Below are 71,580 nucleotides of genomic sequence, written 5' to 3'. Positions count from 1 at the left end.
AAAAGATAGAAATAATAGAAAAATAATAAATACACAATAAGTGAGGATAACTTGACTATATACACGGGGTACTGTTTTGAAAGGCTTTCCATTACACTACAAATAGAGTGCACTGCCAGAGCACTTTTACTTCAATGTATCTCCTTGTTCTTCTTCTCTCTCAATTTATTGTTTATTTTACCCAGTAAGTTGACAGAGAGCACATTCTCATTTACAGCAATGACCTGGGGAATAGTTGCAGGGGAGAGGAAGGGATGAATGAGCCAATTGTAAGCTGGGGATGATTAGGTGACCATGATGGCAAGTTTGGGAATTTAGCCAGGACACCAGGGTTAACACCCCTACTCTTACAATTTATGCCATGGGATCTTTAGTGACCACAGAGAGTCAGGACACCCATTTAACATCCCATCCGAAAGACAGCACCCTGGGATATTTTTTTTAGACCAGAGGAAAGGTGCCTCCTACTGGCTCTCCAACACCACCTGGTCTCCCATCCAGGACCAACCCTGCTTAGCTTCAAAAGCAAGCCAGTAGTGGGATGCAGGGTGGTATATGCTTCTGGCCAATATAAGCAGGGGTCAAGGTTTTATTAACTGAACTCAGAACTGTGGCAAACCTGAGATTATGAGAATTCCTTTATGTGTAGAATTGAAGCTAGACACACACTTAAATCACCTCACTCAGTCACACACGGTTCAAAGAACTCACTCCAACTCTTTCTCTCTATATAACGTCTTTTCTCTCTCTCTTTCTTTCCAATTTCATCCCCTTTAAATGTAACACCTTGATACTGAACATCCCATTTCCTGAATTCTGATTGGTCGACTTTACATGCTGATCAGTTTGTGATTTTTCATAGACTCAAAGGTCTCGCTCCTCTCTTTCTCTTTCTCTTTCTCTTTCTCTTTCTCTTTCTCTTTCTCTTTCTCTTTCTCTTTCTCTTTCTCTTTCTCTTTCTCTTTCTCTCTCTCTCTCTCTCTCTCTCTCTCTCTCTCTCACTCCTCTCCAGATGATTTCTCACAACTGAGAATCCATTCATCCTAAGTGTTCAGCATCCCTCTCAGGACAAGGAGCTGAATCGCTGTCTCATGCTGCCTCGTCTCCTCTTACAACTGAGAGAGCATGCAATTGGATTAGAGACCTTCCTCTATAGAACACAAACACTATCTGAAGAACGCTTACATCTGGGGATGTTAAGGCAATAGCTCTCTACCAGATCAAAGTCTGTCAGACGTTTTCACACCTTTTTCACATCAACAGTGATCTAAAGTCAAGCTGTGTCTGTATTCCATGGCATCTGTTGTGTAAATAAATTCTGCAATATGCATTATGGGAAATCTGCAGACCTCCAACCCAGACAAATGGGAAAGATTGGCACCATCTAGCTCCTGTTTATTAGATGGTGAAACTTTGATGGAGAAAGTTGGACATGAAAACTAGAGGGAGTGAGGATGAATGGAGCAAAGGGAGGATGTGGAAGAGAGAGGACAGAGGTATTGAAGGAGAAAATACATAGAATGATGGATTACGGTGGAGGATGGGGGAAGAGAAAGGGTGGGATGGGGTAGATACTGGATTTGGGAAAAGGGGAAAAGTGAGTGAGGGATAAAAGAAGGGCAGAGGGAGAAAGGTTGGCAAAGAATGGAAAATTGGGGTGAGGGGGAGAGATTGGGGAGAGTGAGATGAGGAGGGTGGGATCAGGAAGATTGGGTGCCTTCGTAGTTAATAGTAGAGCTGAGTCTGCTTCAGGTAAACAATCTGACCCTGATTACTGAACAAACAAGACATCTGCTCCAAACACACACACACACACACACACATTGCATTTGTAATTGACAACACACTCACAGTCTCTCTCTTTATTTCTCTTTCTCTCTTTTTAAATAAAATAAGGCTGATCTTAAAAAAACACAGGAACAATGAAAGTTTACCAAACTTTATTAAAAAAGTTCACCACTGACGACATTGCCTAGACCAGTACATGCTACATGAATTGAACCCTGGGAATGATGAACTGGAATGTTGTGACTGTTCTGCTACGCCCTCTACTGGGATCATACTGGTTAGACTGGTCCAACTGGACTGTAACACCTGGCACTCTGGGATTGGAGAATAGACCATACTACTCTGTGGGAGTAATCTGACTATATCTGGGAATATCTGGAACTGTGACTGGTGGTTTGCTTCTCAGATTGGGATTGAGTTGGGAGGGATGTGAGGGAGGGAGGTTTCTATCCACCGTTCCTATATTGATTTGGCATGGGGACTCTCACCCCACCCCTTCTCTCACCCCACCCCACCCCTTCCTCCCTTCTTCAGTCTTAAAAGGCAATCAAAAGGATTCTTGGGACCCATTGGCTGATTGCCGGATGCTCCTGACCAACCAGGTGTTGAGTTATTTAGACTGTCTGCTGAGTACTTAACCAGGTGAGGCCCTCCACCAATGAGGAGAGGCTTAAGGCTGGTGTTAATTTGAATAGATGTTTTTGTTTTAGTGCAGTAAAGACAGTTAAATATTTACGTCTGGTAGAGGTCCAGACATACAGTACAAGTCAAAAGTTTGGACACACCCACTCATTCAAGGGTTTTTCTTTTAACTATTTTTTACATTGTATAATAATAGTAAAGACATCAAAACTATGAAATAACACATATGGAATCATGTAGTAACCAAAAAAGTGTTAAACAAATAAAAAAATATTTCAGATTTTACATTCTTCAAAGTAGCCTCCCTTAGCCTTGATGACAGCTTTGGACACTCTTGGCATTCTCTCAACCAGCTTCACCTGGAATGCTTTTCCAACAGTCTTGAAGGAGTTCCCACATATGCTGAGCACTTGTTGGCTGCTTTTCCTTCACTCTGCAGTCCAACTCATCCCAAACGGGTTGAGGTTCGGTGATTGTGGAGGCCAGGTTATCTGATGCAGCACTCCATCACTATCCTTCTTGGTCAAATAGCCCTTACACAGCCTGGAGGGTCATTATCCTGTTGAAAATCAAATTATAGTCCCACTAAGCGCAAACTAGATGGGAAGGCATATCGCTGCAGAATGCTGTGGTAGCCATGCTGGTTATGTGTGCCTTAAACTCTAAATAAATCACAGACAGTGTCACCAGCAAAGCACCCCCACTCCATCACACCTCCTCCTCCATGCTTCACGGTGGGAAATACACATGCAGAGATCATTGGTTCATCTACTCTGCGTCTCACAAAGACACTTCGGTTGTAACCAAAAATCTCACATTTGGACTCATCAGACCAAAGGACACATTTCCAACGGTTGAATGTCCATTGTTCGTGTTTCTTGGCCCATGCAAGTCTCTTCTTCATATTGGTGTCCTTTTGTAGTGGTTTCTTTGCAGCAATTCAACCATGAAGACCTGATTCACACAGTCTCCTCTAAACAGTTGATGTTGAGATGTGTCTGTTACTTGACCTCTGAAGCATTTATTTGCAATTTCTGAGGCTGTTAACTTTAATGAACTTATGCATTGCAGCATAGGTAACTCTGGGTCTTCCATTCCTGTTGTGGTCCTCATGAGAGCTTGTTTCATCATAGCGTGTCACGTCCTGACCATAGAGAGTCCTTATTTTCTATGGTGGAGTAGGTCAGGGCGTGACTGGGGGGTTAGTCTAGTTTATATTTTCTATGTGGGGTTCTAGTTTATTATTTCTATGTTGGTGATTTGTATGATTCCCAATTAGAGGCAGCTGGGAATCGTTGTCTCTAATTGGGGATCATATTTAAGTAGTTATTTTTCCCACCTGTGTTTATGGGATCTTGTTTTTGTGTAGGTGCCTATTTGCACTTCACTGTCTTCACGTTTCAGTTGTTCATTTATTGTTTTTGTATTTTGCTAAGTTTCACATTATAATAAAGATGTGGAACACTACTCACACTGCGCCTTGGTCCAATTATTACGACGAACGTGACATAGTGCTTGATAGTTTTTGCAACTGCACTTGAAGAAACTTTCAAAGTTCTTGAAATTTTCCATACTCAAGTAATATTTTACTGGGTAATTTTCAGTTTTACTTGAGTCATTTTCTCTTCAAGGTATCTTTACTAAAAAATCTATAAATATATATATATAAAGTAACGATGGACTGTCGTTCCTCTTTGCTTATTTGAGCTTTTCTTGCCATAATATGGACTTGGTCTTTTACCAAATAGGGCTATATTCTGTATACCCGCCCACCTTATCACAACACAACTGATTGGCTGAATCGCATTAAGAAGGAAATAAATTAATTGAAAAGCATTCTAGGTGACTACCTCATGAAGCTGGTTGAGAGAATGCCAAGAGTGTGCAATGCTGTCAAGGCAAAGGGTGGCTATCTGAAGTATCTGAAATATTAAATATATACTTATTATTATTATTATTATTATTACTTATATATACACTTATTTGGTTACTACATGATTCCATATGTGTTATTTCATAGTTTTGATGTCTTTACTATTATTCTATAATGTAGAAAATAGTAAAAATAAAGAAAAACCCTTGAATGACTAGGTGCTCAAACTTTTGACTGGTAGTGTATATGTCTATGGTTCTAATCATATAGAAGAAATGCACTCAGGATAATTGAATACATATTTCCTATGCAGTTCTCTTTCCAGTCTGTAAAATGTGTGCTTTAACATATTCAAAATAAGTTTTGTCCTTAAATAAGTCAACACAGTAAAATCACAGTAATTTCAGATCATCTTAATTCTGCCATTCTTCTTTCATTTCAATCCCAGACTCCTCTCTGATGTGGGAGAGGTGGTCCTGCACAGACTTTACTACCAGAGTGTCTATGTAGATCTTAAGACTCCTTCTTTGGTAGCTGAGGCTAGTGGTGACATTGGGGATGACTCTGGAAATCTCATCCTCCATGTATTTGAGACTCAGGCTGAGTAGGGCTGGGGTGAGGGGACAGTCATGATGTAGATGTTTCTTATGAACGCGGGAATGTTCAACCCTAAAAAGCAACTTTCCCAAGATATCCAAGTCCTGGGATAGCACCTTCTTCAAAATGATGTCCTCTTTCGGATTTTTTTGGAATGTGATTGCCTTCATTGATTTAATTGCAATGCTTAAGAACTTCCAATTGATCTGTGTTTTGTCATTGATGACCAAAGTAACAGTGCAATGAGGACGTAGGGGTGTCTTGGTCCTTTCTTTTAATAAGGGTTCCAAGTACTTCTGCAGACGGTTGGCAAGTACTGTTGCAAATATTTTGTGCTCTCTGTTGAATCCTTTAGGGATTTTTTTATTTTCTCTAAGTACTTCATTATAATAGTGTTTTAATCTTTCTATTTCCATAAAATTATCTAACGTTGATTTATATAGTGTTGAATGTGTGGAATCATCTAATCTTGAATCATGTGGTTCACATGGTGGTGATTGTCTGGAATCATCTAATGTTGAATCGTATAGTGTTGATTGTCTGGAGTCATCTAATGTTGAATCGTATAGTGTTGATTGTCTGGAGTCGTATAATGTTGAATCGTATAGTGTTGATTGTCTGGAGTCGTCTAATGTTGAATCGTATAGTGTTGATTGTCTGGAGTCATCTAATGTTGAATCGTATAGTGTTGATTTTCTGGAGTCATCTAATGTTGAATCGTATAGTGTTGATTTTCTGGAGTCATCTGACCACATTGATGGTGATCTTTTGGAATCATCTAATCTTGAAACATATAGTGTTGATTGTCTGGAGTCATCTGACCTTGAAACATATAGTGTTGATTTTCTGGAGTCGTCTGACCTTGAAACATATAGTATTGATTTTCTGGAGTCGTCTGACCACATTGATGGTGATTTTCTGGAGTCATCTAATGCTGAATCGTATAGTGTTGATTGTCTGGAGTCGTCTGACCACATTGATGGTGATCTTCTGGAATCATCTGACCTTGAAAGAGATCGCCTAGAATCATCTGACCTTGATGGTGATCGTCTGGAATCATCTGATCTTGACCGTGTTCGTCTGGAATCAGCTGATCTTGACCGTGATAGTCTGGAATCATCTGACCGTGATCGTCTGGAATCATCTGACCGCATGGATGGTGATTGTCTGGAATGATCTGACTCCATCTGGCATTGTGTATCATGTGGAGACGGTGTTAGACATCTATCATGTTTTGCTGATTGTCTATAGTCATCTGACCACATTGATGGTGATTGTCTATAGTCATCTGACCACATTGATGGTGATTGTCTGTAGTCATTTGAACTTGAATCATATAGTGTTGCTTGTCTGGAGTCATCTGACCACCTTGATGGTGATATTCTGGAATCATCTGACCTTGAGGGTGATCGCCTGGAATCATCTGACCTTGATGGTGATTGTCTGCATTCATATGATCTTGACCGTGATCGTCTGGAATCATCTGATCTTGACTGTGATCGTCTGGAATCATCTGATCTTGACCGTGATCGTCTGGAATCATCTGATCTTGACCGTGATCGTCTGGAATCATCTGATCTTGACCGTGATCGTCTGGAATCATCTGACCGTGATCGTATGGAACCATCTGACCGCCAGTATGGGGATTGTCTGGAGTGATCTGACTCCATTTGGAGTCTTACATTGTATGGAGATGGTGTTAGACATCTATCATATGGTTCATGTTTTGTTGATTGTCTATAGTAATTTGACCTCAATGGTGATTGTCTGACATCATCTGACCTCGATGGGGATCGTGTATAGTCATCTGACCCTGAAGTTACCACCTGATATGGTGGTGATTGTGTTGAGTCAGTCAGTGATTTTATCGCCACTAGGACTTCAGCTCCACTGATTTTTCCTGCTCTTCTATCTAATTTGTTCTTGACTTTTTGTCCACCATCGCCCAACTTCCTCAGCTTTTGATGAACATCTGTTAACGTACTTCCTATTTTAGGAACATGGATCTTCAGAGACACAGGGTTGTGATCTGAAATCCCTGAATCAGTGTGAATCTCACAGCTCTGAGCAAATGGGGCTTTGTCCTGTTGCATGAAGAACATATCTAACCGGGAGTGGCTGGTGCTCTGAGAACGAGTGAAGGCTTCTTCTGTTGGGTGTAGTCTTGCCCATGTGTCTTGGAGGTTTAGTGAGGAAATGAAACTCTGCAGGAGAGGTCGTAGGGATGTGTGCCGTCTATGTTCAGATGCTGTACGCTTGTCAAAGTCAAGGTCCAAAACTGTGTTGAAATCCCCCCCAATCACTAAAGTTCCAATCTTCATCTCCTGAAGATACTGAGACAGCCTCCCCAGTACTTGCTTGTCTTCTTTATGATTGTACACGTTCACAAGAGTGAAGAGTTGACCATGCATCTGACAGAACAGCACAATGTAGCCACCAGCGTAATCTTCATCATGGCAGATGTACTCATAGTGTGGTTTTAGTTTTTTATTCACCAGTATGGCCACTCCTTTGCTATTCGGAGAGTAAACGGTAAAGTAAGAGGTCCAACCTCTCACTTCATTTATGTAATTGTAACCTTTAGGTCCAACGTGAGTTTCTTGAAGGAAGATTATGTCAGCTTTCTGTTTCTTGCCAAAGTTCATTATATCAATCAACTTATTTGGGCTGTGTTTTGTTGGTTTAACACCACAAGTGTTCCAGGTGATGATAGAGAGACTATTTCCTGTAGATTTTGCCATAGTTCTTGGTGTTTCTAGGTTGGATTCTAAACATAAAGATATCAGTTTGAGTTCATAATAAGCTGCTTTAAATCAGACTTTCCTCTTTCTAACCAAAAGATTCAGCCAGATTCAGCAAGTATTTGAACAAGCACACAATTCACACATCTTTTCTTTTCAGAGGATAATTAAAAAACAAAGCTTAAAGATTTAAAGATGAATCTCTGCTTATCTACCAATAACCATCTTAATGTAATAATGGTGAAGTTCTACAGTCACCAACACATCAAAAAAGTATAATAACCTCACCTCTGTCGTGCTAATTCAGGTGTGTCTTCTCTGTCGTGCTGTATGACTTCTGATACTCAGGTGTCTTCTCTGTCGTGCTGTATGACTTCTGATACTCAGGTGTCTTCTCTGTCGTGCTGTATGACTTCTGATACTCAGGTGTCTTCTCTGTCATGCTGTATGACCTCTGATACTCAGGTGTCTTCTCTGTCATGCTGTATGACCTCTGATACTCAGGTGTGTCTTCTCTGTCATGCTGTATGACCTCTGATACTCAGGTGTGTCTTCTCTGTCGTGCTGTATGACCTCTGATACTCAGGTGTGTCTTCTCTGTCGTGCTGTATGACCTCTGATACTCAGGTGTCTTCTCTGTTGCGCTGTATGACCTCTGATACTCAGCTGTGTCTTCTCTGTCGTGCTGTATGACCTCTGATACTCAGGTGTGTCTTCTCTGCTGTGCTGTATGACCTCTGATACTCAGGTGTGTCTTCTCTGCTGTGCTGTATGACCTCTGATACTCAGGTGTGTCTTCTCTGCTGTGCTGTATGACCTCTGATACTCAGGTGTCTTCTCTGCCGTGCTGTATGACCTCTGATGCTCAGGTGTCTTCTCTGTCGTGCTGTATGACCTCTGATACTCAGGTGTCTTCTCTGCCGTGCTGTATGACCTCTGATACTCAGGTGTGTCTTCTCTGCTGTGCTGTATGACCTCTGATGCTCTGGTGTGTCTTCTCTGTCGTGCTGTATGACTTCTGATACTCAGGTGTGTCTTCTCTGCTGTGCTGTATGACCTCTGATACTCAGGTGAGTCTATGTAAATAGTTATGTAAAGGTTGTGTGCAGCCATACAAATATCCACATCCAGCTATGCGTCATCAGCAGCTATCATTGTATGCCACCCGTAAAACAGAGCTACCAAGTTCATTTGAGTTTCCATTTCCAATCCAGGTTTTACATCACTACCTTTAGCAAATGATATCAAGCAAATTATATGTTATTGTTGAAGTAGGAATTACTGTCAATGTCATCAAACAATTATTATTTATTAAAATCCCATTATTGTTTTTTATACAACATGTCACGTGTATGTTTCTTAAACCTTTAAAGGAAATGCAATCTGGAGGGTTATATTTGTCTCTATGTGACTTTCCATTGTAAGGTGTAATGTGGGGGGGCGTGTGAATTCTCCTATATTTAGTTGTATTTTTGTCTTGTTTTCAGAGGTAAGGAAAGTCTTCTGAGAATTGCGTGTGAACATTCAGAGACAAATTACATTATTTTCATACAAGTTCAGTGACTAGATAACAGGATTATGATCTTCATTATGATTCATTGAACTGTCTTGAGGTCATTTCTATATCTTCACAAAGTTCTGGTGTGTTTGTTCAGTCTTTACAGAGACAATGGAGGACTACTGTGTGTTAAGTGGTTGTAGTGGAATTATTGTAATCAAAAGAAGAGACTTTTAGATATCTTCAAAACAATCAAACTTTATTATTTTATTACTGCAGTAATGGAGCTGGTCGGTAATCACTGAGAAATCAACAAGCTGGTTTCATCCACAGCATTTTATAGCAAAGTCCATCCTACTTCAAATCAAATCAAATCAAATGTATTTATATAGCCCTTCGTACATCAGCTGAAATCTCAAAGTGCTGTACAGAAACCCAGCCTAAAACCCCAAACAGCAAGCAATGCATGTGAAAGAAGCACGGTGGCTGGGAAAAACTCCCTAGGAAAAACTCCTGAGAAAGGCCAAAAACCTAGGAAGAAACCTAGAGAGGAACCAGGCTATGAGGGGTGGCCAGTCCTCTTCTGGCTGTGCCGGGTGGATATTATAACAGAACATGGTCAAGATGTTAAAATGTTCGTAAATGACCAGCATGGTCAAATAATAATAATCATAGTAATTGTCGAGGGTGCAACAAGCACGTCCGGTGAACAGGTCAGGGTTCCGTAGCCGCAGGCAGAACAGTTGAAACTGGAGCAGCAGCATGGCCAGGTGGACTGGGGACAGCAAGGAGTCATCATGCCAGGTAGTCCTGAGGCATGGTCCTAGGGCTCAGGTCCTCCGAGAGAAAGAAAGAAAGAGAGAAAGAGAGAATTAGAGAGAGCATATTTACATTCACACAGGACACCGGATAAGACAAGAGAATACTCCAGATGTAACAGACTGACCCTAGCCCCCCGACACATAAACTACTGCAGCATAAATACTGGAGGCTGAGACAGGAGGGATCAGAAGACACTGTGGCCCCATCCGATGATACCCCCGGACAGGGCCAAACAGGCAGGATATAACCCCACCCACTTTGCCAAAGCACAGCCCCCACACCACTAGATGGATATCTACAACCCCCAACTTACCGTCCGAAGACAAGGCCAAGTATAGCCCACAAAGATCTCCGCCACGGCACATCCCAAGGGGGGGGCGCCAACCCAGACAGGAAGACCACGTCAGTGGCTCAACCTACTCAAGTGACGCACCCCTCCCATGGACGGCATGGAAGAACACCAGTAAGTCAGTGACTCAGCCCCTGTAAAAGGGTTAGAGGCAGAGAATCCCAGTGGGAAGAGGGGAACCGACAAGGCAGAGACAGCAAGGGCGGTTCGTTGCTCCAGCCTTTCCGTTCACCTTCACACTCCTGGGCCAGACTATACTTAATCATAGGACCTACTGAAGAGATAAGTCTTCAGTAAAGACTTAAAGGTTGAGACTGAGTCTGCGTCTCTCACATGGGTAGGCAGACCATTCCATAAAAATGGAGCTCTATAGGAGAAAGCCCTACCTCCAGCCGTTTGCTTAGAAATTCTAGGGACAATTAGGAGGCCTGCGTCTTGTGACCGTAGCGTACGTGTAGGTATGTACGGCAGGACCAAATCGGAAAGATAGGTAGGAGCAAGCCCATGTAATGCTTTGTAGGTTAGCAGTAAAACCTTGAAATCAGCCCTTCAGTCTACTTCAGTCTACATGACACACAACAGATGTATGGAATGTGTCACAAGGTTAAGATTTGTAAGAAAGATACTTATAATTCACAGCAGACAGTAAAAACAGTTCTCATTGAGTAGAGACCAGTGTCTGGCTCCCCAACTCCATACTGGAGCCATCTCCCCCTGGTACCCCAGTACAAAAACATTAACTCATGCTCTGGAATGGAGTATCACCCAAAGACATGGTAAATCTTCCAGAGGCCCATCCTCAGTAGAACACACACAGATGAGCGTTCTAACAACCCCCTTATTCTGTTCCATAAAACAACCATTTGATGTAATAACAGCATTTTAACATAATCTTGTCATTTCCACCATCGTGGTAAATGTCCTTTTGTGATTCCCTTCACGAATGACAGGGGAAATGTTGATGTGTCATCCCTGTCGTGCTGCATGACCGGTGATATTCAGGTGAGTCTCTTTAAATATTAAAGGTTGTATGCATCTATAAAAACAGCCACACCCACTTCTGCATCATCAGATCTTTTTTTACTGTGTACTGTTAAAGCCACATTACAGTCATTTATATGTTTCTGAAACCTATTAGGAGCATTTATACACATTTTCTCTTTACTTGACATTCCAGTGGGTTTTTGAATAGCTTGACTTTATTTAGAGCAGACATACCGTATACTATTAATCAAGCTTAATTCATTAACAGACTGTGGTTTTGTGATATTTTCAATTACATTTTTGGTTACTGAGAAATGGCAAGACATTCTTTGAGCACAAGTTCAGTGACATTTGTATTCAATGAGTTGTATAGATCAGTGTCTAATGCTGCGTTCATAACCAAGTGGGAAGGTGGTTTTTACCATGACGTAATTTTTATAACTTCACAAAGCTCTCGTGTTTGTTCAGTCTTTACAGGGACAATGGAGGACCGTTACACACAAACTGACCAATCAGTCAAGACGTTCTTGCCCAATCAAATACTTCTCAGCCTTATCTAGGCCTACCGTTCACTGAGCCGCAACGTCCTTACTTCAATAGCGACAATCTGAAGGATATTGCAATTCACTTCTGGATATCTTTTGCTATGTTAATGTTCTCATTACAAAACATGAACCCCACAAATCCAATCTCTGGGAATTTTCTCATCAGTTTCAGAAAACTGGTATAGAATCTGTAAGCCATGCTGCATTTACTTTGAGTGAACCCTGTGATGTCTGGTTTGAAAGGCTTTTCAGAAACTCCTTCATGTACCTCAATACAAGCAGGGGTCTAGGTTTTATTAAGTGAACTCAGAACTGTGGCAAACCTGCGAGTATGAGAATACCATTATGTGTAGAAACCAAAGCTAGACACAAACTTAAATCACCTCACTCAGTCACACCTCACATGAGACGATTCAAAGAGCTCTCTCTTCCTCTTTCTCCCTCCCTCGCTCCCTCTTTCATCCCCTTTAAATGTGACACTTTGATACTGAACATCACATTTCCTGCGTTCATGTTGGTCGACTTTACATGCCGATCAGTGTGATTTGCATAGACTCAAAGCTCTCGCTCCTCTCTTTCTACCTCTCTCTCGTTCCTCTCCAGATTATTATTTTTTTTTTCAATTTAAAGGTTTATTAAGTTCTTGTTTTTCAATCAACCAACAAAACACATTCCACACTCACAGATGTGACAGACTTAAAAAAAAAAAAAATATATATATATATATATATATATATATATAAATAAAAAAAAATAAGAATTTAAAAAAAATAAGAATGAAAAATATTTAACAAAATATATATAAAAAAGAAAATAATTATTAAAAAAGAAAAATATTAAAAGAAATATATATATATATAAAAAAATAAAATACTAAAAAAAATACAAAAAAAAAAATATATATATATATATATATATATATATATATATATATATATATATTTATATATATATATTAAAAACTTGCAGCAGCACTATCAAGGTTCTTATTAGCCATTTCCAGCCTTAGCTGAGATGACGAGCAAATAATTTGTTTTTTCAGCACCTTACACAACATGTATCTGCTCATTTCCCTAATCACCCCATTCACTCTGTCCAATTTGAAATATAGTTGAGTAGTGGAGACCAGAGTCTATCAAACTTGGGCTGCCTCTTGTGGAGGTCATAAGTGAGCTTTTCAAGAGGGAGAAAGTCAACAATCTGGTCATATCAAACTGTACATGTAATATTTTCTGTGCAGCAGTATGTATAGATTGCCAGATTTTGGCAAATCTCTCTACAGCTCCAAAATACATGCATATAGGTTCCACTTTCAGAGGTACATCTTTTACAGTTAGGAGAAATGTCTGTTTTCATTCTGTGGAGTCTGATTGGAGTGTAATAAAATTTGTAAAAAAATGTGTAAATAGATTCTTTCATTTTTACATTAGTAGAGGAGCAGTATACCCTGTCGCAAACCTCCGCCCATAACTCATCACTGATAGTCAGACCAAGGTCCTTTTCCCAGATTATTTTCAAAGGAGTAAAGGAGGAGCCTCCTTTCTCAGAAAGGAGTCTATAGATATAAGATATTTTGCCTTTAATGGATTGTGCTGTGACAAGAAGGGTTTCAACATCATTCAACTGAGTTCTAAACCTCCTCTTGGAAGTAAATGAGTGTATGACATGTCTAATTTGAAGATATTTAAAAAAATAAATGGGATCTTGGCACATTGAATTCACTGCAGAGCTCTTGAAAGGATTTCAGTGTAGTGGTTTCCTGATGAAATAGGTCTGAAAAGGTCCTGATTCCTAGAATATGCCAAAGATTAAAGTTGGCATCACTCAGGGCTTTTGGCAAGTCTGGGTTGCCTACTATAGGCGAGTGAAAACATATTTGGGAGGAAATGCCCAGGTATTTCTTACAGTCCCTCCACGCTAGTAGGGTGCTGTAAATCACAAAGGTTTTGGCTGTGTTGCCCTCTTCACTAAAGTTATTAATGAATATAATTGAGCTTAGGGGCAATGAACCACAGGATTGGGCTTCTATCTGAATCCACGTTGACTCTTGTTTGTTTGTGATCCATGTTAGCATGTTACGGATTTGGGAAGACCAGTAGTACAATTGAAGGCATGGAAGGGCAAGACCACCTTTAGATTCAGGTTTCGATAGAGTGGAGAACTTGATCCTAGGTTTTTTATTGCCCCATATACATTTGGTGAAGCTTTGGTTTGTTGTTTTGAAAAAGGAAACTGGAAGATTGCATTGGAACATCTGAAATAAATAGTTCAGTCTAGGGAGGATGTTCATACGGATGACATTAATTATTCCGACTAGGCTAATTGGGAGGGAGATCCAGGTTTGGAGATCGTTCTTGATTCGATCCAGGAGTGGCAGATCATTTTCCTTGAAAAGGCTATTCAGATCTGGTGTTATGAAGATCCCAAGGTATTGAAACCCCTGTGTCTTCCATTGAAATGGATGTAGTGTCTTCATAGAGCTGGTGAGTGTAAGATTGAGAGAGCAGACAGTGGATTTGTTAAAATTGATCTTATATCCTGAAAACTTGCCATACTGAGCAATTGTGTCTAAAATGGGAGGGAGGGATTTCTCAGGGTTGGATATGTAGAGCAAGACATCATCCGCGTAAAGCGAAATCTTGTGCTGCAGGCCACCTGCAGAGACACCCATAATACTTGGATTGCTCCTAATCAACTCTGCCAGAGGCTCCGCCCCCAACAAGTAAAGCAGGGGGGGACAGCGAGCACCCTTGTCTTGTGCCCCGTCCCAAAGGGAATCTGTCAGAGTTCAGTCCGTTAGTAGTCACCATGGCATTTGGATGAGAGTATAGGGACTTAATCCATTTAATAAAGTTTAGGCCCATATTGAACTTTTCTAAGACTGCGAACAGAAAGCTCCACTCCATCCTGTCGAACGCCTTCTCAGCATCCAGTGAAGCCAGCAGGACAGTGGTGTGGAACGCCTTCTCAGCATCCAGTGAAGCCAGCAGGACAGGGGTCTTCTGTGCATTTACTTGATCAATAATATCAAAAAGATGGCAAATGTTGTCAGAAGAGTATCTGTCTCTAATAAATCCAGTTTGGTCTGCTTTTATTATTTTGGGAAGAAGAGTGTTTAGTCTTTTGGCGAGCAATTTGGTGATTATTTTGTAGTCGAAATCCAACAAGCTTATGGGCCGGAAGGACGAGCAGGGTAGAGGGTCCTTGTCTTTTTTGAGCCACATTGTAATGCGAGCTGTGTGCATTGAGTCTGGGAGAACCCCGTTTTTGCATCATCCAGCATTGGCATGAAAATAGGGCTAAGCTGGGGCCAAAAAGCTTTGTAGAACTCTGGGGAATCCATCTGGGCCTGGGGACTTATTAGGTGGCATGGAGGTAATTGCCTCCAGGATCTCCTCAGGAGTGAAGGGGGAGTTGAGATCTTCTCGGACATTCTCTGATAGTTTAGGTAGCAAGAATCCCTCTAGGAAGGAGTGGAGTTCTGCCTCCGTGTGTTCTCTCTCAGAGGTATATAGTTTGCAGTAAAAATCATGAAAAGTTAAATGTAGCCATGATTGTACGCTCTGACTGCTCTTTTTTTAAATTGGTAAGCAAGCAATCTACTCGGCCTATTGCTATACTCATGGTTTCAGTTTAGTAAAGAAGAAAAAAATAAAAATAAAAGTTAACTCCCGAGTATAGTCCAAATTCAGTTTGGCTTTGGCTGCTTTAACCTCTCTTGGGAAGGTGGGACGCTAACGGTTCACACTCACGGTTCACACTATTCAACAGCCAGTGAAAAATCAGAGCGCCAAATTCTAAACCACAAAATGTTATAATTCAAAGTTCTCAAACATACGACTATTTTACACCATTTTAAAGATACACATCTCCTTAATGTAACCACATTGTTCGATTTCAAAAAGGCTTTACGGCGAAAGCAAAAAGTTAGATTATGTTAGGACAGTTCCAACACAAGAAAAACCCCACAGCCATTTTCCTAGCAAGGACAGGTATCACAAAAACCAGAAACCAGCTAAAATTATGCACTAACCTTAGACGATCTTCATCAGATGACACACCTAGGACATCACGTTACACAATACATGCATTTTTTGTTCGATCAAGTTGATATTTATATCCAAAAACAGCATTTTACATTGGCGCGTGATGTTCAGAAAATACACTGCTCAAAAAAATAAAGGGAACACTAAAATAACACATCCTAGATCTGAATGAATGAAATAATCTTATTAAATACTTTTTTCTTTATATAGTTGAATGTGCTGACAACAAAATCACACAAAAATAATCAATGGAAATCCAATTTATCAACCCATGGAGGTCTGGATTTGGAGTCACACTCAAAATTAAAGTGGAAAACCACACTACAGGCTGATCCAACTTTGATGTAATTTCCTTCAAACAAGTCAAAATGAGGCTCAGTAGTGTGTGTGGCCTCCACGTGCCTGTATGACCTCCCTACAACGCCTGGGCATGCTCCAACTCCTGGACAGTCTGTGGTGCAACATGGCGTTGGTAGATGGAGCGAGACATGGATGTCCCAGATGTGCTCAATTGGATTCAGGTCTGGGGAACGGGCGGGCCAGTCCATAGCATCAATGCCTTCCTCTTGCAGGAACTGCTGACACATTCCAGCCACATGAGGTCTAGCATTGTCTTGCATTAGGAGGAACCCAGGGCCAACCGCACCAGCATATGGTCTCACAAGGGGTCTGAGGATCTCATCTCGGTACCTAATGGCAGTCAGGCTACCTCTGGCGAGCACATGGAGGGCTGTGCGGCCCCCCAAAGAAATGCCACCCCACACCATGACTAACCCACCGCCAAACCGGTCATGCTGGAGGATGTTGCAGGCAGCACAACGTTCTCCACGGCGTCTCCAGACTCTGTCACGTCTGTCACATGTGCTCAGTGTGAACCTGCTTTCATCTGTGAAGAGCACAGGGTGCCAGTGGCGAATTTGCCAATCTTGGTGTTCTCTGGCAAATGCCACAAGTCCTGCACGGTGTTGGGCTGTAAGCACAACCCCCACCTGTGGACGTCGGGCCCTCATACCACCCTCATGGAGTCTGTTTCTGACCGTTTGAGCAGACACATGCACATTTGTGGCCTGCTGGAGGTCATTTTGCAGGGCTCTAGCAATGCTCCTCCTGCTCCTCCTTGCACAAAGGCGGAGGTAGCGGTCCTGCAGCTGGGTTGTTGCCCTCCTACGGCCTCCTCCACGTCTCCTGATGTACTGGCCTGTCTCCTGGTAGCGCCTCCATGCTCTGGACACTACGCTGACAGACACAGCAAACCTTCTTGCCACAGCTCGCATTGATGTGCCATCCTGGATGAGCTGCACTACCTGAGCCACTTGTGTGGGTTGTAGACTCCGTCTCATGCTACCACTAGAGTGAAAGCACCGCCAGCATTCAAAAGTGACCAAAACATCAGCCAGGAAGCATAGGAACTGAGAAGTGGTCTGTGGTCACCATCTGCAGAACCACTCCTTTATTGGGGGTGTCTTGCTAATTGCCTATCATTTCCACCTGTTGTCTATTCCATTTGCACAACAGCATGTGAAATTTATTGTCAATCAGTGTTGCTTCCTAAGTGGACAGTTTGATTTCACAGAAGTGTGATTGACTTGGAGTTAGATTGTGTTGTTTAAGTGTTACCTTTATTTTTTTGAGCAGTATATTTTGCCTCCAATACTGCCGGTGAATCAGCACTATAATTTTCAGAAATACTCATCATAAACGTTGATAAAATATTCAACTGTTATTCAAAGAATTATAGATGAACATCTCCTTTATGCAACCGCTGTGACAGATTTCAAAAAAGCTTTGAAAGCACACTTTGCAATAATCTAAGTACTGCGCTCAGAAAAAGACATCAAGCAATACAGATACCCGCCATTTGAGTCATCTAAAATCATAAATAGCATTAGAAATATTCACTTACCTTTGATGATCTTCATCAGAAGGCACTTCCAGGCATCCCAGGTCCACAATAAATGTTGTTTTGTTCGATAAAGTCCATAATTTATGTCCAAATACCTCCTTGTTGTTTGCGCGTTCAGTAAGCTACTCCAAGTGTAGGAAGCACGGCCAAAATGTCACGACGAAAAGTCAAAAAAGTTATATTTACGTTCGTTCAAACATGTCAAACGTTGTATAGCATCAATCTTTAGGGCCTTTTTAACTTAGAACTTCAATAATATTCCAATCGGACGATTCTAATGTCTTGACAAACGTTTTGGAACACAGCTACCCCTCACGGGAATGCGCGCCAATGAACTCATGTGCTTTCCTGAGTGAACAACTTCCAACTTCCTTTGTTCGCTCTCTGTTCACCATAGACGCCTCAAACAACTTTCTAAAGACTGTTGACATCTAGTGAAAGCCTTAGGAAGTGCAAAATGAACCCTAAGTCACTGTGTGTTAGATAGGCAATGACTTGAAAAGACTACAAGAACCAGATTTCCCACTTCCTGGTTGGATTTTCTCAGGTTTTTGCCTGCCATATGAGTTCGGTTATACTCACAGACATCATTCAAACAGTTTTAGAAACTTCAGAGTGTTTTCTATCCAAATCTAACAATATGCATATTCTAGCTCCTGGGCCCGAGTAGTAGGCCATTTAATTTGGGTACGTTTTTCATCCGGCCGTGAAAATACTGCCCCCTACCCAAGAGACGTTAAGTTGACTCCAGGAGGTGCTGTCTGGGGATTGTTTATGTACTTTTTCACAGCGTTCCAGCTCCCTCTCAAGATCTAGCCTGTGTGCTTCCATTGCTTTTTTCTCAGAGGAAGCATATGCAATTAGATGACCTCTTCGTGTGGCTTTGGCAGTGTCCCACATTGTGGCCGGAGAAACAGGAGAATCTTTGTTGTCTTGTGTGTAGTTGTCTATCCATGTAGTTACCAATGTATGGAATGCTTCGTTTGATAACATGGAGGTGTTGAATTTCCAGCTCTTTGACCTTGGAATGTTTTTGCAGAGGTTAAAGCGGAGGTGGACAAAGGCGTGATCTGAAAGTGCTATGGGTCCGATTGTACACGTGGATGAATTTATGAAACTCTTTGGGATAAAAATGTAATCTATACAGGAGTAGGTGTTATGGACATTAGAGTAGTATGTATAGTCCATAGATGAGCTATTAGTCTCTCTCCAGATATCTATCAGTCCCATCTCTTTAGTAAGAGAGTGACATAGGTAATAATAGCACAGGTAATAATAGCACAAAAAAAGAGGGAAATAAAAGTAGGCTGAAACGTTAGTAGGCCTAGGTTAGGCTATAGAGCCTATCCCTCTCAGCTAAAGGAATATAAATATAGATTAGACGGCTATAATGACATTTAGCGGGGCGGGTGGGTCTCTGGATGTCGGCTATATGTTGTCTTACCTCCTTTAGTAATAACATTTAGTCATTGGTCCATTTCTCATTGACCAGGATTGTCTTTCAAAAAACGTTTTGCCTCTTCAAAACTTTCGAAGTGTCGCCGGGCTCCTTGGCGAAGAATCCTGAGTTAGTTTGGGTATTTGAATTCCCTAAAGATGCCTCGGTCAATGGAGTATTTCTTCACCTCGTCAAACTTTCGGCACTTTCCAGCTGACAGATTCTGGGGTAAAGTGAGTTTGGCGTTTCCCACAGTAATGGTGTTGATTTTCACCGCCTGTAGGACTCGTTCCTTGTCGGTGAATCTCAGGAAACGTAAGGTGATTGGGCGCGGTTGTTGTCTGGCTGCTGGTGGGAACATCAGTCTCTCGAGTTCTATGGGCCTGTCGGTGGACAGGTGGAGCCACTCAGGAAGTTTGTCTTGCAGGTAGCAGATCAGTGGCATGTTTCCCTCTTCTTTTTCTCCCAGATTTAATAGAACACAATTATTCCCTCGTCCCCTGTTTTCCATGTCCTCTGTTCTCTTCCAGATGCTCTATTTTAGCATATGCTATTGTTTCCATGGCGTCTGTCAATAAGTTTTCCATGGATAGGATTCACCCCTCTGCCTCGTCCAGGCGCCCCGCGTTGATGGTTATCTTGTTGTTGATGTCAGGCAAAGCATTTTCCAGGATTGTCACCTTGCCCCCTATCGCACTGAGCTGAGAGTTAATGGCATCTAATTTAATGTTGAGTTCTGTACGTCTTCGACAGAGTGTGAGGTTGGCATTTGTTTGGCCTCAGAGGGGGACGGGTCCTCTTGCTCCTGGCGCTAGCTTTTTCTGAAGCTAGCTGCTTCTTGGAGGCTTTTTCCTCCGCTAGTGCTCGAGTCCGGGTAAAAATGTCCCCTGTAATGTCGCCTTTTGTAGCCACCATGACTTTTTGACTAAAGCTAAAGGAGTTTAAACTTGAAGTGGAGGTAAGATTAGGAATTGGAAACTACTTGTGCGGAGCTCTTAGTTCATGCGGCCATCTCGTTCAAGGGTCACGTGATTCCCCCCTCCAGATTATTTCTAACAACTGAGAATCCATTCATCCTGAGTGTTCAGCATCTCTCAGGATGGGGAGCTGAATCGCTGTCTCATGCTGCCGCCATCTCCTCTAACACAGAGAGCCAGCATGCAATTGGATTAGAGACGTTCTTCTATAGAACACTATGTGAAGAACACTTATATCTGGGGACATTAAGGCAATAGCTCTCTACCAAATCAAAGTCTGTGAGATTCTTCACACCTTTTTGACATCAACAGTGGTCTAAAGTCAAGCTGTGTCTGTATTCCATGGCATCTGTTGAGTAAATAAATTCAGCAATATGCATTATGGGAAATCTGCTGGCTCCATCCCAGACAAATGGGAAAGATTGGCACCATCTAGCTCCTGTTTATGAGACGGTAAACTCTGAAAGTTGAACATTAAAGATTAGAGGGAATAACGGTCAGCAGGGGAGAGGGAGTGATGGGAGGGATATGAGGATGGAGGAGTGTGAGAGAGAATGAGGGAGAGAGAGATAGAGAGAGAGGGGGTATGGGGTAGATCTTGGGGAAGAGGGGGAAAGTGAAAGAGGGGGACACCTGCTTCTCTGAAATAATTACATACTGAACACCTGCCACACACACACACACACACACACACACACACACACACACACACACACACACACACACACACACACACACACTACATTTGTAATTGACAAGCATCTTAACCAATATAAAGTAATCACTCCAAACATACCTACATCATATTCCAGACAATCTCCTATCAAGTCCCACAATCTAACACCATTACTTTTATAATTGTAATATCTCATCTTATTGTCTCTCTTATTAATAATGATCTAATCACGCCATAACACCCAGACCGCTGAAGTTGGGGGACACGGGAGTGAGACGGAGCGAAGGCAGAGAAGGTAATTGATGGTGTAACATTGTGTGAGGCCTGGGGAGGCCTCGTAAGCGACCCGCTTGATTAGATCGGCTTGTATCGATCCCTGCTGCCGGAGCATCGACTAATCTCCTGGCGGGGAGAGGGGAATCGATACGCCGGGATTCAGTCACGCTTGAAAACAGAAAGGGTAATTTATTGTAATCAAAGAGCTAAATGAAAAACGTGAGAACAACGCTCCCGTGAGGTTGGACACTGAAACTGCATTTTAGACCTACTGTAAAATGAATGCTGTCCCATCCTGAAGCAACTGTTCGGTGAGAGAGAGACATAGTTAAAACCTTTCTTCTGTATGTTCTGCTTAAATGGCACAGATATTTCCATATAAGTAGGAATTAGAATACCAGAATGGACATAAAAGGTCTTATGACACCATAAAAGGTCAGCCATTTTGGTCAGGGAGTCGGTCAACCATGTCCAGCCAGTGTGATGTGAAGATAGTGTAAAACAATGACTTTGAAGATTATCTGCACGTTATGTTTAGTAGCTAGCTAGCCAGCCATTTTAAGTGGAATGATTTAAATATTTGTTTTAATTAAATGCCAATCATATTCCAAAAAAGTTTAACTTTTCAGCAGCTGTGGCATCACCTAGGTGGGTGCTACATGTTGGGCAGTGGAGGAGCAGTAGCTACGGAGGAGTGGGTCCTATGGAGGACCTGACTGTCGGAGAAGCAGATGTGGCATCACCTAGGTGGGTGCTACATGTTGGGCAGTGGAGGAGCAGTAGCTACGGAGGAGTGGGTCCTATGGAGGAACTGACTGTCGGAGAAGCAGATGTGGTGTACTGATGAAGCACTCTGGGCCTGTTTGTCAGACTGTCTGTTTCTCTCTGGCTCTACCATCGATGCCCCCTCTCTGAAGCTACACTGCCTTTCCAATCCAAACTGCCTCATCTCCCAGCCTTTTACCTGAAGCCAAAGGAATATTCAATCTCCATCTCTACCATCTAAATTTAAATTTGTTGTTTGCTTATTTAGCTTTTTATGCACTTTGACATTTTCTGTAAAAGCGCTATAAAAGTTACATCAATTATTTAATTAACATTCCATACAAACAATGCAATCAATCCACAGCCATACACTGGCTGAAATCCGTTGATGCTAGAACTTAGACAAGTTGTAAATGTAACAAGTATGGATAATGCATCATATTTTCACACACAGCTTTCCAAGAAAACAAACATTGAGACATTTATGGTCTGTTTGCATATATTTTGGAAGATATACAGAAAATGTGTATAAAACCTATATAAACTGTAGGCCTAATTATAATTATGACAATATTCTGGAACTTTGAGGGTTTATGACATAGCCCCTCTTGTAATTTAATAGGATCTCTATGGGTAGGTCTTTGTCGAGGTATCATAGATACATGCCTGTTTAAATTGAATGTAGATTACACTACTTTGCAGTAGCTGTAGGCCTTTTTAATTCTATGCCGTTTTAGATTGCACCATACACTATATATTAAGGCCTATATGGATGAAATCACATCAGATGATAGCAGACACCCACATAGCTGATGTTTTGGCGTGTTGGAGGTGGGTTGGAGCAGTTAAAACAGTGAACAGCTGCTCTTGCGGTCATTGTCACGAAGCCACACCCCCGTCCCGCTCACGTTAGAAGTTCGGGACCAGAAAGTGTAGGCTATATAGAAATAATCATGCTCAAATTGAAAAATCATTACATTAAATAGAGGTTTTGTCATCCTAATCAAGGTGTAGATTAACCTACATCTCACACTCAAGTGTTCCAACAAATCTGCATGGGATTTCTGTTAATGCGGCTCTGTGCAGCCAATGGCAATGTTCACTTTAGGTATAATGCCAGGAGCTGCTTGTGGATTTACATTTTAGTCATTTAGCTGATGCTCTTATCCAGAGCAACTTACAGGAGCAATTAAGGTTAAAGTGCTTTACTCAAGGGCACAGACAGATTTTTCTGTCGGCTCAGGGATTTGAACCTACAACCTTTCAGTGACTGTTCCAATGCTTTAACTGCTAGGCTTCCTGCCACCCTAATGCAGTTCCACCTCCGACACTGCCAAAACAAGCGCTATGCGGATGTCGGCTAAAGAGGATCTGATAAAATAGAGCCCTGTGTTTTTTATTTTACCCCTTTTTCTTGATATCCAATTGATAGTTAGTCTTGACCCATCGCTGCAACTCCACTACGGACATGGGAGTGGCGAAAGTCGAGTTACGTGTCCTCCAAAACACAACCCTGCCAAGCCGCACTGCTTCTTAACACACTGCTCGCTTAACCCGGAAGCCAGTCACACCAATGTGTCTGAGGAAACACCGTCCAACTGGCGATCGTTGTCAGCTTGCAGGAGCCCAGCCTGCCACATGGAGTTGCTAGAGCGCGATGGGACAAGGAAATCCCAGCCAGCCAAACCCTCCCCTAATCTGGACGACACTGGGCCAATTGCCCGCCGCATCATTCGTCTCCCGGTCACGGCAGCTGTGGCACAGCCTGGGATCGAACTCGGGGCTGTTGTGACGCCTCAATGGTTAAAGGCGATGCAGTGCCTTAGACCGTTGCACCACTCGGGAGACCGCCCTGTGTGTTCTTTATTGGTATACCAAATCACCTGGGCCAGTACCATAATAAATGCATGTAAATGTTGACAACAAAAAGTCTGTTGTAATGACCTGTATTACTGTAATGACCTGTATTACTGTGTAGATAAGATATCTCTAGATCAGCACACAATGCAGACACGAATATAGGACACGTTATCTCAGTCTAAAGTTTGTCGTCTCATTAAATATAGGTGTGTGTGTACACCAGAGAGTTTGTGTGTGTGCGTACACACCAGAGAGTTTGTGTGTGTGCGTACACACCAGAGAGAGTTTGTGTGTGTGCGTACACACCAGAGAGTGTTTGTGTGTGTGCATACACACCAGAGAGAGAGTGTTTGTGTGTGTGCGTACACACCAGAGAGAGAGTGTTTGTGTGTGTGCGTACACACCAGAGAGAGAGTGTTTGTGTGTGTGCGTACACACCAGAGAGAGTGTTTGTGTGTGTGCGTACACACCAGAGAGAGTGTTTGTGTGAGTCATTAGACTCGGTTCTAGCCCCTCTCCTCTTTCTACCAAGTCACTCGGCTCCGTCATATCCTCACATGGGCTCTCCTTTCATTGCTCAACTACTCTTCTCCTTCCCCCCGTCTGACACCCAGGTGGCGACACGGATCTCTGTGTGCCTGACAGACATCTCAGCTTGGATGTGATCCCACCACCTCAAGCTCAACAAACAGAGCTGCTACTCCTCCCAGGGAAGGCCTGCCCACTCCAAGACCTCTCCGTCCACGGTGTCCCCCTCCCAGGGTGCAAAGAACCTTGGCGTGACCCTGGACAACACCCTGTTGTCCTCGGCAAACATCAAAGCAGTGACTTGCTCCTGCAGGTTCATGCTCTTTCCTCACACAGAAAGCGGTGCAGGTCCTTATCCAGGCACTTGTCATCTCCCGTCTAGACTACTGCAACTCTGTTTGTGCCATCAAAGCCCTGCAACTTATCCAGAATGCTGCAGCCCGCCTGTTGTTCAACCTTCCTAAGTTTTGCCATGTCACCCCGCTCCCCTGCACACTTCACTGACTTCCAGTTGAAGTTCGCATCATGAAACCCAACCTCTTTGAAGAGTATCTTAAATAACGCTCACGACGCCCCAAAAAAATCCACTTGTCTTTTCCTACTAGCACTGACTTTGCTGATCCTTTGTTGAGGGAAAATGTACTTTATACGATTGTGATGTGTTGTATCACCTAGCTATCTTAAGATGAATGCACTAATTGTAAATCGCTCTGGATTAGAGCATCTACCAAATGATTGAAATGTAAAAACGTTCTCAGAGCAGCCAGACCTGCTGGTGAGCCTCCAACACATTCATAACTCTCCTTTTCTCCCTCCCTTCTCTCGCTTCATCATTCCTAGTCTCTTTCGCACTCCCTCTCCTACCCCACTCAAAATAATGCACAGTATATACAATATATCAGTGGAGGCTGGTGGGAGGAGGTATAGGAAGACCGGCTCATTGTAATGGGTCAAAAATGTAGTTTCCATATGTTTGATACCGTTCCATTTATTTCATTCCAGCCATTACAATGAACCCGTCCTATAGCACCTCCCACGTGCCTCCACTGCAGTATACAACTATGCTATAATATACACTGTGTCCAAAACATTAAGAGCACCTGCTCTTTCCATGGCATGGACTGACCAGGTGAAAGCTATGATCCCTTATTGATGTCAAATGTTAAATCCACTTCAATCAGTGTAGATGAAGGGGAGGAGACAGGGGGGAGGAGACAGGTTAAACAAGGATTTTTAAGCCTTGAGACATAGATTGTGTATGTGTGCATTCAAAGGGTGAATGGGCAAGAGTAAATATTGAAGTGCCTTTGAACGGGGTATGGTAGTAAGTGCCAGGCGCCCTGGTTTGAGTGTTAAGAACTGCAACGTTGCTGGGTTTTTCACACAACAGTTTCCTGTGTATCAAGAATGGCCCACTACCCAAAGGACATCCAGCCAACTTAACACAACTGTGGAAACCACTGAAGTCAACATGGCCAGCATCCCTGTGGAACGCTTGACACCTCGTAAAGTCCATGCCCCAACAAATTGAGGCTGTTCTGAGGGAAAAGGGGGGTGCAACTCAATATTAGGAAGGTGTTTCTTATGTTTTGTGCGCTCAGCATAGATTAAAAGACGTAGCTTGTAGTGTAAAATCGTGAACAGAGGAATATTGTTAAAATGTACAACAGAATAATTACTCTCCCTCCCCCCTCTCTCATCAGCACCTTCACAATCTCTTGCCAATAATTAATCAATAAGTACACTTGTGACAGATTGATATTTTATTGCAAACCATGTAAATCCATATCATTAGATTCTAAGCCACTCAGACACACACATTTTCCACTCAGAAACACAGAGTTTTCCTTCAAAATTCACTCATTCTGCGATCAGTCTCTGGTTCTTTGTCTGTTCCACTTTCCTCAATCTGTTCCCTCTTTCTTTCACTCTCCTCTTCCTTCCTCCTCTCCTCTCTTCTCTTCAGAAGTTGCCTGTATGTTCAGTTTTGTCTAATGGTTAAGGTTGGGATTTGAGGAGGATATGCTGATCCTAGGTCTGTCCCTACAAGCATCTCTTACCTGGAGCCCCAATCAGGAGGGGCGGATAAAAGATCAGGACATGACGTTACAAACAAGGAAGTGACATCATTCACGTGAGTCGCGCTCCATTTCCTCATTCTCCAAGTGGTGGGCAGGTCTATAGCGGCTCACGCCCCTCCCATCCACCACTTGGAGGGCGGGGTTTCGGCAAGTGTTGTCCATGCTGCCCAATGAGGTGTACCTGTCAGGAGACGGACAGAGGACTCAGTCAGAGACTAGGACGGGGGAGAAGACAGTGAGAGGAAACAGAGGACATGCTTGATTAAGAGGTGTGTATGTCTTCTTACCCTTTATCATATAGAATACAGTAGGGCACATATAGAGTCCTCAGGAATGACCAAATATCATGATACGTCCAGTCCTGATGGAGGGAGAGCGAGAGAGAGTGGGAGGGAGAGAAACCAAGAAAGAGGGGGGAGACAAGAGAGAGAGAGAGGGAAGGAGAAAGAGAGGGGAGGGAGGAAGAGAGCATTAGAAGTATATCACACACACCCTCAGAAAGGGAACATTGCAAGCATCATGTCTCACCAGCAGGGGGTTGACCCTCATGTAGTCCGGCCATCCAGGGTCAGTGAGACACATGGGTGTGAGTGTGTGTGAGTAGGGGTCACTCATCCTGGTGCCCATACACACAGCTCTCAGCTCCGGCCTCCTCTCCTGTACCTCACTCAATGCCTGCCGAATACTGCCCTCCACTGAGAAAATCTCCAGGTCATACCTATGGGAGACAGGATGGAGCTCTGCTAAATAGTGAGCCAAAGTCTCAGTATAATATACTGTAATACATTTTATTATCAGAGTTTTGCTCAAACTCAAAGATGCAATGCAGATCAAGCTCCAACCATACACAGACTTGTTGGGGACAGAAAAAAAGTACATAGCTAACACAGAGGGATTGAGGAAACGACCTAGCGATGCTAACGCTAACTACAGAGTACATAGCTAACATATAGGGATGGAGGAAACGACTAGCGATGCTAACGCTAACTACAGAGACCGATAGCTTACCTCTTTATTGTGTCCTGGAGGAATCTCTCCATCTCTGGGAAGGGAGAGACGATGCGAATGTAGAGAGCCTTTACCTTGTCCTTACCCTCCGGATACCGCCTGTGAGGGAGGGGAAGAGAGAATAAATACGAGGTAGATTTTCCCAGTAAACAATCAATTCAGACAGGATAACACAAAATATGGGTTAAAAGTCACATATCGTCTCATTCCTTCATTCTGTGTAGACAGAAAACGGTGTGTCTCACTCACTCACTCACTCACTCACTCACTCACTCACTCACTCACCGTTTCAGTGCAGCGTAATATAGATGTAGTAGAGCAGTGCAATCTTTGCCTCCATTGAAGCCCACACAGATCTCCCCTGCCGAATACTGATCCAGAGCAGTCTCTACGGTCTTCAGAGCGTTTGCCACTTTATCACCCAGCGGTGTGCCTATGGGAGATGGCGTTCATACAGACAGTTGGGGTCATGGGAAATGTAGTCACTCATTTTTTATGGGTACTCTACCTGTCCCTCCCTCCACCACCCCTCCCTCCCTCCTTTGCTCTCACACACACACACACACACCGCTGTTGGCCAGTGTGTAGACCTCCTCAGTAGCGATGGACACAGGGTCCGTGACCAGGGGAACCACACTGCCTTTGGGCATCCCCTCCAGCAGCTGAGCCCGGGCCTTCTCCACCTCCTCAGAGCTGTCTGAATCCAGCACCAGCCTGACCCGGTGGTAGTTACTGAGCCAGTCAGGGTAGGAGCCCAGAGCCACCCTCTTCCCCCAGCCCGCCTGCAGGCGGGTCAGCACCGGGGCGATCAACGCCTCATCTGCATCCACAAACACCTACAACACAACACGGGGGAATACATAACATTATAATAGGCATCCATTGCAGCAGTGGTCCTGTGCAGGCTTTGTTCCAGCACAAACACAGCTGATTCAGCTCATCAAGGTCTTGATGATTAGTCTCTGAGATGGAACACAAGCCTGCACACCCTGTGGGTCTCCAGGACCAGGAGTGAAGTGACGTTTGTCTATATGTTGAAAACGTCCTGTCGACTGTATTGTAGTGGAGCCAGACGGTTGGTCACCTCACCTCTCGTGTGTGGAAGGTGGTCCCTGAGCCAGCGAACAGGTGCTCCAGACCGTTGAAGGCTCTCTCCAACAGAGACGGGATCCCAGGGAAGATGTAGACGTTACGCACACTCACCTGGGAATGACACAGAGACGGAACCAGGACCAGCATGACATCAAGCATCTCCAGACTCTTAAGAAAGCCGGTGGCTCCAACACACTCATATCTCCTATCATTCAAATATATTTGACCTGGTTTCAGACACTGACCATCAGGTAGAACGTTCATGTTTTCTACATGATATCATGTTATACTACAGCGTTGAAGAATACTCATTTCTGATTGGCTAGAAGGGCATTCTAGAATGGACATTAAAACGACATCGGGACGCCTTGCAATTGTAACAGTGTAGGTTCCGTCCCTCTCTTCGCCCCAACCCGGGCTCGAACCAGGGACCCTTGCACACATCAACAACTGACACCCCACGAAGCAACGTTACCCATCGCGCCACGAAAGCCGCGGCCCTTACATCGCAAGGGGAAACCCTACTTCAAGTCTCAGAGTGACGTCACCGATTGAAACGCTATTAGCGCGCACCACCGCTAACTAACTAGCCATTTCACATCGGTTACACAATCATGACGCAATATGCACCTACACATGCAGACCGTACTTGTAACAGGAAGTTATACCAACAACTGCACAAACTGAAATTTGATAAATTGTAAACGCAGGTCCAACAAGGAAAAAAAACGTAGCTAGCTAGCATTGATTTGTTTTTGCAGACATTTTTTGGAGCTCTGGTGACCTAACGTGGTGAGTGATAAACATGAATCTCTCTGGACCCTACCAATGTTCCCTCTAAACTGTGCGTGTGCACAGGCGCAACGCAGTAGAAATATCAGCCTGCACAGAGAAGCACGAGATTGAATTTCACTTAACTTTCTAGAGTTTTCCCCCCCTTAGTTAACACTATGAACATTTGTTTCCCTTTACTGTGGGAATTGTGATCGAATCAACACAATCTTAGCCACTTTCAATGCAACATACTTAGAATCTAAAACTAACTATGCAAGAGATTTTTTTGGTAGGCAGAACGCATCGAATAAGGATTATGTTGCATTGACATGCACTACTCAGCCCTTACTCTACACACAGGTGCGGCATAACCAATCAGAGCAGCAGTAGCCTATATGCAAATAGACCGTTGCCATATATGGATCTGTACAAAAGCTGAAGAACATACGCACATCCAGGTACTTTTCGCAGGTGAATTTATTAAAAACGCTGCACACTGCTCCCAAACTGTTTCACTAAGTCACGTCACTGAGTACTGCCCATATATATTTTATTTAACTAGGCAAGTCAGTCAAGAACAAATTCTTATTTTCAATGATGGCCTAGGAACAGTGGGTTAACTGCCTTGTTCAGGGATATATATATATATATATATATATATATATATATATATATATATATATATATATATATATATATATATATATATATACATACATACATACACACACACCTCAGCAAAAAACAAGAAACGCCCCTTTTTCAGGACCCTGTCTTTCAAAGATATTTGGATTTTTACGAATTAACTTCATAGTTTCTGAGCTGGTCATGGGTGAACCTCAGCCACGCTCAAGGTCCTAAACGATATCATAACCGCCATCGATAAAAGACAGTACTGTGCAGCCGTCTTCATCGACCTGGCCAAGGCTTTCGACTGTCAATCACCACATTCTTATCAACAGACTCAACAGCCTTGTTTTCTGAAATGACTGCCTCACCAACTACTTCTCAGATAGAGTTCAGTGTGTCAAATCGGAGGGCCTGTTGTCCGGACCTCTGGCAGTCTCTGGGGGTGTCACAGGGTTCAATTCTCTCGCCGACTCTTTTCTCTGTAAATCAACGATGTCGCTCTTGCTGCTGGTGATTCTCTGATTCACCTCTATGCAGACGACACCATTCTGTATACATCTGGCCCTTCTTTGGACACTGTGTTAACTAACCTCCAGACAAGCTTCAATGCCGTACAACTCCTTCCGTGGCCCACAACTGCTTTTAAATGCTAGTAAAACTAAATGCATGCTCTTCAACCGATTGCTGCCCGCACCCACCCGCCCGACTAGCATCACTACTATGGACGGTTCTGATTTAGAATATGTGGACAACTACAAATACCTAGGTGTCTGGCTAGACTGTAAACTCTCCTTCCAGACTCATATTAAACATCTCCAATCCAAAAATAAATCTAGAATCGGCTTCCTATTACGCAACAAAGCATCCTTCACTCATGCTGCCAAACATACCCTCGTAAAACTGACCATCCTACCGATCCTCAACTTCGGCGATGTCATTTACAAAATAGCCTCCAACACTACTCAGCAAACTGGATGTAGTCTATCACAGTGCCATCCGTTTTGTCACCAAAGTCCCATATACTACCCACCACTGCGACCTGTATGCTCTCGTTGGCTGGCTCTCACTACATATTCGTCACCAAACCACTAGCTCCAGGTCTTTGCTAGGTAAAGCCCCGCCTTATCTGTGCTCACTATAGCAACACCCACCCGTTGCACACGCTCCAGCAGGGATATTTTTCCTTCCAGTTCTCTGCTGCTAATGACTGGAACGAATTGCAAAAATCATTGATGCTGGAGTCTTATATCTCCCTCTCTAACTTTAAGCATCAGCTGTCAGAGCAGCTTACCGATCACTGTACCTGAATACAGCCAATCTGTAAATAGCACACCCAACTACCACACCCACTATCATCCCCATATTGTTATTTATCTTCTTGCTCTTTTGCACCCCAGTATCTCTACTTGCACATCATCATCTGCACATCTATCACGCCAGTGTTAATACTAAATTGTAATTATTTTGCCTCTATAGACTATTTATTGCTTTTCCTCCCTACTCTTCTACATTTGCACACACTGTACATATATTTTTATTTTGTGTTATTGACTGTACGTTTGTTTGTGTGTAACTCGGTTGTTGTTTTTGTCGCACTGCTTTGCTTTATCTTGGCCAGGTCGCAGTTGTAAAATAACTTTTACTCAACTGGCCTACCTGGTTAAATAAAAAAAAATAAAAAAACAGATCTTCATTGTAAATGGTTTAAACACTGTTTCCCATGCTTGTTCAATTAACCACAATTAATGAACATGCACCGGTGGAACGGTCGTTAAGACACTAACAGCTTACAGACGGTAGGCAATTAAGGTCACAGTTATGAAAACTAAAGAGGCCTTTCTACTGACTCTGAAAAACACCAAAAGAAAGATGCCCAGGGTTCCTGCTCATTTGCGTGAACGTGCTTTAGGCATGCTGCAAGGAGGCATGATGACTGCAGATGTGGCCAGGGCAATAAATTGCAATGTCCGTACTGTGAGACGCCTAAGACAGCGCTACAGGGAGACAGGACGGACAGCTGATCGTCCTCGCAGTGGCAGTCCACGTGTAACAACACCTGCATAGGATCGGTACATCTGAACATCACACCTGCGGGACAGGTACAGGATGGCAACAACAACTGCCCGAGTTACACCAGGAACGCACAATCCCTCCATCAGTGCTCAGACTGTCCGCAATAGGCTGGACTGAGGGCTTGTAGGCAGGTCCTCACCAGACATCAACGTCGCCTATGGGCACAAACCCACCGTCGCTGGACCAGACAGGACTGGAAAAAGTGCTCTTCACTGACAAGTTGCGGTTTTGTCTCACCAGGGGTGATGGTCGGATTCACGTTTATTGTTGAATAAATTAGCGTTACACTGAGGCCTGTACTCTGGAGCGATTTGGAGGTGGAGGGTCCGTCATGGTCTGGGGCGGTGTGTCTCACAGCATCATCGGACTGAGCTTGTGATCATTGCAGGCAATCTCAACGCTGTGCGTTACAGGGAAGACATCCTTCTCCCTCATGTGGTACCCTTCCTGCAGGCTCATCCTAACATGACCCTCCAGCCATACTGCTCATTCTGTGCATGATTTCATGCAAGACAGGAATGTCAGTGTTCTGCCATGGCCAGTGAAGAGCCCGGATCTCAATCCCATTGAGCACGTCTGGGACCTGTTGGATCGGAGGGTGAGGGCTAGAGCTATTCCCCCCAGAAATGTCCAGGAACTTGCAGGTCCGTTGGTGGAAGAGCGGGGTAACATCTCACAGCAAGAACTGGCAAATCTGGTGCAGTCCATGAGGAGGAGATGCACTGCAGTACTTAATGCAGCAGGTGGCCACACCAGATACTGACTGTTACTTTTGATTTTGACCCCCCCTTTGTTCAGGGACACATTATTCCATTTCTGTTAGTCACATGTCTGTGGAACTTGTTCAGTTTATGTCTCAGTTGTTGAATCTTATGTTCAAACAAATATTTACACGTTAAGTTTGCTGAAAGTAAACACAGTTGACAGTGAGGGGACGTTTCTTTTTTTGCTGAGATTTATTTATTTATATATATATATATATATATATATATATATATATATATATATAAAATGGTCCCTCCACCCCCACCTGGGATATGGATGCCCGATGAATACTTAAGGGTCGAAACGTTATAAATAAAATCACCTGGGAGCATGAGCAGCAGTGTGCGGCGTTATCCTTTTTGTTTTCCATATATGGATCTGTGCCATTCACTTTGAACTGGACTGTTTACAGCATAAGCAGTCGTGAGTAGATGAGCTTGTTTTGAGATCAAAGTGTGAGCTGCATGTAGCCACTTGTGCACATTTGTTCATATCCTCCACTAGTTAGTGAGTTATTAGTCCAGTTTTAGATCATTTGTAGTCAGCAATAGGGGAGTGGTTGCTTCCTACAAGAGCACAAAATGTGTACATGTCTAGCCATCTTTGAGATGCAAGTCAGGTAAAGAGCTTTTTTTTGTCTTAAAAGGGACAGTGTTGTATTTTGAGACAGGGTTAAATAAGTAGCCAATAGGCAGATTATAGCATTTGTCTGATTCTCTGTAATAATGGTATGGGAATAATAATGCTTTTTATTTTGTAAAGTGGTTTCTTGCATCAAACAACATTTTCAGTCACCACCTCGTCTGAAGGACAAGTGGATAAACAGGTTAATGTCAAGCCCTGCATGTTTTTTCAAAAGTCTCATGGAATGTAGGCCTACACTGAGCATCACACATCGGCTGCTACTGTAGGCTGACCGATAGAACAGCTATTTCCATGTACAAATATTATGGACTACATTTTCTCCATTGTTTTTGATGGTAGGCCACTCTGGTAGGCCTACATTATAATCAAATAGCCACAGTAGCCTACTTGACCACTGTCTGAAAACTGTAACTTACAGCAGGTACAGCCTCAGTAAATGTGCGCTGGAAGTTGCACAGAATTTTCACAACATTCAAGTTTGCGCTCAGCAGACCTGAAATTTGCTGAGTGACAAAAATGTTTTGAGGGAACATTGGTCCCTACTTTTGCAGTCATGACACAAGTGGTGCTATGCTGTCAAATCCTGCCACATATTTCTAGTTTGACCAGCTGTTTTCATAAAATTTAATTTTTTTCATTTGGTTGTCATATTGGCAGGCTTGCTAGCAACAAACTATTTAGCTAGCTTCTAGCCTAGTGTTTGATATGCAATGCGATCTCCTCGTAATGAACAGTGTTGACTGTCCTGACGAGAAGGCAAACTTTTCTAGCTATACCAGGCAAAATCGGGCATTATCAGCTCATTGTTATCGATTTATTCAAATGAATGTCAATAGAAAACATCTAATTTGCTGTTATTCTTGCTGAAGAGTTTGTGACTGTGTTAGCCATAGCTAGCTGGCTGGCTAGCAAGCAAGGGAGACGAATGTTGGCAGCGAGCATGGCAACAGGACAAAGAACAAACGACTGGGTCACGTCCATAAATATCGAACTAATCATAACGAACCACTGGGTCGAGTCTTTAGCAACCAAAATATGAGTATGAATTTGCTTATATAAGTAAAAATATCAACGATTTTTTTTCTTTTTTCTACCGGTAAATGTGTGCTTAGTATTATTTTCTTTGGCAAATGTGGTATAAACGGGATAAACAGCTTAAACAAATGCAACAAAATAAACTTTGCTGTTATTCGGCTGCAGAGGTCGGGACTGTGTTGCTGTAGCTAGTTGGCTCTGCCGTCCGTTGTTTCCAAGGTAATGTACAGAACGTGGGCGTTTATCCCTTACATGTAAAAGGAATCAGATGATGCATTTTACATCATAATGTTGATGTGACAAGTGACGCTTTACTTCTTGAAAGTCCAATATCTTGACTTGACTGCTAACATTCAAAACATTTAAGGACTGTATCAACAGTGGACTAATGACAAAAAAAATACTTAAACATATTTTTGGTTTAACAGTAGTCAGCCACTGACCAGTGGGTAGCGTAGTGGCTGTCCAGTCTGAGGGTCAGTGCCGTAGTTGAGCTTGGCCGAGCGGGGGACCATGGCTAGCTTCATGGCTGCACTCTCCCTATCCACCACCCCAAAGAACTCCTCCACCAAACGGGTCAGCTCCGGGTGGGCATGCAGCTCCTCCTCGAACGCCATGGCAACACTCTCAAAGGTGACGTCATCGTGGGTGGGGCCTATTCCCCCAGAGGTGAGCAGGTGTGTGTACTGTGGGGCCAGGAGGGCCACCTCCTTCGAGATGACCTCCTGCTGGTCAGGGATTACTGTGACACGCTGGACACACACTCCCAGCTTCCTCAGCGCTCGCAACAGGAAGGCACTGTTAGTGTCCACCGTGTGACCCTGAGAGAGAGTGGGGGGTAGAGGGAGGGAGAGAGACCCTTTAGATTAGCTAACTCCTAAGAGATAGGGACTTGAGGAGGAGGTTGTTTTCAGAGATCAGGCATATTCCACTCAGTACCAAGCCCCCATCTCCAGTATCACCTTGAGTATCTCGTCCCCGATGATGAGGATGGCTGCTGTGACAGCACCCCCCTTCTGTTGACAGGAGGTACCGCAGCTCTGGTGATTCTGGGCCATGGTTACAGTGGTGACCTGGACCTGGGCGGCCACTCTCCTCATGCGCACCGCTGCTCTACTCAGCCTGGACACAGCCTGCAGCATCCAGACCTGAGACAGAAAGAGTGGGGGAAGAGAACCAACTAGAGAGGGAGGCAGGGAAGGAGAGGGACATGGAGGAGTAGAGGAGAAAGAAAGGGGAGAATGGCTACTGAGCAGTACATACTAGTTCCAACAAGATCAAAATGTAGTCATTGGACACCAATAAGTTTGTCATCTTATTTACATAAGGCAGGGAGGGTAGACCAGGGAAGGAGTGTTACATACACAGGATTTCACCATAAATGATTGTCCAGTTAGCTATCTATTCTATTTGAAATCCAAGCATTAACTTGGAGTTATGGTGGCTCAAATGCGTTGCTGTCTAAGTTCAAGATACATGTCTGCTGTAGTTATAAGCCACCTGCCTATCTAGAGTGGCAGCCCTCATTCTCCACATACAACATTTACGTCATTTAGCAGACGCTCTTATCCAGAGCGACTTACAAATTGGTGCAGTCACCTTATGATATCCAGTGGAACAACCACTTTACAACAGTACATCTATATCTTTTTTGGGGGGGGTGGGGTTAGAAGGATTACTTAATCCTATCCCAGGTATTCCTTAAAGAGGTGGGGTTTCAGGTGTCTCCGGAAGGTGGTGATTGACTCCGCTGTCCTGGCGTCGTGAGGGAGCTTGTTCCACCATTGGGGTGCCAGAGCAGCGAACAGTTTTGACTGGGCTGAGCGGGAACTGTGCTTCCGCAGAGGTAGGGAGGCCAGCAGGCCAGAGGTGGATGAACGCAGTGCCCTTCTTTGGGTGTAGGGACTGATCAGAGCCTGAAGGTACGGAGGTGCCGTTCCCCTCACAGCTCCATAGGCAAGCACCATGGTCTTGTAGCAGATGCGAGCTTCAACTGGAAGCCAGTGGAGTGTGCGGAGGAGTGGGGTGACGTGAGAGAACTTGGGAAGGTTGAACACCAGACGGGCTGCGGCGTTCTGGATGAGTTGTAGGGGTTTAATGGCACAGGCAGGGAGCCCAGCCAACAGCGAGTTGCAGTAATCCAGACGGGAGATGACAAGTGCCTGGATTAGGACCTGCGCCGCTTCCTGTGTGAGGCAGGGTTGTACTCTGCGAATGTTGTAGAGCATGAACCTACAGGATCGGGTCACCGCCTTGATGTTAGCGGAGAACGACAGGGTGTTGTCCAGGGTCACGCCAAGGCTCTTAGCACTCTGGGAGGAGGACACAATGGAGTTGTCAACCGTGATGGGAGGAAGAGCAGCTCTGTCTTGCCGAGGTTCAGCTTGAGGTGGTGATCCGTCATCCACAACGATATGTCTGCCAGACATGCAGAGATGCGATTCAACACCTGTTCTGCCAGTCACATTCTGTTAAAGGTCTCCAAAGCACACACATCCCTGGGTCGCTCCTCTTTTCAGTTCGCTGCAGCTAGTGACTGGAACGAGCTGCAACAAACACTCAAACTGGACAGTTTTATCTCAATCTCTTCATTCAAAGACTCAATCATGGACACTCTTACTGACAGTTCTGGCTGCTTTGTATGACGTATTGTTGTCTCTACTTTCTTGACCTTTGTGCTGTTGACTTTGCCCAATGTTTGTACCATGTTTTTGTGCTGCTACCATGTTTTGTTGCTACCATGCTGTTGTCATGTTGTGTTGCTACTGTACCATGCTGTGTTGTCATGTTTTGCTGCCTTATGTTGTTGTGATGTGTTTTGTCCTTTATTTATATTGTATTTATTTTTTAAATCCCAGGTCCCCGTCCCCACAGGAGGCCTTTTGGTAAATAAGAATTTGTTCTTAACTGACTTGCCTAGTTAAATAAAGGTTAAATAAATAAAAAAAAAGTGAAGGGCGCCACGGTCATTCGGCGAGGAACAAGCCAGCCACAACCATTGCATTGGACCAGATACGGAAAAGGAAGCGAGACATCCCACTCGCACATCTTTTTCTGGTTCATATTAAGTCAATGAACTAAGCAGACCAGATCCAGCTGCTATCCCTAAAGCAAACCGGAACTATGACAACTGTTTTCAGAAGTAAACGGCCTGCGTAAGATATCTTCATTTGGCCTATGATTGGACATCATATGCTAACAGTTAGCTAGTTACCCCCTGCGCCACGCGCATATGAGTTTGTATGTAACCATGATCATTAGTTTAAAGGCAACGTGATACCCTTTCTACAGATCATAATGTATCTCTGCTGTGACAATAGATAGCAACAATCATGTATTTGATAACCCGTGTAATCAACAGACAAGTGCTTACCCTAAAGTCGCATACGTCCTCGTAATGTATTAGCCGACAAACTGCATGTCCTTCAAACACTGGGCGGCTCTGGCGAGCCAATCAAGAGCAATAAAGTGCAATCTCTGAATCCAGAAAGCCAATGAGCTGTGAGAAGGCGGGACGGAAAGTTACCACGTGTTTGTGTAGCGGAAGTACAGGGTGTGCAGTGTTGCGCTGATAACGTGGTTTTGTCTAGAAGGGATACAACTTTTTTTTCGTGGTAGGTTTAGAACTAGGTCAATGTTATGAAAATAGTTAGGATTAGCTCAAATTAAAATAAAATACTTTTGACGTCAAATTTCACAACCTGTATCCCTTCTAGACAAGACCTTGATAACACGCACCCAGAGTATGCCTTCAAGATTATTTTATGATTATAACATGATTATTATATTAACCTCGACCAAGCAAAAACACGTGTTTTAAGCCCATCTGCAACAGAGTTTACAATTCTTACAATGATTTATGATAAACCATAATAAAAACAATAAGTAGGCGGTAGATTGTACCCTATGTAGATATGTAGACTGTCCTTTGTAGCTTAATTGGTAGAGCATGGCGATTGGGTTGTAGGTTCTTTTTCCACGTTGGACCAGTACAAAAAAGGAATAAAATATGCACTCACTACTGTAAATCGCTCTGGATCGTCTGCTAAATGTAAATGTTTTTATTTTATTCTTTCTAAACTGTCAACGACAAATATTAATATGTGCGCGTGCAAATATGGTATCTACCAGCAGAGGACTCCAGTGAACAGTATTCACTATGCATAAATGACTGGGCTACGTGGAATTATCTAGACTATAGGCTATTTATCATATTTGACCTATTCAATAAGGGCCTATTCTATCATTGAACATTATTTGGTCTCAGTGATCCAATCATAAACATTATGAACTGCTATTCAGGTTTGTTCTCGTGCTCCTCGGTCAAGAAATGTTGTAGCCTGTAACATAGGCATTACAGTTGCACTATGCAAATAATAATGTGTGATTCAACAAAAACTGTGTCTATGTGGTTTAATGTCAGTTAACTCGGTTATACCGTAGGCTGGTTTGTTATTGTGGGAAGTTATCTTTTTGCGCAATCCCTTCCTGTCAAGGCCGCTCAACCGCGGGCCAGGTGCAGAGAACCACACAAACTGAGTGGCACTAGCGGCCAAGGCAAATGACGTTACCATTTGTTCGCGGAAGTGGCTTTTTTGTGTTGGTAAAAAGGGGGAGGAAAGGAAGAGAAACTAAAGAAGAAAAGTTTCAGCCCTCTTTCTAAAGAAATTCATATTCACACTGTACGACAGCTGGCGATTTGAAGCTTCACATTCAGCCACTTGTGTAATTTAGTTAGAGGTAGGCCTACGGGACAACAACAGCTGGGAGAAAACAAGAGGCACAAAAGGGACAAGGAGGAAGATAGCTGGTAAGTTCTCCTGACAAATGTTCAGCACACTTCTCTGGGCATGGTTTGGCCTTGAATTTTAAGGGTTGCGTGTTGTAACGTGGTAGAGAGACGTTTTAGGACATTCCAATACTAAAGCAATAACATTCTGTCTGACAGATGACTATTATTTGCTATAGGCCGATTGTAGGCTGCATTACTTTTTGTTGTGCCATCAGTTCGATGTTGGCGAAACAATATTTTGCTGATATCTATTCTAGCAAGACTGCTGAGTTCAGTGTGGCCGTACTACGAAAAAAATGTAGTTATTGCAACATTGCGAAATATAGCCTAGTGATACAAAGTAACTAGTTTAGGCCGCACATTAAACATTGTATCCATTCAACAGAAGTCGCAAACAACCGTGTTTGTCACCTTTGGGTGTTTTCAAAATAAAAGTGGTTTGCTGCATAGGCTACTAGAAATAGTGAGTTCTGTAGGCCTGGGTCCCTGGGATATCATTACTTTCCTCACACCAAGTTGTCCAACTCTGTCATTTAAACTGTTCTGGTAACACTTTATAGACCTACACGAGTACCAATAAAAGTAACAGCATTGTTTGTATTGACATGTTGTTTACGTATTACTATAGCAGTATGGAGTTTGTTTGTTTTTCTACACGTGGAACAGGAACTGACCACTATTCCGCTTATGTAAACTCCACAAGACCTACTATGCAATGGAAACTATGCTACTGTTCTTACTATGTAAAAACATGTTAATGCAAGAATATTACTAAATGAATCCCAGTGTTACTACACAGGTTTAGAGAAACTGAATCTAAAGTCTGACTAAAAAGACTGGTTTTGGCTTTCTGTAAATACTCTAGTTCTTTTTCAGCGACCTAATTAGAAGTTAGGATTACGCTACATTTCTGTGATGTGCAATATATATCTTTAGCATATTGTCAAGATGGCATTGTCATGGAGATGCTTTAATGTTTCAATAGGTCTAGGTTCTATATTGTCATGGAGATGATTTAATGTTTCAATAGGTCTAGGTTCTATATTGTCATGGAGATGATTTAATGTTTCAATAGGTCTAGGTTCTATATTGTCATGGAGATGCTTTAATGTTTCAATAGGTCTAGGTTCTATATTGTCATGGAGATGATTTAATGTTTCAATAGGTCTAGGTTCTATATTGTCATGGAGATGATTTAATGTTTCAATAGGTCTAGGTTCTATATTGTCATGGAGATGATCTAATGTTTCAATAGGTCTAGGTTCTATATTGTCATGGAGATGATTTAATGTTTCAATAGGTCTAGGTTCTATATTGTCATGGAGATGATCTAATGTTTCAATAGGTCTAGGTTCTATATTGTCATGGAGATGATTTAATGTTTCAATAGGTCTAGGTTCTATATTGTCATGGAGATGATTTAATGTTTCAATAGGTCTAGGTTCTATATTGTCATGGAGATGATCTAATGTTTCAATAGGTCTAGGTTCTATATTGTCATGGAGATGATTTAATGTTTCAATAGGTCTAGGTTCTATATTGTCATGGAGATGATTTAATGTTTCAATAGGTCTAGGTTCTATATTGTCATGGAGATGATTTAATGTTTCAATAGGTCTAGGTTCTATATTGTCATGGAGATGATTTAATGTTTCAATAGGTCTAGGTTCTATATTGTCATGGAGATGATTTAATGTTTCAATAGGTCTAGGTTCTATATTGTCATGGAGATGATTTAATGTTTCAATAGGTCTAGGTTCTATATTGTCATGGAGATGATTTAATGTTTCAATAGGTCTAGGTTCTATATTGTCATGGAGATGATTTAATGTTTCAATAGGTCTAGGTTCTATATTGTCATGGAGATGATTTAATGTTTCAATAGGTCTAGGTTCTATATTGTCATGGAAGTGTAACTATTTGTTTCAGACAACAATGATCATTTAAATCATCTGTAACAAGCCCTGACTAAAACAGTGCTCTGTAGTTGGCTACGTGCCATACAGAACATTCAACAACAAGCTGTGATGCTGGACCCTTCATTAGCCTATGATTCGGGCTCTATTGGTGTGGCCAGATACGTAAACACACACAGTTGTTATGGTTACCTACACCTCAGTCTGTGATGGGACTACTGTTGTTCGACAGCTGGCCTGGTCCTGAGCCCTATACTACGTATGTGGTTTGAGGAGTTAGCGAGGTAACTTTGGTCAACTCTTGAGTTCAACTCGGGATAACTGGTACCACGACAGTGGCTCACCTTTTAGCCAGATACATTTCTATGGCAACAAATCCAGAACTAACCTGCCCCTGGGCAGGCTTACTCAGGGTTAACTCCATGTATCCTGAATGAAGTATCACGAGTTAAAGACCAATAAAATCAAGTAAAACATGTGTATAACTTAATACAATTATTATATCCATAGGAGTGGGGGAAAGGTGCTCATGTATTGATAAGCACACTAAAGAAGACATTAACGGTAGTAAAATAAAGACGGCACTTCAACAAGCCTATTTTACACCAAAGCCTGCTGAATTTGCAGCATAACTCTTTTCATTTTGCACAAATGAAGACGTGGCACTGACTCGCCCATGGATGGATGTTTCAGACTTGTCTCAATGAACAGTTTGGCGTTTGACCAGACACGTGTGGCATGCATGCGCAGTTACAAGCCTGCTAGAGTTAGCAGCAGGCATAAAAGCAACATCCACTGTTGTAGTACGGATGAAGCCTGAGCTGGAATGTGACTAAAGCTGGCTAGCTTTAGAAAACCCTGAGTAGATCTAGGTTTAATCATAGTATACCACTCTGATGGTTTGGAGACACCCCAGACAGACAGGAGTCAGGGATGGAGTGGATAGAGTTAGGCCTATGTGTCTGAACAGACTGCTTCATAATATGCCCAGCTCCTATATCACACTCTCACACACTCCTTAAACTCACTGTCAGTGGGTTATCTCTCTGATGGTGATGAAGAGGAGGAAGGCTTGACTGACTGCTGCATGGCTGGGCCTGGGGATAATACACTCTGAGAGACAGAAATGTCAGTGATAGAAATGTACACACACACACACTACCAACTAATCTATTAATCTATCTGTCAATCAAAGACATCCTGTCTGACACAGAGTTTCACAATCCACCTCAGACCCTCTCAATCAAACCGGTTCTGCCCAGTCTAATGCAGACCCTATCAATCAAAAGCAGAACCAATCAGTCCTGTCTGTGTGATAAGCTTGGCTGGGTGACACCTTTCGTTAACTCCCTTTTGATTTGTCAGACAGGTGTGTGTATCTCCGCTCAAAATTAAGTGTGTGCGAGCTCGTGCACATATGCATGTGTGCCAGCCCTTAGTTGCAATTGGCATCAGTCTTGGATTTCACTCAGCGTCAGTTTGTGTATCAATATGAGGCAGTGTCTGACATATAGCTCACTGCCAGAGAAAAAAGCCAAGCAGCTGGCTAGATACTGCTCTGTGTTAGCTGGCAATATACTGTTTCAGCTGTTGTGAGCAGCAGCAGCTTATCTGCATCGAGAAGAGGTTTTGTTTCCATGGTTTTAAGAACATTCATATGTATGACCTTTGACTTATTTGGGTCCTTCACTGTAACACTTAATTGTGGACCCAAATAGTTTTCAGCGTGTGTGGAAACACTGTAGGAGCAGTTATTTGGGTCTCAGTGTGTGGTTGTCCGTCTCTTACAACGTAGCGGAAGAGATGGTGAGGCCTGAGCTCCACTTCCTGCCCTGCAGCCCTGGTCTGCCTCCTACTCACTTCACATAGACACTTAGAATACATGCTGAGCTGCAGACAGATTCACTCCCACATAGATACATTTAAACTAAAGGCCTACTAGTATTTACTTGATGCACATATCCCAAAGTAATTATTATGATACCACTATTCATAGATTATTAGATTCTTTGTGATACAAAACAGGGAGCTTTATCAGGGTTGCACATGCTTCATACTCAGGCCAGTAATATACTGGTGCTTCCTGTCGGTCACATTTGGTCAGCACAGTTAGAGGGGGACATTCCTAATGTCTGTTGTTATTAACAGAAGTACATATGAACAGGGAGCGAATGGAACTCCTGTCCACTGAATGGAACCGAATTAAATGAATAGAATGGTTAGCTACCGTACTTCCTGGTCTCCTTTATGACATCTCAGTGCCTAATCCTGTTTTCTGCCATCCTAGGTTCATGGCATTGGGTCTGTGTGGTGTGACCTCTGTGTGGGAGGTTTGTGAGGTTAAAAGGGAACTGTTTCAGTCTCACATCCTGCTCTGGCCCAGAGGCTATAGTTTTCCATGGTTTTCTTATTGTTTCTCTGTAAAGTGTTACACTCTGAGTTCCCTATGGCGTGTAGTGTTACACACTAATAGTTCCCCTGGCTGGCTGAGCCTGTAGTCAGAGCAGTGGTGAAGGAGTTCTCTGTCTACCATACCAGTATGTTTGTGAATAAAATGATACGACTCTTGAGTTTCTTCAGTCTTTGGGCTGTTGTCTTGAATTATCCAATTTATTTGGGCCATGAGTTGTGTAGGGCAGGCTATGAGTCAGAGCGAGTCTGTATAGATTTGGACAGGACAGACCTGTCCTGTGTGCTGTAAAGTATTGGTCTCCGTTAAGGCCTGTTGTTCTGGGCAGTGAGGTGTGTGCGCGTGCGTTTGTGTGTACAGCATTTATGGGGCCCTGTAGAATTGGTTAATATTCATCAAAGCAGCAACACAGAAGGGAGAGGGACATGGGGAGAAGAGATGGAGAGAGACCGATGGGAGATATCTTGTTATTCAGTCAATTCTAGCAGTGACTGCCCTGAGAATCTTTGGTTTATATATATGACAGCTTTGCACACTCTTAGTGAAGACATCAAAACTAAGAAATAACACCATTATTCTACAATGTAGAAAATAGTAAAAATAAAGAAAAGAATGAGTAGGAGTGACCAAACTTTTGACGGGTTCTGTATATACATTTTTACACCCAGGTTAAAACACTCACCAGACAGATTATTAGGTACACCCATCTAGTACCAGGTCAGACCCACTTTACCTCCAGAACATCCTGAATTCTTTGGGACATTCTACAAGGTGTCGGAAACGTTCCACAGGGATGTTGGTCCATGTTTGCGTCATGGCATTATGCAGTTGCTGCAGATTGGACAGCAGTACATACATGCTGTGAACAGCCCGTTCCATCTCATCCTAAATATGATCTATTGGGTTGAGCTCTGGAGACTGACCAGGCCACAACAGTAAACTGAACCCGCTGTCATGTTCCAGGTGATGTTTCCACTCCTCAATTGTCCAGTGTTGGTGATCACGTGCCCACTGGTGGCGCTTCGTCTTGTTTTTAGCTGATAGGAGTGGAACCCAGTGTGGTCAGAACAGGAGGCAGGCAGAATGGGAATGTGTGTGTGTTTGAGTATCTGAGAGTAGCTAAGTTTGTGAGTCGGCAATAAAAAACTTTACCTTCAGACTGCCTGTCCCATTTTAAAAGCCGGGCAGCGGCACACATTCCAGCAAATAAACACCTGTTTCAAATAAATGGCGTGTCTAAATTTAAAAGTTTGCAAGTGAACTTCAGTGAGTACAGTAAAGATTGTTCAAAAGAAGATAAAGGAGAGCCATGGATGAGACGACAGTGTGGTTTGACATGGTCGGCTCAACTACGGTGGATACAAGATGCAACGAGTGAGATAATGGTGCTGAAACGTGAAATCGGGGGTGTATGATAGGCAGCCTAGTCTTTGCATGTCTGATCTGCGATGGATTTGTTATTACAATGTTTATACTGGTCACAAACAGTGTGGTAGTCTTTTCAACATTTTATTGAGCAAGAGCTGTGTGCGTTAAGGAAATAGAAGCCTGGCTCAAATAAAAGCCTGTCTCTAATAAGCGCCGGTTGTGTTCAGTGATTAAAGCAAATAAACGCCTGGGATATTAATTGAAGTTTTACAGTATTTGGTATTGAAGGATAGAGGAAGGGACCGACTTGGAGAACCTGAGAGGAAAAGAGAAAATCAATGAGAGACAGAGCAGACAAAAGAGAGAAAGGGAAACAGACAAGAGTAAGTGAAGGAAGGAGAGCGGATAGAGTGAGAATAAAACGAGGAGAGAGGAAGGGAGAGCGAAAGAGGGAGAGAGTTTCGGTTTGTTTCCCCCTATCTGTTTGTCTCACATGTAGAACTGTTAGTTAACTGGTCGGTCGGCTGGTTGGGCCTGCTGAATGCTGAAGGCCTGGCTAATCTAATGTCCATATCACCCCCTAATCACATTGATATACCCCCAATAACCGGACTATTTCTGGACCTGTTCTGTCACATTCACAACACACCATCTGACAGGGTTATATGTTGTGCGTGTGTGTACACTTATGACTGATTTTGGGAAGGAAAGCTGTTGTCTGGATTTATTTGACTAGTCCCTGTAAGTAATTCCTTTCATTCCACAATGTGTGTCTGAACATGCGTGCACACACACACACACACACACACACACACACACACACACACACACACACAGTTTTTGGTATGTGGGGATACAAAAACAGCTTGTGTGTGTGTGTGCCATTGCGCTCACCTGAGCACGGAGGTCACATGACTCTCTCCACAGCTGATCCCGGGAGCAGTGCATGCACCAAGCCAAGTGTTTGTGAGGGGATCATTTAGGAGAACTATGATTCGCTACATGTACAACGCTCAGTGATTGGCTAAGAGAGTGTGTACCGTGTGCTGATGTGCGCTTTGGTGTTTTTAGGGTTACAGACACTCGCAGGCAGTCAGTGTTGTCCCATGGAATACGTGGTAAGAACTTGAGAGACACACACACAGAGGCATATGGGTTGCTGGTTGCTCCTCCCACTGTCAGTATCTCCCTGCTGTAAAGGACATTGTTTATTTGTCTGTCTAAGCCATTTAGAGCTATGTGTGTGTGTGTGTGTGTGTGTGTTACGTTGGTGCAGGGTCTGGTGTGGGGTTGCTGGGTGTGCGTTCAACAATCACTCTGTATACCGCTGTGATCTGTATGGTGAACGGTGTCATCACACTGTGGGTGTGCGTTCAACAATCACTCTGTATACCGCTGTGATCTGTTTGGTGAACGGTGTCATCACACTGTGGGTGTGCGTTCAACAATCACTCTGTATACCGCTGTGATCTGTTTGGTGAACGGTGTCATCACACTGTGGGTGTGCGTTCAACAATCACTCTGTATACCGCTGTGATCTGTATGGTGAACGGTGTCATCACACTGTGGGTGTGCGTTCAACAATCACTCTGTATACCGCTGTGATCTGTATGGTGAACGGTGTCATCACACTGTGGGTGTGCGTTCAACAATCACTCTGTATACCGCTGTGATCTGTATGGTGAACGATGTCATCACACTGTGGGTGTGCGTTCAACAATCACTCTGTATACCGCTGTGATCTGTATGGTGAACGATGTCATCACACTGTGGGTGTGCGTTCAACAATCACTCTGTATACCGCTGTGATCTGTATGGTGAACGGTGTCATCATACTGTGGGTGTGCGTTCAACAATCACTCTGTATACCGCTGTGATCTGTATGGTGAACGGTGTCATCACACTGTGGGTGTGCGTTCAACAATCACTCTCTGTGGGCAACGCTTTGTAACGCTGAGGTGTTGACGTGGGTTCTGTGGTTCTCTCCCTGATTCTGTCTCTCTAGCAGTTCTGCAGTTCTAGATCTTCTGTGTTTCTGTCTGAATCTCGGTTCTCATCACTGGAAGTTCTCACTTGGTTCCACTGATCACTTTGGTTTTCTCTTTTATTTTTAAGACTTTAAGAATATGTATCTTGACTGCCACATCAAGTGTATTGTTTCTGTTGTTACTGTCCTGTTTGTGAGATAATAACCTGTTCTTTATCAGCAGTGAACTCAAGTGGTACAGTAGCTGCTTGACATTGTCAGGTTAAGTGTCCATATTTGGCCGTATACATCAAGGTTATCCACAATGCCCTCAAATCAGCCTGCATCTCTGGTCTGTGTGATATGTGTGGTCTGTCTGTTTGGTCTGTCGAGAGAGAGACTCTCCCCTCCCTCTCTTCCTCTGTGTGTTTCCCTCCTCTTTTCTGTTTCCCTCCTCTTTTCTCTTTCCCTCCATCTCAATTCAATCTCTCCCTCTGGTTCTCAGGTTACCAAACAGGAAAAAGGGGGAGGAGCCTTTTAGAGGGGGAAACAGCCCATGTGAGCTCTACTATCTCCATCCCGCTCTCCTTCCCCTCCTCCATCCATCCTGTTGTCCTTCCCCTAGTGTGTGTGTGTGTGTGAGAGAAAGGGAGAGAGCAACGCTCAGTGCACACGCGTGCATATACTGTTAAATGATTTAGACTGCAAAGTGGGAGAGGGGAAAAGGGGAGGAGAGAGGGAAATGGAACGAGAGAGGGGAAGGAGGGGTGAGCAGATGAGACAGAGGAAAAAAGCAGCAGCGCATGAGCGAGAGGGAGAGGGGAGAGAGAGAGGCGGCATCACCCAGACAGACAGATAGACAGAGAGGGAGAAGGAGAGGATAGACAGTGGGCTCGTCTCTCACTCAGACAGAGCTGGAAGGAAAGCAAAGGGGGATGAGAGAGCGAAGCAAGAGGAGGAGAGGAAGACAATGAAGGAGTGCCGTTGTTCAGCCCTGCCGTTCTGCTGTTTCACATTCCGCTGAGACAGGGAAGAGAGGACGAGGACAAGCGAAGGAGAGGATAGATGGAGAGGATATGAGATCTGGCAATGACTGTGATTTAAACGAGTGGAAGAGAGGAGAGAGAGAGGGTGTTTAAACATGAATATGGTTCTGATGTGAATATGGAGCTCTGTTAATACCATGCTACGGATAATCACCTCTACTCTGTCTAACCCAAAATAAGGAACAATTGTTTTACATTTTTCATTCACTCTTGAAGCAAAGGAAGAGTTCTCAAGGAATTTATTCACAACTCAAAACAAAAAAAGAACACTTTTTTTGTAAAATAAATCATTATAGGTGGAAAAAAACCTGCTCTGCAGATTATTATACAATCACCACCTTTGTCGTTACTTACCTAACAGTTAGGACTGTTCAGGAAAACATTCAGGTTGTTGTTGTTATGCAATTTTTTTCTAAAGTGTTAGCTATTGTGATTAGTAAAGTTGATTGATATATGAAAGTATTTCATCCTCTGAAGCAATATATGTTGTGTTAATCCATGTGTCCTAGCCAGTCTGGAATCAGCCAGGTTGGGATGTCAACATTGATTTGGTTTTATGGCCGGTGCGACGTGGGCCAAACTTTGATCATTTCCTGAATGGTATTGATCCCTCCAGGAGTCTCTGGCTGGCCGACCGGCTGTAGTTTCTCCAGTTAGATGTTAAAGACCGTAATGGGTCCGTCTCGGCTCTGCTTAGCTGCTCCTAGGCTCTGATTTGTGGAAGCAGTCTGTTATCTCTTTGTCTGAGATGTTTCTGCCGCTGTCAGGATTTCTCAATATAGATCCTGAGCAGGCTTCTCTTTTAATGTTTGTTGCCACGGCAACTTGCGTCCGCCGCAGTCGGAGATAGACTGAGATGTAAAGTTATTTTGAGTCTTTTTCTCTTTTTTCAAACACTGGTGCTGTTCTTTCTATACGTGTCTGTCTAGAGTGGTGATGACCAGGAGAAACAGTCCAGACAGGACCAGACTAGTGGTGGGGTGGTGATGACCAGGAGAAACAGTCCAGACAGGACCAGACTACTGGTGGGGTGGTGATAACCAGGAGAAACAGTCTAGACTACTGGTGGGGTGGTGATAACCAGGAGAAACAGTCCAGACTACTGGTGGGGTGGTGATAACCAGGAGAAACAGTCTAGACTACTGGTGATAACCAGGAGAAACAGTCCAGACAGGACCAGACTACTGGTGGGGTGGTGATAACCAGGAGAAACAGTCTAGACTAGTGTTGGGGTGGTGATAACCAGGAGAAACTGTCTAGACTACTGGTGGGGTGGTGATAACCAGGAGAAACAGTCCAGACTACTGGTGGGGTGGTGATAACCAGGAGAAACAGTCCAGACTACTGGTGGGGTGGTGATAACCAGGAGAAACTGTCTAGACTACTGGTGGGGTGGTGATAACCAGGAGAAACTGTCTAGACTACTGGTGGGGTGTTAGTGTAAATGTAGGCTCTGTCTGAATTTGATGGTTTGCCATGAGGTATATCTGTCGTTCTCTCTCTTTAGCTTGTGCTGTGCCATCTTTACTGGTAACTAGCGTCCTGACCGGGACAGGTGGTATACCAAGCCAATGTCAGAAATGACTGGACTAATCTGGATTATAATCAGATGATTCTATATGTGGACATATCATTCACTTTGTACAGCTGTGGGACTGTGTAATCTTAACTGGTATCGTCAACTGTGTGTTGTTTATGTGTTAGTGTAGTGGTGACTTTCTCCACTTGTTGTGTGTTTTCTATGTGTGTAGGAGAATCAGGACATCTCCTCAGGTAGAGGGCGCTGTACTCTGCACTCGTCTGACCTACACTGTGTTTTATTCTGTGCACTAACATCTGGCAGGGCGAGGGTTAAACCTGCTGCACTAGCATGTACTAGTGTTAACCTGTGTATGTTTGCTAACTGACTCGTTGGCTATGTTTGTGACATCTTGTCACTGTTAGCGAGTGTTGCTAGTGTTTCACAATTGAACGCAACTCCATACGGTCATCTGTGTTGACATTTATATTTTAGTCATTTAGCAGACACTCTTTTCCAGAGCGACTTAGAGTTGTGAGTGCATACTTGTTCCCCGTAGGAATCGAACCCACAACCCTGGCGTTGTAAGCCTAATGCTCCACCAGGTGAGCCACACGGGACACGTTGGCTACAGCCACTAATTGACCGTCGCGATCTGACCATCTAGCCTGCAGTTAGCATTCCACTGGTAGTGCTACAGCACTAGGACAAATAGACATTTAGAGCATACACTATAATGGAAGACTTTGTAGTAGTAGTAGTTATGCAAAGACAGTCAGGCTGTGCTAAGAGCCTGCCGTAGGCTGTCGTAAGACCTTCATAGCCCCTACATAGCACTTCATAGCTAATCCCAGTCTGTATCCTGATGCGTTCTGGTGCTCTGTCTGGGAGGAGACGTTAGCTAGCGAGTGCTGTGGCAGGCTCGGTAGACAGACGCTCTGGTGCTAGACTGCTAGGCAGCCAAAATCAAACGGCTAGCTGCTAGCCCTCTGCTAGCCCTCTGCTAGCAAACATACAGGGCTTTAGCCGTTAGCGCTTGTTGTTGAAAGTCAACTTTGTCTGGTATTATCGTGAAACTTTTGGTGCCAAATTGTCAATCTGTTACAAAGTTTAATCTCAGTGGGTCAAACATGGCAGAGTAATGGTTAGAACATGTGCAAAGTGCTGGAAACAACATATGTTGTGAGCTGACAAGCCCTGGTGTTATATTACAGCTTCAACCTCCACTATTCAGTTCTGTGAGTTGTCTTGCAGCTGGAGACTGTTCATGTAAGACAACTTTAGGTTTCTCTTTGAATGGACTATGCAGATTGTTCGGACTGTAGTTAGCTCCTGTGTTTCTAGTTAGGCTAGTACTGGACCATACAGTGCTGTGTCAAGAAATACACATGTTTCTCTCAGGTAACTGACTATTGGCTTGGCTTGTTTAAACAAGACTGTTTCTGTGGTATCAATAAGGAGAGCGAGAGAGAGGGGAGGGAGGTTTAATTGAGTGTAATGACTGGGTGATTGAGTTCTCTAACAAGCCTCCAGTACCATTCAGGTCTCATTATCATCAAAACAATCCCACCGGTGGTGTCATCAGCCAATGACCTACATTCTCTCGTTACATCACCACTGTGTGTGTCACTGTTTCTGTAACCAGAAAAAGGCAACTTCTCCAACTCTAGCACTTCTGATGCTATGGTGCTCCAGAACGTATCCATCTAACCAGGGCAGCAATGTTCTAGAACAGCCATATCAGAAACTTCAGTCAGGGACAAGCCCAGCATCTGGTGTTTTCTTATCTATCGGTCTTTTTCTTATCTAGTGGTGTCTGTTAATAGGTTATGTGCATTGTATAGACTCTGGCTGTAGTTACAGAGTGAGTGAGTGTGGAGAGAGGCAGACAATCTTTAAAGTAGAGGGACTGTTTAAGAGGACAGTCTGGAGAACGGGAAAGGAGACGAGGGGGGGGGAGAGGGGGAGCGAGAGATCATTTGGAAGAGAAGGCAGGAAGTGGTGGAGCGAGAGAAGGAGGAAGTGCAGCGGCTACTGAGGGAGGCACAGAAAACTGTGTGGAGGAGGAGAGAGGGATTCCAGGAGAGGATAGGAGAGGACAAGCTGAGGGGAGAGAGAAACACAGAGAGAGGGAGAGAGACCGCCCAGGAGGTGATCTGGAGGAAGAGAGAGGAAGAGGGGGAGAAAGAGAGGGAGAAAGCCAAGGCTACCCAGAGAGGACACGAGACCATCTGGAGGAAAAGAGAGAGGGAGTGAGGAAAAGAGAGAGTGGGTGAGGAAGAGCGAGTAAAAGAGTACAGAGGAGGAAGAGTTAAATTACTTAGGAGTATTGTCCAGCAGCAGAGGAATAAAAAGCAGGAGGGATAAAGAGAGATTTTCCCTGCCAGAATTGGTCTCTGGCCATAGATCAGCAGGTCTTTGCTATATTAAGCTCTGCAGATAATCTTACTCTGTTGTATCGACCCGTCACTGCTGTGATTCGGCAGTGTGTGTTTCGGCCCTGTGTGTGTGTGTGTGTGTGTGTCCTTTCTGATCTACTCGTTGGCAGCTGATAGGGTTTTTATGGGCCCGTGTCAGGCAAGAGAGGCTAGTGAGCTACTGCCCTGACAGACGCTGAAACACGCACGCACACACACACCACAGACTCACACACTCTGTGCCATTTACAGGCAGTAGAGTGGGTTTCTACTCCAACACATGCTAACACAGACACATGAGGGTAGGCCCCTTGATGCAGTAACTCACACTACCTGAGTGTCTGTGTCAATAGACAATCACATTCTGAGGTTGTATGTGGAATCTCCATGGTGCTTAAAGATGAACAACTGGACATAAGTGCCATGCTACATTAGTTGACATGCTGATGTGCTCAAACAGCATTTTTCAGAACAGGTGCTGCATACTTGATCACAAATCATTTTTGATTCTGTCTATTGGAAAGTGGCATTCATTTCTGTGGATTGAAAGTCATAAAATGTTGTAAGACTGACAGCGTAGACACCAAACAACTCTGACTATCACTCCATCAGTGTGCTGGGTTAGACTCTTAGAGAGCGATCCCCTCTGATCTTCAATCGCTCCTCTTGCTGCTCTCCTCTGTCTTGTAGATGAAGGTGTTTCTTGCGCAGTGTCTGCCGCACTGCCTGACAATGACGGGAGGAAATAAAACGGGGCGGACGGACAGACAACGGTCACTGAGAGGGAAAGAAAGACAAGAGTGTGTTTTTGAGTCTGATAATACAGAGAAAGAGAGAATGAACCACCGTTGTTGTTCAGACTGAATCACACCAGAGAGTGTGGACTTGTTAGAGAAACACTGAAATAACATTGAACATCTCAGATCCATGATGGAGCTGGTCCCTAAAACTAAGTACACTCACTTCCGGAGTGAATCTCTCAGTTCGAATGACGATACCAACTCCAACCCTTTCTCCCTCCCCCCTTCCACCCCCGCAACCCCCCTCACCCCTCCTGGGCTACCCTCCTCCCTCTCCTCCTCCTCTCTCACCCCCATCCTCCCCCCTTCCTCCCCCCGCCGGGCCGAGAACAGCCCCACCACGCTCTGTTCCTTCTTCCCCAGGATGGGAGCCCTTCGCCTGGGCATCTCTGCCGCTCTACTCCCAGGCCTCAAGGTCTCCAGCAGGCCTCAGCGGGCTCAAGCCCCCATGGGGTCTTCAGGGGGTAACAGTTCCAGCTCTCCCACTCCTCACCCCCCTCCCTGTCTAACAGCCCCCTCTCCCCCTCATCGCCCCCCTCTGCAGGATATGAACCGGCTGGGTGGGGCGTCCAGGAGGGCGCGGGTGGAGGGGGGGCAGCTGGGGGGAGATGAGTGGACGCGCCACGGCTCCTTCGTCAACAAGCCCACCAGAGGATGGCTACACTCAGACCTTGTGGTCAGCACCACTGGGGTTGCCTACTCAGTACGGGTAAGAGTTGGTTGTTCTGTCTGTCTGTTTTTCAGTTTGTAGGATGTAGGCCTTTAGGCTCGTACTTGCATATTTCTTTAACTTTCCATATCTGTCAATTTTTCTGTTGCTCTCCCAAAATGATCTATTCTCTTGTCTGTCCATCTTTCTGTCTGTCTCTATCTGTTTCCATCTGCCCCTCCGGTCAGTGTGGGTGTTCTGGAGGAAATGGAATCCTTGTTCATATGAGTTCCTTTCCTGTTTCCTGTGTAGTGTATGGGCTGTGTGGAGAGGAGTGCTGTAGGAAGTGGCATCCCTGTTCATATGCGTCTCCTCTCTATTTCCTGTGTAGTATATGGGCTGTGTGGAGGTGCTACAGTCTATGAGGGCGCTGGACTTCAACACCAGAACTCAGGTCACCAGGTGAGAACCTCCAATTGTTCAAGGGATAGTTCACCCAATTACAAAATGTCATATTGGTTTCGTTACCCTGTAAGCAGTCTATGGAAACGTTATGACAATCAAAATCCCCCGGAAGTATCTAACATTGATTGTGAAGCTCAACAAAGTCACTTATAGATGATTTGAACATGATGTGCGGAAAATGATAATATCGGTACCATGACTTGAATGGGATTTGAGCAACAATTGCTAAAACGTTAGCATTTGGAAACAGTGCCAGGAAAACTAAACCAAGGCATGAATTGTCATACCTTGTCCCAAGACTATTTATTATTTTGTCATTTGGGTGAACTATTCCTTTAAGCTGTTGTTTAGGGCTAATGATCAAGTTACTGCACGCAGATGTACTGTGGTTAGGTAGTACAAAACAGAGCCATGCAGTTAGAGCTAAGTGCTGTATAGGTCTCTGGTTCAAAACAGAGCCATGTAGTTAGAGCTAAGTGCTGTATAGGTCTCTGGTTCAAAACAGAGCCATGTAGTTAGAGCTAAGTGCTGTATAGGTCTCTGGTTCAAAACAGAGCCATGTAGTTAGAGCTAAGTGCTGTATAGGTCTCTGGTTCAAAACAGAGCCATGTAGTTAGAGCTAAGTGCTGTATAGGTCTCTGGTTCAAAACAGAGCCATGTAGTTAGAGCTAAGTGCTGTGTAGGTCTCTGGTTCAAAACAGAGCCATGTAGTTAGAGCTAAGTGCTGTGTAGGTCTCTGGTTCAAAACAGAGCCATGTAGTTAGAGCTAAGTGCTGTGTAGGTCTCTGGTTCAAAACAGAGCCATGTAGTTAGAGCTAAGTGCTGTGTAGGTCTCTGGTTCAAAACAGAGCCATGTAGTTAGAGCTAAGTGCTGTGTAGGTCTCTGGTTCAAAACAGAGCCATGTAGTTAGAGCTAAGTGCTGTATAGGTCTCTGGTTCAAAACAGAGCCATGTAGTTAGAGCTAAGTGCTGTATGGGTCTCTGGTTCAAAACAGAGCCATGTAGTTAGAGCTAAGTGCTGTATAGGTCTCTGGTTCAAAACAGAGCCATGTAGTTAGAGCTAAGTGCTGTATAGGTCTCTGGTTCAAAACAGAGCCATGTAGTTAGAGCTAAGTGCTGTGTAGGTCTCTGGTTCAAAACAGAGCCATGTAGTTAGAGCTAAGTGCTGTATAGGGCTCTGGTTCAAAACAGAGCCATGTAGTTAGAGCTAAGTGCTGTATAGGTCTCTGGTTCAAAACAGAGCCATGTAGTTAGAGCTAAGTGCTGTATAGGTCTCTGGTTCAAAACAGAGCCATGTAGTTAGAGCTAAGTGCTGTGTAGGTCTCTGGTTCAAAACAGAGCCATGTAGTTAGAGCTAAGTGCTGTATAGGGCTCTGGTTCAAAACAGAGCCATGTAGTTAGAGCTAAGTGCTGTGTAGGTCTCTGGTTCAAAACAGAGCCATGTAGTTAGAGCTAAGTGCTGTATAGGGCTCTGGTTCAAAACAGAGCCATGTAGTTAGAGCTAAGTGCTGTGTAGGTCTCTGGTTCAAACAGAGCCATGTAGTTAGAGCTAAGTGCTGTGTAGGTCTCTGGTTCAAAACAGAGCCATGTAGTTAGAGCTAAGTGCTGTATAGGTCTCTGGTTCAAAACAGAGCCATGTAGTTAGAGCTAAGTGCTGTATGGGTCTCTGGTTCAAAACAGAGCCATGTAGTTAGAGCTAAGTGCTGTGTAGGTCTCTGGTTCAAAACAGAGCCATGTAGTTAGAGCTAAGTGCTGTATAGGTCTCTGGTTCAAAACAGAGCCATGTAGTTAGAGCTAAGTGCTGTATAGGTCTCTGGTTCAAAACAGAGCCATGTAGTTAGAGCTAAGTGCTGTATGGGTCTCTGGTTCAAAACAGAGCCATGTAGTTAGAGCTAAGTGCTGTATGGGTCTCTGGTTCAAAACAGAGCCATGTAGTTAGAGCTAAGTGCTGTGTAGGTCTCTGGTTCAAAACAGAGCCATGTAGTTAGAGCTAAGTGCTGTATGGGTCTCTGGTTCAAAACAGAGCCATGTAGTTAGAGCTAAGTGCTGTATAGGTCTCTGGTTCAAAACAGAGCCATGTAGTTAGAGCTAAGTGCTGTATAGGTCTCTGGTTCAAAACAGAGCCATGTAGTTAGAGCTAAGTGCTGTGTAGGTCTCTGGTTCAAAACAGAGCCATGTAGTTAGAGCTAAGTGCTGTATAGGTCTCTGGTTCAAAACAGAGCCATGTAGTTAGAGCTAAGTGCTGTATAGGTCTCTGGTTCAAAACAGAGCCATGTAGTTAGAGCTAAGTGCTGTGTAGGTCTCTGGTTCAAAACAGAGCCATGTAGTTAGAGCTAAGTGCTGTATGGGTCTCTGGTTCAAAACAGAGCCATGTAGTTAGAGCTAAGTGCTGTATAGGTCTCTGGTTCAAAACAGAGCCATGTAGTTAGAGCTAAGTGCTGTGTAGGTCTCTGGTACAAAACAGAGCCATGTAGTTAGAGCTAAGTGCTGTATGGGTCTCTGGTTCAAAACAGAGCCATGTAGTTAGAGCTAAGTGCTGTACGGGGCTCTGGTTCAAACATTGCAAATCACAAAATGTACTCTTACTAGCTACCTCCTTTTCACATAAAAATGCATTATTTATCTCCAGTTCATAACCCCCAGTTCTCTTTTTTGCCCTGTTCTATTTTGGTCCCTAGCCTCTACCCATTCAGTGTTGGCCAATCTGAAAGGACTGTATCGGTTTAACAGTATTGTGTGTGTGCCTACCGCCCTCACAACCTCTAAATTAGCATGTTCTGGAATCCTGGGGGTTTCCTTCTGGTTTCTATGGTGATGTCTGTATCCATGGTGAGGATGAGTGTGGTTGTCAGGATGATCAAGTCTGTGTCACATGTTGCCAGATTTCATCTAATCTGCTGCACAGTGTGAAATCCGCACAAGTGTGTTACGGAGAGATTCTCACACGTGTTGTCGTTTCAGAGAGGCTATCTCAGTGGTGTGTGAGGCAGTGCCTGGAGCCAAAGGAGCCCAACGCAAGAGAAAGGTACACCAATATACACACACAGACAGAGTATTATTTATTTATGTGTTAAGTGGAGGGCCGTGGTCAGGGCGTTGTTGGGTCTGGATTTAGCTGGATTGTCCACTCTGTGGTCAGTGGTACTTCCAGGTAATTACTTCTGTCTCTCACGGTCTCTCTCTCACACATGTACACACTGCCCCTTGTATGAGGGAGACTTGTGACTAAGTTGTGTGTACCGAGACTAAGCCAACTCCAACTGGGCCGGGCCCAGCCCGTCTTTAGGGGGGGGGGGGGGGGGGGCATTCCTGTAAAACTTAAAGCATCCACCCAAACACTACATAAAACTGCTATATACACAACAGACTGGCTTGGCTAAAGCATGTCTGGCCCTGGGAGACTGTGGGAGACTGTGGGGGACTGTGGGAGACTGTGGGGGACTGTGGGAGACGGTGGGAGACTGTGGGGGACTGTGGGGGACTGTGGGAGACTGTGGGAGACTGTGGGAGACTGTGGGAGACTGTGGGGGACTTGACAAGCTTTAGTTTGTGTTGACCATATGAACCATTGAACAGAGCAGAGTCAGACAGGATCACTGGCAGCCTGCAGCTGTTGTTCTATATACACACACATATACACAGCTCAGACATGCTTCTCCCTCTCTATTGCCTTCACACACTCTTCTCTGTTTATTGTACAGTATGTTTACTATACTCTGTTATCTGCTTTTAGAATATCTTCTGTTTAATCTTCCTTATTGGTGAAATCTTTCTTTCCCTGTTGGCCTTCTGTTTAACATGAATGGTTAATAAAGAGCTTTTAAAAGTTCCCTCCCTCCCCTCCCCCTCCAGCCGTCGTCTCGCTGTATGACGTCCATTCTGGGGAAACGTAACCTGCAGTTTGCTGGGATGACCATCAGCCTGACGGTCTCTACCAGCAGCCTCAACCTGCTGGCCTCCGACTGCAAACAGGTGACACACACACAAGCACACTCAGCATGGATCCTGAATGAGTGTTTGTTGTTATTGATCTATCTGGGTTTGTTATTACAGACTGTTACATGGTGTTAATTACATCATCCAGTCAGTTAGGTATTTAGAATACACTATATCTAACTGTCAATGGAACCAACCCCTACTGCTGAATGGAGAAACATGATCTCTCTCTCTCTCGCTCTACCTCTACCTCTACATCTCAACTCTTCATCAAATCCCTCCCTTTCTCTCTCTCTCTTTTCACAGATAATTGCAAATCATCACATGCAGTCCATCTCTTTCGCTTCTGGAGGAGACCCAGTGAGTCATACAGCCCTCTCCCTCCCTCACTCACCTCACTATCCATCCTCTATCCCCACTCTATTTATTGCTCTGCCTCTGTCCACCCATCTACTCCTCTCTCTCTCTCTCTCTCTCTCTCTCTCTCTCTCTCTCTCTCTCTCTCTCTCTCTCTCTCTCTCTCTCTCTCTCTCTCTCTCTCTCTCTCTCTCTCTCTCTCTCTCTCTCTCTCTCTCTCTCTCTCCCTGCTTCACTCTGTCCACACATCTACTCCCCTCTCTCTCTCTCTCTCTCTCCCTGCTTCACTCTGTCCACCCATCTACTCCTCGCTCTCTCCCTGCTTCACTCTGTCTACCCATCTACTCCTCTATGCCTCTCTCTCTCCCTGCTTCACTGTCCACCCATCTACTCCTCTATGCCTCTCTCTCTCCCTGCTTCACTATGTCCATCCATCTACTCCTCTATGCCTCTCTCTCTCCCTGCTTCACTATCCACCCATCTACTCCTCTCTCTCTCCCTGCTTCACTCTGTCCACCCATTTACTCCTCTCTTTCTCTCCCTGCTTCACACTGTCCACCCATCTACTCCTCTCTCTCTCTCTGCTTCACTCTGTCCATCCATCTACTCCGCTATCCCTGTCACGCTGCCTCTCCGTCTTGCTCCGTCCATCTTTCTTTTCTTCTATCCACCTCTCTCTGTATTCCATAGCTCCTTTCCTCTTTTCCTCCCTCCTTTGTCTTCATCCACGTCAGTGGAACTCCCTACCTCTCTTCCTCAGACATGTATTCTTTCTCTTCCTCCTCTTCCTCATCTCTTCCTCCTCTCTTCCTCCTCCTCTCTCTCTTCCTCCTCTCTAGATCATTGTGTGTTAATAGCACTTCCTCCTCTCTAGATCATTGTGTGTTAATGGCTCTTCCTCCTCCTCCTCCTCTCTAGATCATTGTGTGTTAATAGCTCCTCCTCCTCCTCTCTTCCTCCTCTCTAGATCATTATGTGTTAATGGCTCTTCCTCCTCCTCTCTAGATCATTGTGTGTTAATAGCTCTTCCTCCTCCTCCTCTCTTCCTCCTCTGTAGATCATTGTGTGTTAATAGCTCTTCCTCCTCCTCCTCTCTTCCTCCTCTGTAGATCATTGTGTTAATAGCTCTTCCTCCTCCTCTCTTCCTCCTCTCTAGACCATTGTGTGTTAATAGCTCTTCCTCCTCCTCTCTAGATCATTGTGTGTTAATAGCTCTTCCTCCTCCTCTCTTTCTCCTCTCTAGATCATTGTGTGTTAATAGCTCTTCCTCCTCCTCCTCTCTTCCTCCTCTCTAGATCATTGTGTGTTAATAGCTCTTCCTCCTCCTCCTCTCTTTCTCCTCTCTAGATCATTGTGTTAATAGCTCTTCCTCCTCCTCCTCTCTTTCTCCTCTCTAGATCATTGTGTGTTAATAGCTCTTCCTCCTCCTCCTCTCTTCTTCCTCTCTAGATCATTGTGTGTTAATAGCTCTTCCTCCTCCTCCTCTCTTTCTCCTCTCTAGATCATTGTGTGTTAATAGCTCTTCCTCCTCTCTTCTTCCTCTCTAGATCATTGTGTGTTAATAGCTCTTCCTCCTCCTCCTCTTCTCTTCTTCCTCTCTAGATCATTGTGTGTTAATAGCTCTTCCTCCTCCTCCTCTTCTCTTCTTCCTCTCTAGATCATTGTGTGTTAATAGCTCTTCCGACTAAACGTCTTTGCTTCCTTCTCTCTTCCAACTCACCCACTCTCCCCTTTTCTCCTCACCCTCCTCTTAATATTTCCCTCTCATTTGCCCCTCCCACCCTCTCTTCCTCCTCCCCATCCCCCTCTTCTCGTTTCTCTCCTTCAGGACACAGCAGAGTATGTAGCATACGTGGCCAAAGACCCAGTCAACCAGAGAGGTGAGACTCAATGTCATCCCTCCAATAGATTTATCCAGCAGCACATCCAGTCCTTGTTCAGTACCTTACATCAATGTCATCCCTCCAATAGATTTATCCAGCAGCACATCCAGTCCTTGTTCAGTACCTTACATCAATGTCATCCCTCCAATAGATTTATCCAGCAGCACATCCAGTCCTTGTTCAGTACCTTACATCAATGTCATCCCTCCAATAGATTTATCCAGCAGCACATCCAGTCCTTGTTCAGTACCTTACATCAATGTCATCCCTCCAATAGATTTATCCAGCAGCACATCCAGTCCTTGTTCAGTACCTTACATCAATGTCATCCCTCCAATAGATTTATCCAGCAGCACATCCAGTCCTTGTTCAGTACCTTACATCAATGTCATCCCTCCAATAGATTCATCCAGCAGCACATCCAGTCCTTGTTCAGTACCTTACATCAATGTCATCCCTCCAATAGATTTATCCAGCAGCACATCCAGTCCTTGTTCAGTACCTTACATCAATGTCATCCCTCCAATAGATTTATCCAGCAGCACATCCAGTCCTTGTTCAGTACCTTACATCAATGTCATCTCTCCACTTTGTTGCTTTTATGTATTTAGTTTTGTTGCTTTTTGTGCTATTGCTCTGTCTGCATGCTCACTGATCATTGATTGTCTATATTGTTATTGTAATTGTTTTTAATAACCTGCCCAGGGACTGCAGTTGAAAATTAGCCAGCTGGCTAAAACCGGCACTTTTACTGAAACATTGATTAATGTGCACTGTCCCTGTAAAAATAAACACAAACTCAATATATTTATCCAGCAACACATCCAATCCCTGTTCAGTACCTTTCTTTGGACAGCGAGGCAGTGCCAATATTCTGTTTCCTTACCTCTGTTGTTTACCCTCCTCTCTGCTTCCTTTCTGTCCAGCGTGTCATATCCTGGAGTGTTCGGAGGGCTTGGCCCAGGAAGTCATCAGTACGATAGGGCAGGCCTTCGAACTACGCTTCAAACAGTACCTGAAGAACCCCCCCAAACTGGTCACCCCCCATGACAGGTGTGTGTGTGTGTGTGTGTGTGTGTGTGTGTGTGTGTGTGTGTGTGTGTGTGTGTGTGTGTTTCTCACTCCTGAGTTCTGACTCCTCTCCCCTTTCTCAGGATGGCTCCGTTTGACGGCTCAGCGTGGGAGGAAGAGGAAGATGAGGGAGCACCGCCCCCTGCAGATGTTCCGTACTATAATAACTTCCCCGGGAAACAACCTCCTCCTGGGGGACTGGTGGACATGAGGGCCCGCCCTGGGGCTACGCTGGTGAGATATATATATATACACACACATCAAGTAATTGTTAGTCAATTGTATTGAATCCAGACTGCAGCTCCAGGGGAGAGAGGGCAGTTCAGCATGTAGGCTAATCATCTGGCCCAGTCTCACCCTCACATCACAGCAGCCCTTAGTCTTCCACTCTCTCTGGCACTCTCCTTATCCACCTCACAGTGTGTGTGTGTCTCGTCAGTTGGTCAGTGTAATGTATGTTTTTCCATCTGTATCTTAATTGCTTCTGGTGTGTGTGTTTTCAGCCCTATGGACAGCCGGGTCAGAATGATATTCACAAGCAGCCACTTCCCCCTCTACCAAGTGAGCCATCTCTCTCTCTCTCACACACACACACACACACTCAGCTAAAGGATATGAGGTGACATATAATACAATGACTTTCAGTGAGAGAATGACGCGGACACAGTGAGAGGAAATGAGTCAGATTGACCCTGTGTGTGTTACTCTAGGACAGTGTGTGTTGCTCTAGGACAGTGTGTGTTACTCTAGGACAGTGTGTGTTACTCTAGGACAGTGTGTGTTGCTCTAGGACAGTGTGTGTTGCTCTAGGACAGTGTGTGTTACTCTAGGACAGTGTGTGTTGCTCTAGGACAGTGTGTGTTGCTCTAGGACAGTGTGTGTTACTCTAGGACAGTGTGTGTTACTCTAGGACAGTGTGTGTTGCTCTAGGACAGTGTGTGTTACTCTAGGACAGTGTGTGACAGTGTGTGTTGCTCTAGGACAGTGTGTGTTACTCTAGAACAGTGTGTGTTACTCTAGGATAGTGTGTGTTACTCTAGGACAGTGTGTGACAGTGTGTGTTGCTCTAGGACAGTGTGTGTTACTCTAGGACAGTGTGTGTTACTCTAGGATAGTGTGTGTTGCTCTAGGACAGTGTGTGACAGTGTGTGTTGCTCTAGGATAGTGTGTGTTGCTCTAGGACAGTGTGTGTTGCTCTAGGACAGTGTGTGTTACTCTAGGACAGTGTGTGTTGCTCTAGGACAGTGTGTGTTGCTCTAGGACAGTGTGTGACAGTGTGTGTTGCTCTAGGATAGTGTGTGTTGCTCTAGGACAGTGTGTGACAGTGTGTGTTGCTCTAGGACAGTGTGTGTTGCTCTAGGACAGTGTGTGTTGCTCTAGGACAGTGTGTGTTACTCTAGGACAGTGTGTGACAGTGTGTGTTGCTCTAGGATAGTGTGTGTTGCTCTAGGACAGTGTGTGACAGTGTGTGTTGCTCTAGGACAGTGTGTGTTGCTCTAGGACAGTGTGTGTTGCTCTAGGACAGTGTGTGTTACTCTAGGACAGTGTGTGACAGTGTGTGTTGCTCTAGGATAGTGTGTGTTGCTCTAGGACAGTGTGTGTTACTCTAGGACAGTGTGTGTTGCTCTAGGACAGTGTGTGTTGCTCTAGGACAGTGTGTGTTGCTCTAGGACAGTGTGTGTTACTCTAGGACAGTGTGTGTTGCTCTAGGACAGTGTGTGTTGCTCTAGGACAGTGTGTGTTGCTCTAGGACAGTGTGTGTCAACTGGTCTCTGTGTTCCCATAGGGGTGTCGTGACGTGAATACCATTAATGCGATGACAATTATTTAATCAAATCAATTTACTACATTTAAATGATTATGTGATTAAATTAATGACGTAACAATTAACTCATTAGCAATCTTGGGGCACCACAGAAAAAGTTTGATTAATGAGTTACCATTTCCCTGAATTGACTGAAGAATATCAGAATATACCTTTATCATATTAGTCATCCATTAATTATTATTACCTCATATCAGTCTCATTCTGAACGTTGTTGACTTAAATCTGCACCAATCCTAGTCTGCATGATGATTCAGCGATACACAAATTGGCTTAATTATTTATTTACTAACTAATTAAATAATCACACAGAATGACATAAACACACACAGAATAGATTATACGTTGATTACTAACATAATGCAATGAAAAGTCCCTAGTGGACTAACCCGATTTGACGGCTGGTTACACAGTGAAAGGGCTGGGGAAAGAAAGCGGGAGAAGGAGAGATAAAGGAATTCAACTATTGTACATACAGTTGAATAATACGCTCATCGTAAATATGGATATTTAGCACCCTAACACCCGCTCATTCAGATTTAGAAATGCAATGTGCATATTTACGCTTGTATGTCTTTGTCGACTCGCTCTGCTGAAATCGCCCGATCCGTCTGTGACGAATAGTTCAACAGGTCTCTGGTTGTGTAAGTCTCTGGTTATCCACTAGAGGTCACCATGTCCTCCCACTTCCCGCCACTGGACTTCCTCTTATTACCATATCTGGTAGTGAGAAGAAGTTCTAAACGGATGCCTCAGATTTATACATCCTGTGAATTATCTGGGTTCTTCTATCTGTGACATCGCAGAACAGATATTCTATATATCTGTTCTACTCTAAATGTTTCCCATCCCTGAACACCTCCCAGGTGATACTGACAGACAGTTATGTGATTAAACTCCTCTGATTGGTTGTTTCAGTGGGAGCAAAGGAGGGAGGGCGGGACCTGTGTGATGACCCCTCATACGTCAATGTGGATAAACCCCGCCCCACAACAGCTGCAGCCAATGGCAACGCTCACAGAGATGCGTTCGATATGAGTGAGTCCCAGTTGGCCCTATCAGCTAGAGTCTGTGAACAATACATCAACTGGCCCTGCAGTCTGTAGCAGTCACTATCAGTCATCTCAGATAAGACTAATTAGAATGGTTATCAGCTATATTGCAGTAATTACACTACAGTAGAAGTCATTAGTTTATTCATTTGGGTTTGGACATAGGGGAAGTTAGAATATTGGTATCCTGAATGTATCAAGAATGAATCTGGATCTGGTCGTATAGTCTCACAACGTCTCTCTCACTCTGCCCTCTCTCCTTCTCCACTCAGAGCCGTTTGATGATTCCCTGGGTGTATCAGGTCTGGGGGTCTCAGCGGCACCCCCTCTGGTGGAACAGCTGCAGTGTGAGGCCTGGTTCCACGGCAGCCTGAGTCGCAGGCAGGCTGAGAGACTGCTGACCCGTGACGGAGACTTCCTGGTCCGAGAGTCAGGCACCACCCCTGGACAGTACGTCCTCACTGGACAACAGGGGGGTCAGCCCAAACACCTACTACTGGTCGACCCAGAGGGAGTGGTGAGTTGGAGGGAGAGGTGTCTGAGTTAGAGCGAGCCACCCGACGCCTTCCCACTTATCAGCTGTGGCGTGCTATGTTTTGTTGACCCTCTCTCTTTCTCTCTGTGTGTGTGTGTGTGTGTGTTGTCCTACTCAGGTACGTACCAAAGACCACCACTTTGAGAGTGTGAGCCACCTGATCAGTTACCACATGGACAACAGACTGCCCATCGTATCAGCAGGCAGTGAGGTGTGTCTGCAACAACCAGTGGAGCACAGGGCCTGAACACACACACACACACAAATACAGCAATGCAACACTCACACACTCTCAGAAACACTACACACACTCGCACACTGACCACATTAAGGAAAGCCAAAAAAAACACCTCTGTCACTCTTTCTGCCAAATCATTTGCTCTCTGCTTTTCCTCATCGAGCTCCACTACCTCCATCCCTCCAAAGAACGAGGGAGTAACATCTAGGAACACCTTTTATTTTCCTTCTCAGTGGGACAGAAATTAATACAATTTAGTGAAAAACTGAGCATTATTAATTAAATCATGCCATAGAATCATTCAGAACTGATACAATCATAGTAAAGGAGGACTATGGACCTTGGAGGGGAGGAGTGAAACGTAGAGAGAGGGATGGGGGGAGAGGTCTTGATCCAGACATGGCAGAGGAAACAGTTTCTCTCACCGTCACAGAAGCACTCCAAAGACTTGTCTGATGATTGGACTCATCAGAGAGCTCAGACATGGACCCTCCAATCAAATATCATTTGAACACAGGAACAGCCAATCGAATATCAGTGGAACACATGAATAACCAAACATGACTGAGATCAGGCCTTCTGTTAATATGCATAGACATTTTTTTGTCCACACCAATCAGAGCCCTCGCTCACCCTCAAGCCACTCCCATTAAAAGACCTTTCATCTTTGACCATTGACCCCCTGAGTGATACCTGGTGATGTCACAGAGGACGTCTCTGTATGCAAAAAGGGGGTTGCTATGCCAACAACCATTGTCTCAGTCTGTCCAAATATGGACAAGGTTTCTTTCCGGCCTCCGAAGGTGGAGTTTGATAAAAGGATGTGATTCATGCCCATCCGACATCATCCTGTCTGCAATGGACTGGTCTCCTTGTCTGTCTGCATGGGACTGGTCTTACCTTTCTGCTCTGATCATGACAAAGAAAGTGGACTTGGTTGGACTGGGGCAGCAGAAACCATGGAGATGACTCATACACCAACATGCAGTGTGTTAGTTTGTATCTGTCATGTGTACTTTCATTGGGAGTATAGTGTCTTTACATAGAGAGGGATGGAGAGAAGACTGGGAAGAGGCAGGGGGGAGGTTCCACATCTAGAGATGTCATCAGACTTAGACATGATGTCATCTGAAAGAGCTCAAAACCAATTCTACGACGATGTCACAGTCAACCCAAATGCGGCTGTCACAATTTAATCGGTGCTGTGTTGGGATCGTAGTTCAGATTATTGCCAATATTTTCTTGCTTTTCAATGGATTTGTTGTTAATATCTGTTTGCCCTGACAATCTATGGCCATGTCTCTGTCTGGACGGGTGGGGGGTGGAGAGGTTGGGGGCATACTGGATGAAGTGTGTTTTAATGCCGAAAGCATCCGGTCCAGAGCATTCAAAGCAATGATCTTATCTCCTCTCCAAATGTGCTGCAACACTTGGTCAGGAGATTAGCTTTTAGCGTTAGCATTAGCATTAGTGTGTGATGTGTTTCTTCTCAGCTCACTGCAGGGAAAACTGTTATCAGCGCTGTTCACAACGAAATCTGGGAGCTTCGCGAACGTTGGTCAAACGTTGGACTTTGACGTGTTGTTTTCCTTGGAATTAGAAGATAGTAGAGGGAGAGAAAGTGGAGGAATCATCCTCTCCCTCCTTCTCTTCATGATATTTTTTGTATCTTTTACTCGTGCCTTGTTTCTTCGATGCAGTCACCTCACTCCAGTGCAGTCTGTCACCTAATGTACTGTGCTTATTGTACAGTCAGTTGATGTACTTAATCCAAATGTAGTGGACCGTTGGATCCTGTCACATGGTCTCTCAGGCCAACAAACACTCTGCAAAAAGGACACTGACTCTCACCACCCAGGTCCAGTGATGGCAATCCGCTCCTCTATTGCACATTCATTATTACTTCCTGTTGTCACTTGTTGTTGTCACGGTTGTTCGATGTCGCAGCTCTCATTGGAGGGATTTCCACTCCACCTGTAAATAACATCAGATCTGATTGGTCGGTTTGAGTTCTTGGTTCTGAAATGAAAGTCTTTATTGTTAAGATGTTATTAATAACATGGGTGGGACAGAACCAGATACTGTATTTCACATGTAATTCCCACAGAATACTTTTCTCTTTGAATCCAATTCATTTTGATTCTAGCCAATGAACCATGTCCAGGTTTTTGAGGGAGGCTGAAACCAAACTGTAAACGTGGAAGTGAAGAGTAAACTGGGATCTGCCACCTGCTGTACAAAATATTTCTGTCTGATCAGTAGGGTTGCAAAATCCCGTGGTTTTCCAGAAATCCTGGTTGGAGGATTCACGGAATTCCTGCTTATTCGCTCGTGTAATTATATGATTATTTTAACCAGGATTTCTGGAAAACCGGGGAATTTGGGGAAAGTTGCAAAATTCAGATAACTCTAGTCATGAGAAAGGGCTCTCTGAACCTGGACAGGTAATTGTTTTATTCATCTTTCTCATTGTGCTTCTGTGTGTGTGTGTGTGTTGTGAGAGGATGTGTGGATGATCAGAGTTTATGGTTGGGAGTGTAGGGGATTGTGTAGTTCTTACATGGTGGCACGTGTGCTCTGTGTGTGAGGCCTTTGCTTCATTCTGTCACAAACACACAGGAGGGACAGCTGTGTTAGCCACCGACTGTTTGTGACTACAGGTCCTGGATAGGCAACAAGAAAACAAGTATACAAGCCCCAAGGTGTGTGTGTAAAAGGAATAATCTATCCTCTACATAATTTGTGAAGCATTCTAGCGTTGTCATTGTTCATCACAGTTGCCTTTGTTGCATGGAAATCCTTTTTTACAGTTTCTATATTGTTGTTGTTTTGATGTACTTTGTTATTTGAGTTTTGAAAGCCAAAGGGTTATTTTCAATTAGCCTTCACAAATATTGATTTAATTTTTTACTTTTTACAGTTCTGTTGTAATACTCTTGTTCTTTTGGGGGAAAAATACATTTGTTTACACCTGTATTTGAAATCACAGATTGCATATATCATGAATCTTTCTTGGTGAGTTTGGTTTTAAAATGCAGTTTCTGGATTTACTCTTTGGTCTCCTGTGATGTGTTTTCTTAAATGTTGATTCATAACTATTAAATAGAACATATCCCCTTATTTATTCTGCTAAATACAGGTGAAGACTATATATTGTTTTAATTGAAGTTCTACACTTCGAGGAGACGACCAAGGTGATTATGAGAGGACAGAACAAGGAAAGAGACAGGATCAGGCAGGAAGAAGTTACTTGAGTTACCACAGGGAGAGGATGAGACTAGTTGAGTTACCACGGGGGGAGGTAGAGGCTAGTTGAGTTACCACAGGGGGGAGGCTAGTTGAGTTACCACAGGGGGGAGGTAGAGGCTAGTTGAGTTACCACAGGGAGAGGATGAGACTAGTTGAGTTACCACGGGGGGAGGTAGAGGCTAGTTGAGTTACCACAGGGGGGAGGCTAGTTGAGTTACCACAGGGGGGAGGTAGAGGCTAGTTGAGTTACCACAGGGGGGAGGCTAGTTGAGTTACCACAGGGAGAGGATGAGACTAGTTGAGTTACCACGGGGGGGAGGTAGAGGCTAGTTGAGTTACCACAGGGGGGAGGTAGAGGCTAGTTGAGTTACCACAGGGAGAGGATGAGACTAGTTGAGTTACCACGGGGGGGAGGTAGAGGCTAGTTGAGTTACCACAGGGGGGAGGCTAGTTGAGTTACCACAGGGGGGAGGTAGAGGCTAGTTGAGTTACCACAGGGAGAGGATGAGACTAGTTGAGTTACCACGGGGGGGAGGTAGAGGCTAGTTGAGTTACCACAGGGGGGAGGCTAGTTGAGTTACCACAGGGGGGAGGTAGAGGCTAGTTGAGTTACCACGGGGGGGAGGTAGAGGCTAGTTGAGTTACGACAGGGGGGAGGTAGAGGCTAGTTGAGTTACCACAGGGGGGAGGTAGAGGCTAGTTGAGTTACCACAGGGAGAGGATGAGGCTAGTTGAGTTACCACAGGGGGGAGGTAGAGGCTAGTTGAGTTACCACAGGGAGAGGATGAGGCTAGTTGAGTTACCACAGGGAGAGGATGAGGCTAGTTGAGTTACCACAGGGAGAGGATGAGGCTAGTTGAGTTACCACAGGGAGAGGATGAGGCTAGTTGAGTTACCACAGGGGGGATGTAGAGGCTAGTTGAGTTACGACAGGGAGAGGATGAGGCTAGTTGAGTTACCACAGGGAGAGGATGAGGCTAGTTGAGTTACCACAGGGGGGATGTAGAGGCTAGTTGAGTTACCACAGGGAGAGGATGAGGCTAGTTGAGTTACCACAGGGGGGAGGTAGAGGCTAGTTGAGTTACCATAGGGAGAGGATGAGGCTAGTTGAGTTACCACAGGGGGGATGTAGAGGCTAGTTGAGTTACCACAGGGGGGATGTAGAGGCTAGTTGAGTTACCACAGGGAGAGGATGAGGCTAGTTGAGTTACCACAGGGGGAGGCTGGTTGAGTTACCACAGGGGGAGGGGGGGGCTAGTTGAGTTACCACAAGGGGGAGGCTAGTTGAGTTACCGCAGGGGGAGGCTGGTTGAGTTACCACAGGGGGGAGGTAGAGGCTAGTTGAGTTACCACAGGGGGAGGGGAGGCTAGTTGAGTTACCACAGGGGGGAGGTAGAGCCTAGTTGAGTTACCACAGGGGGGAGGTAGAGTCTAGTTGAGTTACCACAGGGGGGAGGTAGAGGCTAGTTGAGTTACCACAGGGAGGAGGCTGGTTGAGTTACCACAGGGAGAGGATGAGGCTAGTTGAGTTACCACAGGGGGGAGGTAGAGGCTAGTTGAGTTACCACAGGGGGGAGGTAGAGGCTAGTTGAGTTACCACAGGGGGGAGGCTGGTTGAGTTACCACAGGGGGAGGTAGAGGCTAGTTGAGTTACCACAGGGGGGAGGCTGGTTGAGTTACCACAGGGGGGAGGGGAGGCTAGTTGAGTTACCACAGGGGGGAGGTAGAGGCTAGTTGAGTTACCACAGGGGGAGGGGGGGGCTAGTTGAGTTACCACAAGGGGGAGGCTAGTTGAGTTACCGCAGGGGGAGGCTGGTTGAGTTACCACAGGGGGGAGGTAGAGGCTAGTTGAGTTACCACAGGGGGAGGGGAGGCTAGTTGAGTTACCACAGGGGGGAGGTAGAGCCTAGTTGAGTTACCACAGGGGGGAGGTAGAGTCTAGTTGAGTTACCACAGGGGGGAGGTAGAGGCTAGTTGAGTTACCACAGGGAGGAGGCTGGTTGAGTTACCACAGGGAGAGGATGAGTCTAGTTGAGTTACCACAGGGGGGAGGTAGAGGCTAGTTGAGTTACCACAGGGGTGAGGTAGAGGCTAGTTGAGTTACCACAGGGGGGAGGCTGGTTGAGTTACCACAGGGGGGAGGTAGAGGCTAGTTGAGTTACCACAGGGGGGAGGCTGGTTGAGTTACCACAGGGGGGAGGGGAGGCTAGTTGAGTTACCACAGGGGGGAGGTAGAGGCTAGTTGAGTTACCACAGGGGGGAGGGGGGGCTAGTTGAGTTACCACAGGGGGGAGGGGAGGCTAGTTGAGTTACCACAGGGGGGAGGTAGAGAGTAGTTACCACAGGGGGGAGGTAGAGGCTAGTTGAGTTACCACAGGGGGGAGGTAGAGGCTAGTTGAGTTACCACAGGGGGGAGGTAGAGGCTAGTTGAGTTACCACAGGGGGGAGGGGAGGCTAGTTGAGTTACCACAGGGGGAGGTAGAGGCTAGTTGAGTTACCACAGGGGGGAGGTAGAGCCTAGTTGAGTTACCACAGGGGGGAGGTAGAGCCTAGTTGAGTTACCACAGGGGGGAGGTAGAGGCTAGTTGAGTTACCACAGGGGGAGGTAGAGGCTAGTTGAGTTACCACAGGGGGGGAGGCTAGTTGAGTTACCACAGGGGGGAGGCTAGTTGAGTTACCACAGGGGGGAGGCTAGTTGAGTTACCACAGGGGGGAGGCTAGTTGAGTTACCACAGGGGGGAGGCTAGTTGAGTTACCACAGGGGGGAGGCTAGTTGAGTTACCACAGGGGGGAGGCTAGTTGAGTTACCACAGGGGGGAGGTAGAGGCTAGTTGAGTTACCGCAGGGGGGAGGCTAGTTGAGTTACCACAGGGGGGAGGTAGAGGCTAGTTGAGTTACCGCAGGGGGGAGGGGAGGCTAGTTGTGTCTCTACATTAAGTGCCAAGGTGTACAGTAGGGTCTAGGGTTAGAGAATGTGCATTGGTGCAGGGTCCATGTCAGCAAATGTTCTATTTTCAGACATCTGGTGAGAACATGTCCTATAGCTGTCATTCACAGAATCATTTCAACCTGGACGATGACCAGTCATCCAACAATACAGAAATCAGAATAGTGGGGCCTACTTATTTCAACCTGTTCAGAACACAGATTACCAGAAGAGAGAAACAATAGGCTGTCACACAGTCCTGGACAAAGAGAGGAGGCATATTGTGCGCTTTTACAGTAGAGCTGCATTGAGCAGGTGATACTGGAACTATCCTGAGGGGTGTACTGTAGGTGGTGAATAGATTATGCTTTACATAGAGAGAGACGGAGAGCACCGAGCTAGTCTGTTCCAGACTGGCAAAAACCCTAGAGATACAGAGAGAGAGCTGGAGGGAGGGAGGGAGGGAGGGAGAGAGAGGGGTGGTGGGGTGCAGAACACACCCAGAGCCAGTGAACAGAATGGTTCATAACCAGGGGTGACTGGTGTGTCTGTGTAGAAGAATAGAATAGAGAAAGATCAGGAGCTGAGAGAACACCCCCTGACACCCCCTGGTGTTGGTAGTGTTGATGTCACTATAGGAGGAGCTCAGGACAGGAGCTCTCTGTCCACTCACACCCAGTCCAACCCTGGTCTTCTCCTCTTCCTTTCCTCCTCAACTCCTCTGGGATTGACCTGACCCCTATTCCTCT

At 44.6% G+C, this 71,580-nt stretch overlaps 3 protein-coding genes across 6 annotated transcripts in view; 2 read left to right on the top strand and 1 right to left on the bottom strand.

The window, feature by feature from the left end:
• Positions 1-26,051: 26,051 nt before the first annotated feature.
• On the bottom strand, positions 26,052-37,862 carry LOC115176820 (FAD synthase). Its single transcript, XM_029737146.1, has 10 exons — positions 37,785-37,862; positions 35,374-35,591; positions 34,855-35,232; positions 28,487-28,600; positions 27,966-28,233; positions 27,683-27,830; positions 27,398-27,496; positions 26,918-27,107; positions 26,677-26,750; positions 26,052-26,570 (listed from the first exon to the last, which is right to left on the bottom strand). The coding sequence occupies exons 2-10, from the start codon at positions 35,551-35,553 to the stop codon at positions 26,435-26,437; spliced, it is 1,587 nt and encodes a 528-aa protein (XP_029593006.1). The 5' UTR covers positions 35,554-35,591; positions 37,785-37,862; the 3' UTR covers positions 26,052-26,434.
• Positions 37,863-38,902: 1,040 nt separating this feature from the next.
• Positions 38,903-67,790, top strand: LOC115176818 (SHC-transforming protein 1). 4 transcript variants are annotated; one of them, XM_029737145.1, is made up of 13 exons: positions 38,903-39,221; positions 53,190-53,354; positions 53,686-53,756; positions 56,721-56,784; positions 57,612-57,731; positions 58,002-58,055; positions 59,881-59,932; positions 60,862-60,988; positions 61,090-61,240; positions 61,510-61,567; positions 63,750-63,869; positions 64,156-64,400; positions 64,537-67,790. In XM_029737145.1, the coding sequence occupies exons 2-13, from the start codon at positions 53,193-53,195 to the stop codon at positions 64,663-64,665; spliced, it is 1,353 nt and encodes a 450-aa protein (XP_029593005.1). In that variant the 5' UTR covers positions 38,903-39,221; positions 53,190-53,192; the 3' UTR covers positions 64,666-67,790. The 4 variants fall into 4 exon arrangements, 3 of the variants coding, with proteins under 3 accessions (XP_029593005.1, XP_029593004.1, XP_029593003.1); XM_029737144.1 differs by having other exon boundaries at positions 53,009-53,354; XR_003872288.1 differs by lacking the exon at positions 38,903-39,221 and having other exon boundaries at positions 51,651-53,354; positions 64,537-64,765; positions 64,917-67,790.
• A 3,662-nt stretch (positions 67,791-71,452) lies between these two features.
• LOC115176390 (lens epithelial cell protein LEP503-like) overlaps positions 71,453-71,580 on the top strand; it is a 1,040-nt gene continuing 912 nt past the window's right edge. The window contains exon 1 of the mRNA XM_029736404.1: positions 71,453-71,580. This exon is cut by the window's right edge and continues 279 nt beyond it. The gene's annotated coding sequence lies outside the window, so the exon portion shown is untranslated.

Source organism: Salmo trutta, chromosome 37, assembly GCF_901001165.1.
Source record: "Salmo trutta chromosome 37, fSalTru1.1, whole genome shotgun sequence".
Taxonomy (NCBI): Eukaryota; Metazoa; Chordata; class Actinopteri; order Salmoniformes; family Salmonidae; genus Salmo; species Salmo trutta.
This window is presented reverse-complemented; position numbering and strand designations above follow the sequence as displayed.

Excerpts from the sequence above, each read along its gene's own strand:
- LOC115176820 (XM_029737146.1), bottom strand. The coding sequence starts at position 35,553 with ATGCTGCAGGCTGTGTCCAGGCTGAGTAGAGCAGCGGTGCGCATGAGG. Across the intron at positions 35,233-35,373 it reads TCGGGGACGAGATACTCAAG|GGTCACACGGTGGACACTAA; the intron begins GTGATACTGGAG and ends ACTCTCTCTCAG. Across the intron at positions 27,108-27,397 it reads CTCCAGGACACAATAAAGAG|GTATGACCTGGAGATTTTCT; the intron begins GTAAGCTATCGG and ends TGTCTCCCATAG.
- LOC115176818 (XM_029737143.1), top strand. The coding sequence starts at position 52,773 with ATGATGGAGCTGGTCCCTAAAACTAAGTACACTCACTTCCGGAGTGAA. Across the intron at positions 58,056-59,880 it reads TCGCTTCTGGAGGAGACCCA|GACACAGCAGAGTATGTAGC; the intron begins GTGAGTCATACA and ends TCTCTCCTTCAG. Across the intron at positions 59,933-60,861 it reads AGACCCAGTCAACCAGAGAG|CGTGTCATATCCTGGAGTGT; the intron begins GTGAGACTCAAT and ends CTTTCTGTCCAG.